Source organism: Micromys minutus (assembly GCF_963924665.1).
Source record: "Micromys minutus genome assembly, chromosome: 24".
NCBI classification, from domain to species: domain Eukaryota; kingdom Metazoa; phylum Chordata; class Mammalia; order Rodentia; family Muridae; genus Micromys; species Micromys minutus.
Window position 1 is genome coordinate 27,995,174 of NC_137959.1, and position 71,898 is coordinate 28,067,071.

Genomic DNA, 71,898 nt, shown 5'->3' on the forward strand with positions numbered 1-71,898 from the left:
TCTCTCCTTTCTCAGACATTGGGTGAAAACAGGGATGGTCTCCAAGGGAAGAAGTCATGGGGGGTGGGCTGGGTGTCTAGCGCCCAGTGTGCCTCTCTCCCAGTATTCAGGTATCCAGTCCTGAATTGGATATCATGACCTATTCTTTCCTTGATCATCTCTAGGGTGAAGACTGGGCGTGTGTGTGTGTGTGTGTGTGTGTGTGTGTGTGTGTGTGTGTGTGTGTACCTGTGTACTGGCTGTGACGTACTTTGGGACAGAGACTTGTTCTTAGACGTTTGCAATGACTGTGGTGGGGGTGGAAGGACACCCATTTGGGGCTCAGGTGACATCATCCATAGATGGACCTTAGTGGGCTGTAACAGGTTGCCATGGAGACTTGAGCCAGACTTTCTGGTACTGCATCAGTCTCCTTGGCAACACCTAAGAAGGCCTTGAATTGAGGAAACTGGCTAAGGGATAAGGTTAGGAGGTTTAAGATGCAGGGTTCTCTTGTTCTTAAGGCCCCCAAAATAAGCAAAAGCTGAGCTAAGGCACCTGCTATGTGTTCCTTCCCTGAAGGAATTCATGGAGGCCTAGGAAGTCCCTGCTGCCTTTTGTTTCTTGGATTAGGCTCAGTGGGAAGAGGGAGTCAGGGGCTTCTGTCTCTCTTGACCAGTCAGAAGAAGCTTCTAGAGTCAGCACACCGCTTCCCATCAGGAACCTGAGTTGGCTGTTTATGACACACGCAACCCCCACCCTGCCCCCAGCATACACATACAGTGTGGCTGGAAAGAACCGTTAGGTGTCCAGGAGAGTGTCTGGCAGAATACAGGGACAGAACAGCTGTGGAGCTTTCCCGAAGGGGCCTTACAGGGAAAGAGGGCTGACTTTCTCCTCTGGTAATTTGAGCTTTTGACTTCAACAGTGTATCTTCTTTGCCAAGGCAACGACATCCACACAGAGCCACTCAGACCCCAGGCATTCCCTGGCTATGCCAACAGGCCAGAGATGATCGTTACAAGCCTAGGTATAGCCAAGAGCCTCATGATTCAGTATCAGGACATGACCTTAGGATCATTTCCTGCTACACTCCTGGTCCTCTCAACTGCCCAGAAGGAACAAACAGGTTGGAGCCAGCTCTGTACCTTGTTAGTTCCACCTTTGTCGCTTTGTCCCAACTGAGCCTCCTCAGTTTTCTCCTCTGTAAGCCAAGAATAATGTGTCCCTAGTTCTTTTATTTATTTATTCATTCATTCATTCATTCACATCCTGATCACAGCACCCATCCTACCCCCCCCACACACACACAACCCTTCTCTCCACCCCTTTTCCTTCTCCTCTGAGTACCCTCTGGGTACCAATCCACCCTGGCACATCAAGTCACTGCAGGACTAGGGACATCCTCTAGCACTGAAGCCAGACAAGGTTGCCCGGTTAGGGGAACAGAATCTATAGGCAGGCAACAGAGTTGGGGATAGCTCTCACTTTAATTGTTGGGGGACCCGCATAAAGACCAAGCTGCACATCTGCTACATATGTGCTGGAGGCTATGCTCAGCCCATGTTTGTTCTTTGGCTGGTGGTTCAGTCTCTGGAAGTCCCTTCCTAAGGGTCCAGGTTAGATGGCTCTGTTGGTCTTGTGGAGTCTCTATCCCCTCCAGGTCCCTCAATCCTTCTCCGTCTCCCTAGTTCTGAGACACAAATAACATGGAATGTGGAGATGAGGCCTTTGGCTTAAGAGTGGTATATATTGCTATCTTAGCAGGCACATGTGTATTCTCATCATCCCCAGGGCAGGCTGAGTGAATCCGTGGACTCTCTCTTGCTTCTCCTTCAATAGCTTTAGGATGATGTTCTATCCTGAGGAAGGTCAGAAAACTCAGGAACAATGCAGATAACTCTTAGCTAATCCCACCACTTCTCTGTGGGACCCTCTCCACTCCCTCAGGTGACTAAATGTTGAAAAGATAACTTAATATGTCTGAGGGTTAATCTCCATTGACAATTTGACTGTATTTAGAAATTATCATAGAAACTTCTGGCCGTGTCTGCAGGTGGAAAGGTTTAACTGAAGAGAAGACCCATCTTGAATTCCGGTAGCATCACTCATGGACTGGGGTCTAAGATGATGAAAAGGAGAAAACGACCTGAGAACCAGCATCCATTTCGCTTTGCTGCCTCAGATACCTGAAGTTATGCCTTCCTTACCATGATGTATATCCTCAAACTGGAAGCCAAAACAAACCCCCTTCCCACAGTTGCTTCTTCTCATGCATTTTGTAACAGCAATGAGAAAAGTAAGGAATACAGCTGGGCTTCAGCATCTCCGACCCTCTTCACACCACAGCCCTCTTCCTTCAGGGTCTCTGCTGTGCTGTGACTCAATTCATTCATGTTGCTGAGCTGTACTAAGTATCCATGTGCCAGACCCTTTTGTCAAGGGCAAGAATGATGGGAAGAAATAAATGTAGCTGAGTGTGCTCTTATGTGTCATCCAATTCTCCAGGCGATCTCATTTAGCTGGGATTTGTTATTCCCATTGTGTAGATATGGCAACCAAGGCTGGAGGGATCACAGTCCAGAAATAGCCGAGCTAGATATATGAGGTGGAAGGTCTCAGGGATCTCAAACTTCATCCTTCCCCCACCACTACTATGCCTTCACAGCACAGCTGTGGTTCCAGAAAGTTCTTTGGGTGCTGGTCCAGTATTCACAGATGGTATCCTGAAGACAGCCAGTGGCTAGGCACAGATGAGTCAAGAATGTCAAAGGAACTGAAATGCCTGCAGCTTGATATCTCTCAACCTGGTGGCTCCAGCTACCAGGAAGACCAGCAGAATGACTCAAAAGCACCTGCCTACTCTGAACATGGCGGAATACAGATTCCAAGTCACCTCAGACAGATGAGGCTTGCCAAGGTGAGGTTTACATATGGGGAGGGAGGCCTACAGTTTGGGAAGGATCTTTGGGTCAAATTACCCTGGTGGGTCACCCCATCTCTGAAACATTCAGCTCTTTTACTTGTGAACATCGAGGACCACGTTGCTGGAAGATCATTTGAGATAGAGCAAGGGCAAGTTTCCACATGTATAGAGAGGTCCCAAAGAGACTACCATGACTATCCCCATGTCAACAGGTGAGAATCTGAGCTACATGGGCCAGTGTCTTTATCTTCTTGGTCTTGGGTAGTCACAAGAGGTTCCTCCTCTTCTTCACCACAGACTGGCTTAGGTCTCTGGAATAGGTCTAGGTCTTTCTATGGAGGAAATAGCAACCCCTGCCAAGGGAGAAGTATTTTTATCTGTAACTGGAAGTCTTTAGGATATTCTAGGTCACTTCTTTCCAGTAAAGTGTACATAAGGAAGAAAAGCAACCACCACTCGGAGCAAGGTGACTTGCTGAGCCGGACCTGGTGGCACATGTGCATAATCCTAGTACTCAAGACAGTCTGAGGTAGTCTGGGCTATACCGTGAGAGCAAAGCCAGCCTGGGCTACACAAATAATTGTTATGGGATATTTGAACTTGTTTCTTGTTAGGGTGTGTGTGGTTCAGTCCTTAGCACACACTTTTAATCCTTCTGGCTGGAATACAGGCACATCTTTAATCCCAAACTGAGGTGAAGTAAGTTTGTAGAAAGAAGCACATGTGTTTGAAAGTGATATCTAACTGAGTGGCAGAAAAAGTGACGAATCAGCGAAAGGTTCGACAGAATAGGATCTGCACAACTCTCATGAGACGAGAGAAAGGGAAGCTACTTAAGGGAGAAGAGAGTACAGAGCAGGAATACAGTAGAGTTCGTGGAGAGCAGCACAGAGAGGGAGGAGGCAGTTTCACCAGGAGTTTTACAGAGACAGATTGAAGAGAGAACAAGCTAGACCCAGGTGAAGACAGTACGAACCCGAGAATGAGCCAAAAGATTAGAACATAATGCCAAAGTTAGTATGAGGCCAAGCACAGTAAAAGTCAAGAGGCCGAGAGAAAAAGCCAGATCGAATCAGGCATCTGGGAGAGGAGTTTGAGCCAGAACAGCTGAGTTGAACCAGTCAGCCAGAGCTCAGAAAGAACAAGAAAGGGTGAGATCATTCAGCAGCAAAGTCTCAGAGGCTGGAAAACATTCTAGGCCTAGATAGGTTGTATGGAGGCTAGAGGCTCCCAGGACTAGGCTTAGGTCAGCAGACAGAGGAAGAAATCCTCTGAGAGGACAATGGATCAGGAGAATAAAAGCTACTTTTACAGAGTAAGATCATGACTCAATAAGCCAAAACAAATGAACAGGAGATCTGACACATTTTAAAGGGCCCAGGCTACCTGATAAGGATCCAGGAGGACACTACCTAGTTGTGACTAGGCTCCGATAGGGATGGGCATTCCCATCAGAGAAAGAGACTGAAGCAGGAAATTCCAAGGCAGAGTCCCAAACAAGAGCTTCCAACTGGCTAAGATCTAACTAAGTCTCTCTGGATAACAAAGTACACTCTGGGCAGTGGGGTCAACAGGAGCCAGAGGCCCCAGACACAACCATATCATCTTACAGAACAGGACTTCTTTTAACCAGCATCTGGGGTACCATCCCCCCACCCCCACCCAAAGGCTGATGATGAGGGTTCTCCAGGATCCTTTCAGGAGACAAAAGGAGTATCACTATCTTGACCTGGGGACTAGAGTAAGCATCACCATACCTGCAGGCTAAGTTAGCATACACACCATTCCCTGCACAAACCCCTCAAACCTGAGCCTTTAGATTACTTCCAGCTGACAAAGAAACATACCAGATGGTGGGACTCCGTAGTAATTTTCCTGGATTATTATTTATTTTTGGGAGGGGGGTCAGGAGTCAGTATTAAAGATGTACAAAAGTGGGTACTACAGCCTAGATCTGAAAACAAAAGAGAAACAAAACCAAAACCAAAAAAACCTCCTAAGGTCCTAGTGCCTAGGCTTATTCTTCTAAGTGGAGCTACAGAGAAGTGGTGGAAACTTGAAGAAGTTGGGCTTAATGGGAGGACACACTTGAAGAGCACACACTTGAAGCATAGACAACCCTGGCCCCTTCACACTTTCTCTGCCAAATACTCTGAAGCAATGTGCTACTTCACCATAGGTCCAAAAGCGACAGTACCAACTACAAGTGGACTGTCACCTCCAAAGCAGTGAGCCAAAATATTACTTTTTTTAGGACAGCTTTTTTTGTTTTATGTGTTTGCATATATGTCTGCAAAACATGAGTGCCCGGTGTGTGCAAAGGCCATAAGAGAGCACTGGATCCCCTGGAACCGGAGTTATGGATGGTTGTAATCTACCATGTGGGTGCTAGTAATCAAACCAGGGTTCTGGGCAATAGGAACAAGTGCTTTAAACTACAGAGTCATTAGTAAAACAAAACCAAGCCCAACTCTTAAATTTACATGTATGTGTATGTATATGCCACATTGCATAATGAGTGCCCATAGAGGCAAAAGAGAGGGCTGGGTCCTCTGGAGCTAGAGTTACAGTGGTTCTGAGCTGTCTGATACTGGTGCTGGGAACCCAACTCAGGCCGTCTATAGAACAGTACATGCTCTTAGCTGCTGGCCACCTCCAGCCCCCAAATTGCTTTCTTTTGTAAATTAACCAGACCAACACAGGGAAAAAACCCAAGAGCTGTTTCTGGAAAACTATACATGACTAGACAGTGGATATTAGTTTTGTTTTGAGACAGAGTTCATAGCCCAGGCTGACAAGTTCCTATGTAGCCGAGGATGACTTTCAACTTCTGATCCTTCTGCTTCGACCTCCCAAGTGCTGGAATTACAGGCATGCAGCTGCCACTCCCAGGTCAGAATGGTTCATATATTGGTCAGATAAACACCGTGGTTATATCGCTGTTGTGGTGTGAATGAGAATGGTCCCTACCTACACTTGTTTTCCAGCTTGTGGGAGCAGGGAAAATTAGGAGGTGTGTCCCTGGGGGTGGGATCTGAGGTTTCAAGGCACACCATTCCCAGTTCCCAACCTCTCTGCCTCCAGCTTGTGGACTAAGATGTGAGCTCTCAGCTGTTCCTGCTCCCATGTCATTCATTGTTCTGCCATCATGGATACTAGCCCCCTGAAACTGTAAGCCCCAAACCAAACATTTTCTAAGTTGCCTTTGTTGTGGTATCTTACCACAGCAGCAGAAAAGAAACTAAGACAACAGACTTACATCAATGTAGGACACGGTTCTTTAAAGTGAAGGGTCACATTTCTGCAGGTTCCTCTAGAAGCAGTTCTTAAATACACATAAATAAGGCCAGTGTCACAACAGGTCAACTGAATCTATTGAGTTCAAACTCATTGGTGGCTTGGCTATCCAGGTGTATATATATATATATATATATATATATATATATTCAAATTTTTATTTTTAACATTTGCAACTTTTGGTAACTGAAACACTGGAAGGGTTAAAATTTTTTTTTTTAATTATTACTTTTTTGGTTTTGAGACTGGGTCTCTCTATATTGCCTTGGCTATCCTGGAATTTTTCTATGTAGACCAGGCTATTGTCAAAATCATAGATGTGCCTGCCTCAGTCTCCTGAGTGCTGGGACTAAAAGTGTATACCACCACGCCCAGCTTGCCGATTTATTTTATGTATATGAGTATTTGCCTATACGTATATGTATCACATGTGTTTCTGGTGCCTATAGATGCCAGAAGAGGATGGTAGATGCCATGGAACTGAAATTATAAATAGTTCTGAGCCTCCATGTGGGGGCTGAGAACCTAACACAGATCTTCTTAAAGAGTAGCAAGTGCTTTTAACTATCAAGCAGCCATCTTTCCAGCCCCACTGGGAGAAATCAGAAGTGATGAGGGTACCTCACAGACCCACCCTTCATAGTCACCCACTACTTACTCTACGACAGCAAATGAGTCCACTATGACAGATAATAAGGCATGCTGGGAAATGAATATAAATTAAGGGTTTATTACAAAATAAAAAGTGTTAAGTTTCTCCTTGTCAGTGATTCAAGAAAACAAAGCCACAAGCCCTCCGTGGAGCTGAGGCCAGGACACCTGTGTGCAGGCTGGTGGTCAAAAGCCAGGTTCATGAGCGGGCGGACAGACACTGGTTAACAACCTCTAGCAGATGCGTATTTTCCAGGGCAGCTGCCACTCGCTCCTTATCTGCAAGCTGTTTGTTCACTAGGTAGGAAAAGAAGGGTGGAAAACAGGGTTAAATCAACTCAGGCCAGGCTGCTAGCCTCAGTATAGGTTGTACTTCTACCAGTGAAGTTCTCTTCTGACCGTCTCAGGACTCAGCTTTTGATCGGGCTATCTTCATCCCCTGTGCCCATAACTAGCTTCGTTGTTAGGAATACCCATCACCACCTGGGACTGCTCATGTCTGCCTCTGGCATTTCCTGAAGCCTGACACAATGTCCCCGTGTCCTTGAGAACTATGGGAGGGAGGGTCGTGGGAAGCAGGAGACCTCAGGCCAGCTTTGGTCTAGAATGTAGTCTGGCCATTTCATTCACTTAGTCCCCTAATTCTAATCTTGCTCCAGAAACTACTGTGGCAAAGGGGAAGCCTCACATGGTTTGGAGCCCACCAGCCCACTCTAACCTGCATGCTCCGAGGCGTGGGTCCCGGGTGTAATGTGCACATCCATCTGCAGGAAAGACAACGTGAGCTGAGCACTTATCCATTTCTTTTGGATACCATTCTCCTGCCAGCCTTCCTCCCAATCACTCCTCTAGATTCTGGCTCTTCCATCCCACCTCGAGCCCACCTGCAGTCCATCCACTTCTACCCCAGGATCTATTGATTTAAAAGGTCTTCCGGTTCCTCGATCAAGCCCATTTACAGCCCCCCTGCTGCCCTTTCTGCCACACTATTTTTTTTTTTTTGAGCATTTCTAATATTCTTGTCACATCAACATGGAGTTTCCTTGAGGTTTAACTCTCAAGTTCGGATCCTTCAAATCTCCACTCCGATGTCCCCTCTCTGCTGTAGCTGTTTTACACTTGGGGCTCGACTCCAACTGACCTTGAACCGCTGGGGAAGGGATCGCAGAAGCTTGACTTTGATAGAAAGGCCAATAAGCGTGGCCATGCTGCAGTGTGGGATGGTGGGTGTGAAGGCCACTGCGACTGTGCTCTCCGGGTCGCTAACCTGGGTTGATAAGGAAGATCAGATTGCAATGATCACATGACGGTCCCTTGCCCAAAGACATTCTCTTTAGCTTATTGATTTGGGCAGGCAAGTCACCCAACTTTTATGGGCTCCATAAACATTAACATTCATAAACTAGAAAAACAACCACCTCTCCCAAAGATCCTCTTAGGTGCTTGTGAACGGAGAACACCACCGTCTAATCTACAATGGTATCTTTTTGATTACTTGAGCAAACTACTTACCTGAATCCGAACTTGCTCTACTACGTTCAATTCCTCCAGTGTCAGTGGATGCTCCGGGTCATTAATGGAGCGAATAAGATGTGCCAAGTGAAGGAAAAGGGACTCTTAAGTTTTGGCCCACTCAAAATCTCCGCAGGTATGCCTAACCGGGACACCCCTCCACCACACCCCTCCACCAGCGTGTTCCACATCACTTCTTCCCGACACCCCAAGTCCCCGCCCCAGTCCCGCCAGCGCCCAGCAGCGACGGATATCGAAGATCTCCCGGGCGTCGATGCTGTCGGGCACTTCCTCATCTTCCTCACCCGCCGTCACTGGCCGCTCCCCCGATCGCTCATAGATGAGGGGGTTAGCATTCTCTAGGAGCCCGCCGCTGCCACCGCCGCCGCCCACCATCCCGGAACCGCACTTCCCACAACCCCCTGGTGGTGTGTACTTCCGCTCTTACTTCCTGGGAACTAGGAGAAGGCGTGGTATGGCTACGGGGTCGCGCAAGGGACATGCTACACTCCCGGGATTCAGCGGGTAGTTTGCTACAAAAGGTACATTTGTCCTGCGGGCTACTCCGAAGGCAGGAAAAATCTGGTAGCTCTGGCCAGGACATCCGAAGGGTCTCCCGCGGTTCATAGCCGTGTGATCCTGTTGGGAGCTGGAATGCAGGAAGCCAACACCTTTTGACAAGGGCACCAAAGGCCCCTTGATCTCATTCAGGAGGCTGGGATGAAAGGGTTTCGGACGCTCAAGCCTGCTGTCACGCTATCATGGAACCCTAGATCGAATGACACGCTGTTTTCCTTTAGTAGGGATAGGCAGCACTAGATACCTGCTTGTTAAGTAGATAAGCGGTCCTAAACTCAACTGAAAAAGAAAGGCCTATGGGGCACCGGTGTCATTAAAAAGCGTCATATTCACGAGTCTGGGAGAACTGATGTAGCCTCTCAGACTAAACTAGACAAGATGGTGTATACTTGAAGGTGGATCCTGCAAACTATGAGTCCTGAAAGCAGAAAGGAGTTATAGGGATGAAGTGTCACAGTTCCCCTCTCCCTCTCTGGAGGGGAAAGTGGGGTAACATTTGAAATGTAAATTTAAAAAAAATCCAACTTAAAAAGAAAAGAAAAAAGTTCCTCATGTCTTAAAGGGTTCCATTGTTGTCCCCTACTTGCTGGTCAGAAGCTCACTGCAGTCTGTTCAGTACTGCTCCCCTGCAGGAAAACATTACCTGGCACACATCCTGTGCCCAGACTACCAGATGCCCAAACCAAACTTCTGGAGGAGGCCTTGAGATGCTGTTACCTGTCTGCACAACACAGCATGCCTCGACACAAACCAAGATTCTGAAGATAATGTGTCCCAACAGACTATGACTGCTTAAATTCGGTGGTATGTGGGCTCTAGAGTCTTCCTCTTCCCAATGCAGGATGAGACTCTTGAAGGGGACAGGGATCCGGTAAGAATCTCACAATTGTGTAGACTCAGAGGCTGAGACTGGGGGTGAGGAGGCACCGTGGAGAGGAGCTGGAGGGTAGCAAGACTGTGTGGGAATAGTGTACCCACCCAATGAACTTCTAACCACAGGGCGACCTCTTGTAGCATTAGGAGTGTCAGATATTTCTGAGGACTCCAAGCACATGATCCCGCTCAGCATAAGGAGCTCTGAGGGGTGCTGGTCTTGGAGGTTAGAAACCTCTGGATGGGGGTTGGAACATTTTCACTCCCTGTCTGGCTGTGGTTATGGTTGTAGTTGTTTCTTGCTATAGGATAACAATGGTGATAATACCTTCCCTTTGGCATTTGGTTCTGAATGTTCCCTCTATCAGTGGCCAGTGAAAAGGTTTCTCTTGCCCAGGGAGATATGGAAGCTCCTACCACACACCCCCATACAGTAGAAGGCTCTTGTATTGTGTTCCCATGCACTCTACCTGGATCTGGGGCAAAGGCATGGCTCGGCTTCCTTGGTGAAGGGGATGTATCAGGCAGCCTGTAGGATTAATAGCTGAACTGTGCATCCCTTGAGGTGTCTCATCTCAGGGCATCCTAATGTGGACTATGGTGACCTTCTACTAGGCCAGTTGAATTTGATCTGCCCTGAAGAAGTAGCACTTACTTTATCCCATAGCCCATCTCTACCATACTGTCTGCTTTGCCTGTTGTCAGCCAGGCTATGGGAGGCCATGAATCCCTTAGCAGGCAGAAGCATCATTCTTGGCATAGGTGATGTCATGCATGTCCAGCTCGAGAGTCTAGAGAATGGGAAATATGCACATGCAATTCCTTTCTGTTGATCAGGAGAGGCAGAAGTGGTGGAAGACAGGCTTGTGCCATTGGGACCAGAACATGTGGCCCATGGCTGGCCCAGGCCTGAATGATAGCAGCAGGTCCAGGGGCCCCTCAGTGAGCCTGGCTGAATAAGCTGGGGCCTGGCAGTGGGAAAAAGAAGTGTCTGAAAACAAGGTTGTCCTTAAAGGTCACAAGGAGGGGCAGCTGATAGAACAGACTCAATTTTGATTTACACTCAGAGGTCAGGACTCAGCCCTACCAGTCATGTGGGGTTAGGGGCATGTTCAGGAAAGCCTCTTTCTTTTGAGTGGAACTGATGTGGGTGTTCACACCTTCTTGCTAATTCCTTTTGCCAAGCTACCTATAAGGCTGCTCTGGCTTATGCCCCTGGGCTGGTTTCTTTTTCTCTTTCTAAAACCTTGTTCCTTCCTACCCTTCCTTCTCATCCAATGCTTCCTTTTATCTTCCACCTGCCTTTTTGACTAAAGACAACAACTTACAAGGTCCCATTTGCCAATTGCTGATCTTAGAACCTGAGACCTTGGTGTTCTGTTCAGGAAAATTTCCCCGTGCTGATGCGTTCAAGGCTCTTTCCCACTTTCTCTTCTGTATCTGGTTTTATGTGGAGGTCCTTGACTTACTTGGACTTGAGCTTTGTACAAGGAGATAAAAATGTACAAGCTGACCTCTAGTTAGACAAGCACCGTTTATTGAAAATGTTTTCTTTTTTCCCACTGTATTGTTTTGGCTTCTTTGTCAAAGATCACATGACCATAGCTGTGTAGGTTTATTTCTGAGTCTTCAATTCTATTCCATTGATCAACCTGCCTGTCTCCCTGTCTCTGGACCAATACCGTGCAGTTTTTGTCACTATTGCTCTGTAGTACAGCTTGAGGTCAGGGATGGCGATTCCCCCCAGAAGTTCTTTTATTATTGAGCCTTGTTTTCACTACCCTGTTTTTTTCTTTTTCTTTTTGTTATTCCAGATGAAGTTGAGATATATCTTTCTATCTCTGTAAAGAATTGAGTTGGAATTTTGATGGGGATTGCATTGAATCTGTAGATTGCTTTTTGTAAAATGACCATTTTTTTTTTTTTTTTACTGTTAATCCTACAAATACACGAACATGGAAGATCTTTCTATCTTCTGAAGTCTTCAGTTTCTTTCTTCAGAGACTTAAAGTTCTTGTCATACAGATCTTTCACTTGCTTGGTTAGAATCACACCAGGATATTTTATATTATTTGTGACTATTGTGAAGGGTGTTGTTTTCCTAATTTTTTCCCCTTAGCCCATTTATCCTTTGTGTAGAGGAAGGCTACTGATTTGTTTGAGTTAATTTATATCCAGCCACTTTGCTAGAGTTGTTTATCATGTGTGGGAGTGCTCTGGTAGAATTTTTGGGGTTGCTTATGTATACTATCATATTATCCACAAATAGTGATACCTTGATGTCTTAGCCAGGGTTTGTATTCCTACACAAAACATCATGACTAGGAAGCAAGTTGGGGAGGAAAGGGTTTATTCAGCTTACACTTCCACATTGCTGTTTATCACCAAAGGAAGTCAGAACAGGAACTTGAACAAGGCAGGAACTTGGAAGCCGAAGCCACGGAGGGGATATTACTTACTGGATTGCTTCCTCTGGCTTGCTCAGCTTGCCTTCTTATAGAATCCAGAACTACCAGCCCAGGGATGGCACCACTTACAATGAGTCCTCCCCGACCAGTCACTAATTGAGAAAATGCCTTACAGCTGGATTTCATGGAGGCTTTTCCTCACGGGAGGCTCCTTTCTCTGTGATAACTCCAGCTTGTGTCAAGTTGACAAACAAAACAAGTCAGTACACTTGACTTTTTCCTTTCCAATTTGTATCCTATTCCAATTTGACCTCCTCTTGTTGTCTAATTGCTCTAGCCAGAACTTTGAGCATTTTTTTAATAAATAGGGAGAAAGTGGGCAGCCTTGCCTTTCCCTGATTTTTAGTGGGATTGCTTCAAGTTTGTCTCAGTTTAATTTGATGTTGGCTGTTGGTTTGATGTATATTGATGTATTCCTGATCTTTTCAGGAACTGTAACAGTATTTTTTCATCTACTGCATTGAAGACCAACCATGGGACATCATGAAGCGAGGACTCTTGCATTACTCATCTTTGACACCAGAGGGCAGACAAAGATAAAGTTCCACAAGGGCTTAGGCACTAGCTAGCCAGCCTTAGAACACAGGGAGATGATCACCTGATGCTCCTGCTGGAGCTCGAACATGTTGCTGGTGGCAAGCACATTTCAGCAGATGAACAGGGCACTGCATCAAGAGTGTCAGCAAGCACTTTTTACATGTCTGTAATTGTCTTATTTTTGTAGATCTTTACTGTCAAATCAAATCCACCCATTTACCTCCATAGCTTAAGTAAATTGGAATAAAAAGGATGCATGTAACCACACCCACTTCAAATACAGAGAATATTTGTTATTTTCCCTCTTAAAAAAATATTTCTCTGTACTCCTTTTCATGAAGCATTGGCCTGAGCCCCGTTCCCAGGCAACCAAATAACGACTTTCTGGAGCTAAAGTTTGGAAATGGAATATAGTTGAGAAACACCAGAGCCTTCAGAAAAGAATCACATGTGGAAGGTTCTGTCCCAGAGCACAATGCCTCTTATGAAAGAAAACATGCTCCTACAAAATTCTAGATTCAGTGTAAGTAACGTATACCCAGCTAAATCCACAGAAACCTATTCACCCTTCCCATGTGACTCTAAAATTGTCAGAGAGTGAAGCTGAATGGATCCCTTTGTCTTATTTCTTGCCTTTCATATCATGGACCTATTAGGGGCTGTTATAGATTTGGAAACTTTGCAAGGGCTGGTCAGCAGATAATAAGTCAGACATACTTTTACTTCTTTTTTAATCCTAGAGTTTCCTTTATTGGTTAATGATTTAATATTTCTCTTCATTCCTTGTCAGGCTTGACTTTCTGATTATGCATCATAGCCTGTCGACCCACATCATATGCAATTACTAAAACTGCAGGAAAGAATGCCTTAGAAGCTTGGAAACGAGAAGATGAGCCATTACTCATGTTCACTTAGAGATGTTATGACATTTAATGTGTCTTAATAACGAAAGGCTTTTGTGACGAGACAGGTCAGCTCTTGGCAGCACCCACACACTACTTCAAAGAAGACGACGGGCATCAAAGAACCTCTGTATAGAGTTTGCTTCAAATGTGACAAAGCTAGGTATTAGGCAAAACCTGCCCTTGTCTTGACTGATGGCAGCGTGCTGTCCAAGCTGTGGACAAACAGGACACTGGGAAGTCAATTGACTAACTTTGCATAGTCAAAGTAGGCCAGTGCTTCAATATTCCTGCTTCACAGATAAGTCTGCCAGATGTCCCGGGGCTGTAAACCAAAGACAGATGGATACCCCAGTGTTACAGAGGAGCCATGGGTGACTGTCCAGCAGCCAGCAATCCTGGTCATTTCTGGAGTTTGGGAAGTGGCTTGCTCTGTACTTCCTGTTTACTCCAGTAACATTTATCCTTCTCAAGTGTCTGATGGGGTGGAGAACTAGATAGTTTTAGTCTCACATTAAGCTTGAGTTGTTTAGAATTTAAGGAAATGGTTTAAGGTCTAAAACCAATATTTTTAGATTGGTAATGCAATTTGTAATAAAAAGTGATTAGGTACAGAACTTTGAACTCACCGGGATAAGATAGAGATTGGAGTACTTTTTCCAATGTTGCCAAATACAAACGAACTAGACATTGTAAATGTTATTTTTATCAGACAGATCTTATAACTGTCCTTATTGAACATAGTTTACTTATGTTAGGAAAAGTCTTTTATTGGACAAAAAGGAAGATATGCTGGGATAAAAGATAATAATTTTTTGTGCACTGTTTAAAGGTTGCCTTTGTATTATTCAAATATTGATTCCTGTGCCAGTAGTACTGAAGTACTTACTATCCAGACTTCGGTATTGTTATTTTTATGAAGTGTCACCAGTTTCAGTGTTTTGTAAACATCTTCTCCATCATCTTCTGATAGTTTTAATAAAGAGCTGATGACTATGGCTGAGGCAAGAGAGGAACGGAGGGACATCTAAGTAGATATAGAAACTGTGGGGAAAACTGAGAAGTGAGGGATTAGCTAGCCAAACACAGGAAGTTGTGTGTACTAGGACTGAGTTAGAGGTAACAGGCCATGTGACAAATGTAGATTAGAATAAACAGGTTAATTTAAGCAGCATGAGCCAATTTGGAAATAGCCTAAACTAAGGCCTGTGGTATAATAAATAATAATAACAATAATCTCTGTGTCATCACTGGGAGCTGGAAGGTTGAGACAGTCCAGTGATAGTCATTCTCCACCAGCTCCTTTTCCCTCCCTGGTGCCTTCCATCCCACAAGCTCAGCCTCTGACTCTGCAGAACTGGGGCAGCTTTGGCCCTGGTCCCCTCTGTGCATTCAGAGAGTCTCACCATGCATATGCTGGAGGAAAAGCAGGAGCCCACAGGCTGCAACATACAGCCAACCAGGAAGTCTAGCCAAAGGCATGGGTGAATCTCAGGAAGTGCTGCTACAAAATGAGAGTCTCTGCTGGTAGCCCCCTGGCCTGGAGCGGATAGAGACAGTGTAGGACTCTCATGTGGCTTTAATGTCTGAGGGTCTCCAGGTATTTTAGCTCCCTAACTATACTGAGATGCTGATGAAAATTTCTAAAAAGTCCTAAAAACTTTCTTGGTCTTTCTGGGGGTAAAAAGCTTCTGGCTTAAGCAATTGGCATCTGTACCCTAATAGCAGGGGATTAGGTAATGAATGTGGCCTTTGTTCTATCTCTGCAGGAACTGTGCAGCTCTAACTTTCAGCCTGCCAGTCAGAAGTTCAAAGAAAAAGGGATACTTTGGAAAGTGATTATAGCATTTATTACTAGGTTGTAAAAAGTTTCATGTGAAAGCTATCTAAGAAAAAGGGAAAAGTGGAAAGTGGAAAGAGGAAAGATCCCAAGCAGGGCAAGGGAAAAATTCTTCTTCTTGTCTCTGTCCTCAGTAATTATACATATTTCAGAATATATGATCACATGTTAAAAAGTTCATCACAAGTTCACACATAAAATAAAATCATAAATTGAAATAGAAGTTTACAACAGGTGATGCTTACATGTATATCCATTAGGAGTAATTATTTGGGAAAACATTCATTACCTGTCACAGTTCCACAGGTTCACTGAAGGGTTAAAACTAGAACTAAGTTATTAGTGAAATTTTGTATAGATAAACCTAGTCAATATTATATTATTATATATAAAATATTATATCTTTTGTTCTATCACCTATAATGAATTGCTAGTTCCCTTTTTATGACATTTGCATAATTGTTTTACAATCCTTTGGAAGGTACTCTGAGTAGAAGAAAGTCTGGTTACTCTCTAAGAGAAAATTAACTGGTGACACTTGGGAGACGGACATAGTTCTCATTGCAGTTTTGACTATCAGAGAAGAATCTAATAGCAGTATCACTATAAAAGAGCTTAATAGTCTCTGATATATTTTAGGAGTTCTTATAGGATCATCTTTAAGAATTAAGAAGTCATCTATTTGTCTATATAGCATCACTACCAGACAGTACATCTCTGTAGCTCTGCAGAAATCTGCTCAAAAGGCTAATACCTAGTGATTGTTATATATGTTTAAAATAACAACAGTAAAAAGCATATTAATAGTGGGAATATTTTCTAAAATGAATTTCCCCTGGGCATTGCCTATTGAGCAGATCTGTTGCAGATTATAATCTGAAGCAGAGCATCTCAGAAAGATCACCTGCTAGTTTCTAGAATGTCCTATAATGGCTCCTGACAGATCTCACAGCAGGAAACAGAACAGATTGGCCTGGATCAGACAGGAATTTGTACCTTTAGGGGTGTAGGTGTGGAAATTTGGTTGGATGGGGCAAAGTTCTTATTGCAGAAGAACTGATAAGGCAGAAGCCACAGGAAGCCAAGAGCCAGGAGGCAGGGCAGTGCCACTTCTGCTGTTTCTGTTTCTTCCCTGGCCTCTTGGATAGATACAGCATGGCATGTGAAGTTCTTCTGGAATGACAGGATCCCTGTCCTTCAACCCAGATCCACCTCTTCCTCTCTTTCCCCTCAGAAAGGAGCTAGTCTCCCAGGGTTATCAAATGAAAGAGTCTCAAGAGAAGGCAAGAGAATCACAGACACCCCACTCCTACAGTTAGGAGTCCCACAAGGAATTCCCAAGCTCTGCCTAATGTTTGGCTGTGAGTGTCTGCAACTGCTCCATCCTACCTCAAGGTTACTTGCTCAATTATGTTCATAGCAGTTTTATTCATTATAGCCAGAAATTGGAAACAACCTAGATGTCCCTCAACTGAAGAAAAGGTAAAGAAAAATGTGGCACATTTACTTAATGGAGGATGACTCATCTGTTAGGAAAACATAACATCATGAAATTTGCAGTCAAATGGAGGACACATGGAACTTCCAGAGAAAGAGAAATAGATTTAATGGGTGGAGTGGGCATGTGGGGGGATGAAATTAGGAGGAATCAGGAGCAGGGGAAGGATGGAAGGCAAGAGTGCTGGAAGGATTTGGGAGTATTTGGGAGGGTGATGTGGAAAGCTAGTGCAGTGGAAACTCCCTGGAATCTACAAGGGTAACCCTAGTCAAGACTCATAGTAACAGAGGCTATGGAGCATAAAGAGGCCATTTTCTGCAACCAGATAAGGTTTCCTGTTGTAGGACTAGGTGGGACAGAAACCTTTAATGACAAGGGGAAAATGCTTTAGGGAAATGCAGAGACAGGTTGAGCACCATTTGTCACCTTCATGTGATGGCATAAAGTACAAGAGAAAGTTTTTTAAAATAGAGGGCCCAAAAAGAAATGAAAGAATCTAAGGGGGGATCTTTGAAAGTTAGAAATAGCTGTCCATACATAGACACACCTCACAGTCAAACATACTCACAGATGCCCTGAGCAGGGAAACATGAACCTCCATGCAATGAGGTGTGATGAGAGAGAGAGAGAGAGAGAGAGAGAGAGAGAGAGAGAGAGAGAGAGAGAGAGAGAGAGAGTCTCAGTCTCAGGCTTGAGTGACCAATGGACAAGTCTAAGTCCAGATCTCCTTAAAATGTGTTACCCATCACTTATGAAATAAATAGATAAACAGGTGGATTGTCTTAAAATTTAAATGTCAGTTTTAGGTAATACCTAAGTTGTTTCATATGTTGAAGCTGATTCTTAAATGTGATAATCAGGGACTCGACAAGGCTGCCCACTCTCCCCCTACCTACTCAACATAGTACTGGAAGTCCTGGCCGGAGAAATTATACAACAAAGGGAAATCAAAGGGATACAAATTGGAAAGGAAGAAGTAAAAACATCACTATTTGCAAATGACATGATAGTGTACTTAAGCGACCCCTCAAATTCCATCAAAGAACTCCTACAGCTGATAAACAAGTTGAGCAAAGTGGCTGGATATAAAATTAACTCAAACAAATCAGTAGCCTTCCTATATTCAAAGGACAAACAAGTGGAGAAAGAAATTAGGGAAAAGATACCCTTCACAATAGTCACAAAACCTATGAAATACCTTGGTGTGACTCTAACTAAGCAAGTGAAGGACCTGTATGACAAGAACTTCAAACCTCTAAAGAAGGAAATCAAGGAAGACCTCAGAAAATGGAAAGATCTCCCATGCTCATGGATTAGAAGGATCAACATTTTAAAAATGGCCATCTTACCAAAAGCAATCTATAGATTCAATGTAATCCCCATCAAAATTCCAACCCAGTTCTTCACTGAGTTGGAAAGAGCAATGTGCAATTTCATTTGGAATAACAAAAGACCTAGAATAGCGAAATCCATCCTCAACAACAAGAAAACATCTGCGGGAATCACTATCCCTGACCTCAAGCTATATTACAAGGCAATTGTGCTGAAAACTGCATGGTACTGGTATAGAAACAGGCACGTGGATCAACGGAATAGAACAGAAGATCCAGAAATGAGCCCTCACGTATATGGTCACCTGATTTTTGACAAAGGAACTATAAACATTCAATGGAAAAAGGACAGCCTATTCAACAAATGGTGTTGGTCCAACTGGCACTCAGCATGCAGAAGAATGAAAATAGACCCTTTCTTATCTCCTTGTACAAAGCTCAAGTGCAAGTGGATCAAAGATATCCACATTAAACCTGGTACACTGAAACTATTAGATGAGAAAGTAGGGAAAACCTTAGAACTCATAGGCACAGGAGAAAATTTCCTAAATAGAACACCAATAGCTCGAGCTCTAAGGTCAAAGATTGACAAATGGGACTTAATGAGATTGCAAAGTTTCTGTAAGGCTAAAGACACTATCATGAAAACAAAATGGCAGCCAACAGAGTGGGAAAAGATATTTACCAACCCCACATCAGACAGAGGCCTAATATCCAAGGTATACAAAGAACTCAAAAAGCAAGATACCAGAGAATCAAACAACCCTATTAAAAATGGGGTACAGAATTAAACAAAAAGTTCTCAATCGAGGACTCAATAGAATGGCTGAGAAACATCCAAGGAAGTGCTCAACATCCTTAGCCATCAGGGAAATGCAAATCAAAACAACCCTGAGATTCCACCTCACACCAGTCAGATTGGCCAACATCCAAAGCTCAGATGACAACAGATGCTGGCGAGGATGTGGAGAAAGAGGAACACTTCTCCACTGCTGGTGGGGTTGTAAACTGATACAACCACTTTGGAAATCAGTCTGTCAGTTTCTCAGAAAAGTGGACGTAGTACTACCTGAAGACCCAGTTATTCCACTTCTGGGCATTTACCCCAGAGACACTCCAACATACAACAAAGATACATGCACCACAATGTTCATTGTAGCTCTATTTATAATAGCCAGAAGCTGGAAAGAACCCAGATGTCCTTCAGTAGATGAATGGATACAAAAATTGTGGTACATTTACACAATGGAGTACTACTCAGCTATCAGAAACAATGGCTTAATGAAATTCTTAAGAAAATGGATGCATCTAGAGAATATCATCCTGAGTGAGATAACCCAGTCACAAAAGAACAGACATAATATGCAGTCACTGATAATAGGATACTAACCCCAGAAAACTCTGAACACCCCAGAAACAACTCACAGACTGTGTGAAGCTCAAGAAAAAAATATATTTTAATTAAAATAGAATTGTATCACATCCCCCTTTCCTTCCTACAGCCCCTCCCAGTTTCTCTCCTATGCCCTCAAATTAATAACCTCTTTTCTTATATTATTGTTACATATATGCATATGTGTATGTATATGTACCCACAAATACTTAATTACAACCTTACAAAAATGTATTCGTATACTTTTATGCAAAAATGCTTAAAAATTTGTACATTTATCTTTGTTTTTTAAAATAAATTTTCAAAAAACAGAGAAAAATGTAAAATGAAGAAGACTTTCAGGTTTTGTTTTGTGGAAGGAGGAAGTGAGTAGGGGAAGCATGAGAAATAGACAGAGATGTAGGAGACAGACAGACAGACAGACAGACACACATACAGAGATGGGGGGGAGGGAGAGAAGGAGGGAGAGGGAGAGAAGAAAGTGCCCATTCATTGTAATGAGATTTAAGATCCATAGAGTCAGGTGTTGGCGAAGACATGGAGCCATTGGACCTCTTATTTATGGCTGGATAGGCAGTGATATAGTCATTACTGATAACAGTTTGACAGTTTCTTTAAAGATTAACCATATTTATCCTGTGACTGAGTAATTCCATGTCGGGTCTTTAGTTCAAGGAATTGAAGACACCACTCAGAAAGACTCATACTTTCAAAGCTTCGTAAGAGAGCAATTAAAATTAGTCAAAATCAGGTCAGCCAGATGTGCGTCACCTGGAGAGTGGCTAAAATGTGTTGTGTGCATATGTGGAATGATACTCTTAACAATCAACATACTTGACTCTCAGAGAAGTTTTATTTAGTAACAGAACCAGTCACAAAAAATTCTTTTACCACAAGACAGATGGGGCTCTGATGTTTTCAAATTATATGCAGCTTCCAAACTATAGCACCTAAGAGTGGTTGCTCTGGAATGGAGACCAAGCAATGATTGGCAGAGAGAATAATAGTGAAAGAAGTAGTCTCATACTGAAGTGTAGGTGGTTGGATATTTCGTATTTTTCTGCAAAATTTACTCATCCATGCTGGTAAATGAGCAAATTTGGTTGCATAGAAATCATCAGACAACAAAACAAAGCTTTTAAAACATAATACAGATACTGAAATTTGTAAGGCCATTTGGTAAGGGTCTGTATGTCAGCAGAAATGGGGACTTTTCTCTACTCAGATACTAAACCAAGGATAAAGGATAGTTTCATCTCTCCCTGGTATTTGGAATGTACAATATAAGAATCATCTCATTCATAAGGTATCAGGGATACAAGGCACAAACACAATAAAGGTAATATACAGCAAGCCAATATCTAACATCAAGTTGAATGCAGAGAAACTTAAAGCAATTCCACTAAAATCATGGACAAGAGTGTCCACTCTCTTCCTATCTCTTCAATATAGTACTTGATGTTCTAGCCAGAACAATAAGACAACTAATGGAGATCTGCGGGATACAAAATGAAAGTAAGAAGTCAAAGTATCACTATTTCCAGATGATATGATAGCATACATGAGTGACTTGCAAAATTCTACAGCTGATTCTATAGAGAACTCCACCTTTGTCAAAGTGGCTGGATACAAAATTAACTCAAAATTCTATAGCCCTTCTTTACACAAATCACAAATGGGCTGAGAAAGAAGCTAGGGAGACAACATCCTTCATAATCGTCACAAGCAACATAAAATATCTTGGTGTAAATCCAACAAAGCAAGGAAAAGTTCTTTATGACAAGAACTTCAAATTTCTGAATAAAGATTTTGAAGAAGATATCAGAAGACAGAAAAATCTCCCATGCTCACGGATCAGAAAGGACAAGGGGCCCACAAGGACACTTGCTCAACTATGTTTGTAGCAGCTTTCTTTGTAATAACCAGAATCTAGAAAGAACCCAGATGTCCCTCACCTGAAGTATAGATAAAGAAAATGTTGTTAATTTTCTCAAATACTGCTCAGCTATTAAAAACAAAGACACCATGATTTTTGCAGACAAATGGATGGAACTAGAAAATACCATCCTAAGTGAGATAACCCAGACCTAAAAGACATGCATGGTATGTACTCATTTATAAGTGGATATTAGCCATAAATACAGTATAACCATGCTACAATCCACAGAACCAAAGAAGCCAAAATAACAAGGACTGTCCAAAGAAGAATGATTGAATCCTCAGAAGGGGAAATACAATAGATATTGAAGGTAGATGGATGGTGGAGCTGGGTGAGAGGGGAGGGGAGCAGGGATGATGGGGATCAGTTGTAGTCAGAGCAGGAAAGAGAGAGCAGAATCTAGTGGTGGTAGAGGAGCATCTCTAGGAGGTGCCAGAGACCTGGGACATGGGCAGGGGGAGAGAGTCTATAGGGGAGATGCTGTGAGTCCTATCAGTTGGGCATATGGATCCTGATGTGGTCAATTCTGTACTCAGGCAAGACTCTCAGAGGAGAGATAAGAATAGCAACCCACTCACAAAATCTTTGACCCAAAATGTGCCCTGCCTGCAAAATGATCAGGGACAAAGATAGAGCGCACACACAGAACAGCCAACCAATGACTGTCCAAAATTGAGACCCACCTTATGGACAAGAACCAGTCCCTGACACTATTAATGATACTGTGTTATACTTGCAGACAGGAGCCCAGCATAACTGTCCTCTGAAAGGCTCTATCCGACAGACAATGAAAACAGGTACTGAGACCCACAGCCTAACATTAGATGAAGCTCAGGGAGTCTTGTGGAAGAATTGGGGGAAGGACTGAGGGACCTGAAGAAGACTTGGACTTTACAGGAAGACCAACAGAGTCAATTAACTTAGACCCTTGGGTACTCCCAGAGACTGAACCACCAACCAAAGATCATGCAAGGTCTGGACCTAAGCCCGCTGCACACATACATAGCATATGTGCAGCTTGGTCTTCATGTGGGTTCCCCAACAACTGAAGGGAGGTTGTCCTTGAATCTGCTGCATGCCAGTGGATTCTGTTCCCCTAGCTGGGCAGCCTTGTCTGGCCTCAGTGGGAGAAGATGCACCTAATCCTTCAGTGAGGTCTGAAGGAAGGACAGGACCCAGGGGACCCCCCCTTCTCAGAGGAGAAGTGGAGGCAGAAATGGAGGGGGTATTGGGAGGCGGGGGCTGATATTAGGAACAAGACAAATTTGTCTACTCTCTCCATGCCTATTCATTGTAGTACTTGAATTCTAAACTAAAGCAATTAGACAACTGAAAGGTATTAAGGGGATACAGAGTGGGAAGGAAGAAGTCAAAGGACCAGTATTTTCAGATAGTGTGATAATATGTGTAAGTGACCTGACAAATTCCACTGGAAAACTACTGCTGATAAACACTTCCAGCAAAGTAGCTGAATACAAAATTAGCTCACAAAAACCAGCCACCCTCCTCTACACAAAGTCAAGTGAATATCTGATAAAGAAATCTTGGAATATCTTTCACAATAGCTGAAAATAATATAAAATATCTTGAGGTAACTGAAAATTAAAAAACTTCAAGTTATTGAAGAAAGAAATTGAAGAACACACCAGAAGATGCAAAGATCTCCTGTGCTCATAAATTGCTACAGTTAGCATAGCAAAGACCGTCCTATGAAAAAAAATCTATAGATTCAGTGCAACCCCCACAAAAATTCCAGTGCAATTCTTCTCAGAACTAGAAAGGACAATTTCCACTTTCATGTAGAAGCACTCACACACACACACACACACACACACACACACACACACACACACACAAAACCTGGAATAATAAAAAGAACTCCTGGAAATATCAGCATTCCAGATTTCAAGTTATACTACAAAACTACAAATTAACAACAACAACAACAATAACAATAATAGCATGCTATTGGCACCAAAAACATACATGTTGATTAACAGAATTGAATTGCAGACCGAGACATAAGTACACACACCTATGGGCACATGGTTTTTGACAAAGAGGCCTAAAGTACACACTGGGGAAAGATACATCTTCAACAAATGGAGATGCCTGTATGTAGACAAATCCAATTCGATCCATATTTATTATCCTGCACAAAAATCAACTCTAAGTGGATGGATCAAAGCCATCATCATAATCATCATCATCATCAACAACAACAACAACAACTAAAACAGATACACTGAATCTGATTGAAAAAAAAAAGGGGGAATAGCCTTGAACTAATTGTCAAAGGAAGGGAGTTTTTTGAACAGAACACCATTAGCACAGGCACTTAGATTAGCATTTAATAAATGGGACCTCATGAAACTGAGAAGCTTCACATGACAGAGGACACTGTTATTCCAGTAAAAAGACAGCCAACAGAATGGGATAAAATGTTTACCAATTACACATCTGGTAGAGAGGGTTAATATCCAAAAATATATAAAGAACTCAAGACACTAAATACCAAAGAAGCAAATTGCCCAATTAAAAATGGGATACAGATCTAAACTGAGCATTCACAATAGAGGAAACTCATTGAGAAATACTTAAGCAATCTTCAACATCCTTAGCTATCAGGGAAATGCAAATCAGAAGTACTTTGAGATTTCATCTTACACCTGTGACAATGGCTAAGATTAACAAAACAAGTGACAGCTCATGCTGGTGAGGATGTGGAGTAAGAGGCACATTCCTCCATTGCTGGTGGGAGTGAAATCCTGTCCAGGTCTTATTAAATCAGTGTGGCTGTGCCTCGGGAAGATGGAAATCAATCTACATCAAGAGCCAGCTATCCTACTCTAGGGCATATGTCCAGAGATGATTCATTCACAGAGACACTTGTTCAACTATGTTCATTGCTGCTCTATTCATAATAGCATGAAATTGGAATCAAACCATATGTCCCTCAACAGATGAATGGATAAAGAAAAGTGCTACATTTGCACAATAGAGTATTACTCAGATGTAAAAAACAAGTATGACATCATGAAATTATCAGGCAACTGGATGGAACTAGAATAAATCATTCTGGGTGAAGTATTGAACCCAGATCCATAAAGCCAGGTATTATGTGTATTTGATTATATGTAGATATTAGGTGATCAAATAATTAATGATAAGAAAACTATTATCAGTTGAACCACAGATGATAGGAATAGAGAAAGAGACTAGAGGGAACAGAGTGATCACATTAGCAAAGGGCAATGTAATAGTTAATTATGGATGGAAGCAGAGAAGGAATTGGATGTTAAAGTGATGAGGGATGTTGAAGGAGAGAATACGGGGAGAGACAGACAAATCTAAAGGGTATGTTAAGGGTAGTATGGAAACCTAACACAGTAAATACTTTTTAAAACATATACATATACAATGTTGATCTAAATGAAATTGCCAAATAATGGGTGAGACAGTACCAGTTGGCCATCTTTTGTCACCAAATGAAGCTTCAAGTATCAAGATTAAAGTTACATATTCTTCAGTTGTAATTGGGTTGTTAGCCAAAAATGTCCCATGAGAATCCTCAAACAAGTCAGGCTATTCCTAGCACCATAGTTTGCTCTCCACAAACTGACAGCAAGGTCTCACTGATGAAGATAACCCTTAAACAAGTCAGTGAACACAGAGAGGTCCAGTGCTTTCACCCCAACTTCCTAGCATCTTTGGTACAGAAAGGTACTCCTGCATTGTTTTGAAAGAGCCACAAATATCAAACCAGCCACAAACCCTGTGATCCACAATGGTATCCTTCTTGCAAGTTATGCTAGGGCAATGGTGGAACAAAGCTGTAGAAGTGATCAACTGATGTCTGGTTTGACTTCAGGTCCATTTCATGAGATGGAACCCATTCTTAACACTCCTTGGAGCCCAAGAACCTGAGGCTAGATATCCCAAGTTACCCAGGATAAAACAAAAATATTACTGGCTTAAAGGAAGCAGGAGTGAGTAGATGACTCCTGGTGATGTCCTGTTGTACTCATAGACCAATGCCTTGCTCAGCTGACATCATGAAAAACCCTTCTGTTGCAGATGAGAAAAATAGAGACCCACAACCAGACATTACACAGACAGTGAGAGACCTTGTGAGACTCAGCCCTAAATGGGATGTCTTCCTCATATCCCTCCCATCAGTGACCAGGAAGCCCTGCAGAAGAGGAGGCAGAAAGACTATAAGGCTCTAGGGGACGAAGGACACCAAGGAAACAAGGCTAATCAACATGATCAAAGCACATAGAACTCCATAGACCTATGGAGGCTGGAGCTGCCTGCATAGGTCTGTACCAGGATTTTTTGGTACGTATTATGGCTTAGTGTTTTTATTCAATTCCCAAGTGTGTGGATGAGTGTGTCTCCAATTCTAGCACCTTGTTTTTTTTTCTTTTGTTGTGTTGTCCTGTCCAACTTTGATATGATAGTTCATGTTTTATCTTGTTGTATTTTGTTATAATTCAATATTGTCTCTTAGAAGCCTGTTCTTTTCTAATGAGAGACAGACAGGCATGAATCCTCATGGAGATGAGGTGAGGAGGAATAGAGAGGAAATGGTAAGCAGGGTATTTTATGTAGGACAAAAAATATTTTTATAAAATGAAATAAAAGAATTTAAAGAAGGAGAAATAAATTTAAAGAAGAAGAAGAGTTTAAAGGTTGAAAATAGTACCCCCAAAAAGAAAAAACTTTCTATATGGGAGGGAGAAAACAAAGCATTCACAAATCAGTTGCAGATGGACACCAATACTACATACTCAGATAATCAGTGTTGGAAAAGTTATGAAATCGCTGGTGCCTTCACACAGCTGGAACACATGCAAAATGGTGTAGTCATTTTGAAAGACAGATTGGCATTTTCTTCCAAAGTTAGATACACTGTGCTTTGATCCAGAAAATCTACGTTTCCATTTCTAGCCCAAAGATGTGAAAGTATGTCACAGAAACTCACACTTGAAACATAGCTGCTTGATTAAAAGTAGATTAAAAAAATAAAACTCCGGCCAGTTGGTGGGTTGGTCCTGACAAAGACACTCAGTTACCTTGTGGTGCCCGGGTGCCAGGAAGAAAGACACCCAAGCTTCCACCCCAGCCACACCTGGCAGGGTGTGCCCCTAGGTAGATATCCAAACCACTGCCCATATCTTTCAGGTCTGGGGTGGCTGGGAGAAAGACACTCAAGTGCTTCTCTTCTTCCCCTTCCTCCTCCTCTGTCTTCTTCCTCCTCTCTTTTAAAATTTATTTATACATTTATTTATTAACTTTAAATCCAAACATCCGCCTCCTCCTCCAAGTCCCTTCCTTACCCAGCTCCTCCTTCAGTCCCCCTTCCTTTTCTCCTCTGAGAAGGGGAAGGCCTTTCCTGGATATCACCCCACTCTGACACATCAAGTCATTGCAGGAGTAGGTACATCCTCTCCTACTGAGGCCAGACAAGGAGGCACAGTTGGGGAACAGGATCCAGAGGTAGGTAACAGGTTCACAGATAGTCCCTGCTCAAGTTGTTGGGGGACCCACATGAACACAAACTACACATCTGCAACATATGTGTGGAGAGCCTAGGCCCAGCCCATGTATGCTCTTTGGTTGGTGGTTCAGTCACTGTTAGTACATAAAGGTCCAAGTTAGTTAATTCTGTCAGTCTTCCTGTAAACTCCCAGTCTTCTTTGGGTTCCCCAGGCTTTCCCCCAATTCTTCTGCAAGACTCCCCATGCTCCATCTAATGTTTAGCTGTGGATCTTTGTATCTGTTTCCATTGCCTGTGTGTTAAACTTCTCGGGGACAGTTATGCTAGATTGCCAGCACAACGCAGCATCATTAACAGTGTCAGCAATTGGTTCTTTCTTGCCCGCAGGAAGGGTCTCAATAAGAGCTAGTTATTGGTTGGACATTCTTTCAATCCCTGCTCCATCTTTGTCCCAGAACAACTTGAGACAGGACTATTTTGGATAGAAAGTTGTCAGCCTATAGGTGGGTCACTGTCCTTATTTATTCCTCTACTAGGAGTCCTGCCTGGCAACAGGAATTGGCCACTTCAGATGCCATATCCCCCATTACTAGGAGTCTCAACTAGAATCACCCACATAAACTCCCTGGTGCCTCCTCTCCTCCCAGGCCTCTGGCATTTTCTACCACCGAATTCCACTTTTTCTTCCCTGATCTCCCTATGCCTGGTCACCATCAGCCAGGCTCCCCTCCTCCTCCCCTCTCCCACCCAGTTCCCTCCATCAATCTACCTTGATATCTGTTTTATTTCCCATCTGAGAAAGATCTAAGCTTCTTTGATTTTGTGGATTTTAAGCTTGGTTGTCCTATACTTTCTGACTAAAATACACTTATAAATGAGTACATATCATGCATGTCCTTTTAGATCCGGGTTACCTCACATAGGATGATCTTTTCTAGTTCCACCCATTTACCTGCAAAATTCATGATGTCCTTGTATTTAATAGCCGAGTAGTACTCCATTGTGTAAATGAACCATATTTTATTTATCCATTCTTCTGTTGAGGGACATTTGGGTTCCTTTTAATTTCCAGCTCTTATAAATAAAGCTCACTGAACATAGTTGAGGAAGTGTCCTTGTGGGATGGTGGAGCATCTTTCCATATACTCAGGAGAGGTATAGATGGCGTCTTGAGGTATCCTATCCCAATTTTCTGAGAAAACGCTAAAATGATTTCCAGAGTGGTTGTACTAGTTTGCACTCCCACCAGCAGTGGAGGAGTGTTCCTCTTACTCCACATCCTAATCAGCATGTGCTGTCTCTTAAGATTTTGATCTTAGACATTCTGATGGGTGTAAGGTGGAATCTCAGAGATGTTATGATTTGCATTTCCTTCATGACTAAGAATGTTGAACATTTCTTTAAGTAATCCTCTGATGAGAATACTCTGTTTAGCTCTGTACCCCTTTTTGGGTTGTTGGTGTCTAACTTCTTGAGTTCTTTATATATTTTGGATATTAAGCCTGTGTCAGATGTAAGGATGATGGAGGTCTTGTGCCAATCTGTATGTAGGCTGCTGTTTTCTCCTCATCGTCCTCCTTTCTTCATTTCTCTTATTTATTTATTTATTTATTTATTTATTTATTTATCTATCTATCTATCTATCTATCTATTTATTTATTTATTTATTTATTGCCCATTTTCTTTAATAAACCACTAAGTAAAACTAGATTTTAAGGTTTTTTTTTTTTTTTTTTTTTTTTTTTTTTTTTTACTGTTTTTCAAGACAGTGTTTCTCTGTGTAGCCCCTGTCATTCAGAAACACCCTTTGACCAGGATGGGACAGAACTCAGAGATAGACCTGCTTCTGCTTCCCAAATGCTAGATTAAAGGTGTGCTAAGTTGCTCTCAGGACCCAATGGGGATGACATTAGCTGAAATGCCCAACATTGGGGAGATAAAACCTGAAGAGACCACCTCCAGTAGATAGGCATGACACCCAGTTGAGGAATGGTGGCCCCCAGCCATCTCAAAATTTTTAACCCAGAATTGTTCCTGTCTAAAGGAAAGGCAGGAACAAAAACAAAGCAGAGCCTGAAGGAAAGGCCATCCTGAGACTACCCCACTTTGGGATCTATCACATGTGCAGACACCAAACCCAGACACTATTGCTGATGCCAAAATATGCTTGCAGACAGGAACCTGGCATGGTTGTTCTCTGAGAGGCTCTGCCAGCACCTGAATGAGACAGATGTGATTCTTACAGCCAATCATTAGACAGGGCCTGGAGACCCCTATTGAGGGAAGGACTAAAGGAGCTGAAGGGGATGGCAACCCCATAAGAACAATAGTGTCAACTAACTGGATCCCTCAGAGCTCCCAAAGACTGAGCCACCAACCAAAGAGCATACACAGGCTGGTCTGTGACCCCCACTACATATGTGGCAGAGGATGGCTTTGTTTGGCCTTAGTGGAAGGGGTTGTGCTTGGTCCTTTGGAGGCTTGATGCCCCAGAGAAAGGGGATGCTAGAGGGGTGAGGTGGGACTGGGTGGGTGAGGGAGCACCCTCTTAGAGGCAAATGAGAGGAGTGATGGGGTTGGGGGCTTTTGAGGGAGGACTGTGAAGCAAGACATTTGAAATATAAATAAAATAATTAATCTTTTTAAAAAGGTTTGCTCAGTCGCCCACTACCTACCATTTTTGTACTTTTTATGTGGAGATAGACCACAATTAAAATTTCCAGTTTTGCCTGAAATTTGCTTTATACCTCAGGCGGGTCTTAGTTTGTGATCCCTAGCTTCTCAGCTCTCTGAGTAGCTAGGATTGAAAGCCTGTATTATCTGATCTGGCTTTATTTTATTTTTATGGTACTAGGGCTTTGTACATATAGGGGAAGCTGTCTACCATGGCTATATCCCCAACCTTACAAATTCTTTAATTGTTTAACATGTGTCTCATGACTTAGCAATTCTGCTCTAGCTTATAAATTCAAAATTTTAATATATGTGATCACCTGACATCAAGTGCAGAAATATCCATACAGCTTATTAAAACCAAAATCTTGAATGGGTGGCCCTATTATCCTATAATCCAACCACTTAAGAAGACAACACAGTGAGATCAATCGTGTGTTCAGGCCCCTCCTGGTCTATAGAGAAACTGTGTCTCCAGAAAGGCGAGCTAATAAAGGAGGACAACATTTGTGTGTAGGCTGGGTAACTAGATAAAATGTGTCATGTGCACACTTGGAAGGCATTCCACAATAAAAGGAAACAAAAACACTATGTGAAGTGACCTAACCAGTTAAAGACATTCTGTTTGTATTGAATTAGAGACAAGACTCAGGATAGTAAGATAAAACAATGTCATGTTTACTCTGAAGCAGGGTTAAAGATACTGAATTGCAGGAAAAGGGCCTGATGGAAGCATATAACTTATTCATGGCTCACTAAACCATACACCTAAAATAGAGAAACTTAATTGCAAGTAAACAATCCACAGTAGTCTGAGGGTTTAGTAAATGGGTGGAGCCATTGCCCAACATGCACAAGTTCTGAGATCAATCCCTAGCATCATAAGAACATCCACACTCAAGCTATCAAAAATGAGTTACTTATTAAATGTGCATAGCAAATTCTGATTGTCTGTCTTCAGTTTATTTTGCATATACAGATCTGAGAAGCAGAGCCATGCTGGCAGTAGGAACTTCAATCAATGCTGTGCATATAGAATGGAAACATCCTAAGTGGTCAGTCTCACTGACAGGAAGATCTTCGCTGCTGCCACTTCGAGTCATTAAGGACTTAATATTATCCCTGTAAAGGCTTTGTTTACACATCCTACCAGGAAAGGACACAAGCAGTAATCCTTGAGACCAATTTCCCAGAGAACTGTTTCTCAACACACAGCAAATCTGTGGGCATCTTGAACCTGAATTTCTCAATCTATGAGACTGTATATATTTGTAAGCATTTGTAAGAAACTGGGATTATGATATTTTCTTTGTTTCAGAGGTGTGGGTCTTGTTATCCTGCCTCAGGTTTATGGTATTCTCTTACCACAGCCCACACAAATCTGATGCCAAAGATACTGAGTCCTATTTGTAGTCAGTGTTATTCTAGGAACAGAATTTCGAAGGAAAAAAAAGACTTAATAAAAGCAGATTTTATAGTGTCAATTATAAATGTGAGAAAACATGAACTGGCAAAGAGGGGATGCAGGATTTGATGCAGTCAGTTGCTGCTGTCAACAGTCCCTGAAGCGCCAGCTTCAAATGAACTTGGGACATAGAGAAGAGGGGAGTGGGGCTGAGGAAAGGATAATGAGAGAAAGGAAGGAAGTGGAAAAAGAAGGAAGAAAGGAAGGAAAAAAGGAAGGAAAAAAGAAAGGATGAAAAGGAAGAAAAGAGGGAAGGAAGAAAGGAAGGAAGGAAAGAAGGCAGGAAAGAGGAGCCCAGTCTCAGTGAAGGGTTAAAGAGGATGGAGGTACTTTGTGATCACACATCCACACTTTTATGAGAGATTTTATTGGCTCTAATGAATGTCCAGAATGATAAGGAATAGCGCACAGAGTGGTTTTCATACATGTTGGAAAGAGGAAATATGGAGGTTTGAAATGTTTATATATTAGTTAGAATGAATAAACTTATTATTTAGAAATTAGTTAGACAAATGGACCTTGTAACCCCAGAATTACCCCATCTGCGATCAATCTCACAATCCTTTCCTGACACAGGACATTACAGTTCTGTGTGCTTGTCCTGAGAACCCTTTAGCTCCTGGATCTTCTGGGGCAGAGTCTTGGTCCAGAACTGCAGCCTTCTGGCCTTCAGGGCTCGGCCCACAGCAGGCTGGGTGTCCAACTGCAGATACTGCTCATCACGGTCAAACACAGGCCAGTAGGGTAGACCCTCGCTGTTGGGGTTCCTGTGGGTATGGCAACCAGTAGGGATGAGTGAAGGTCTCTCAGACCAGAAGCAAGATTCCCTAATTTGGTCAGGGCAGTGGATGAGCAGACCAAGAGCCTCAGGAGACAGATGGATGGGTGTTCTGATACAAGTGTCACCACCAGTGTCAACTGCATGTGCAGAAAGGACTGCTGGCTAGCTTCGGTCTTCTCAGAGGCAAAATCTAAAGGACAGTGCTACACCAGTGTGAGTCACTTCCCTGTTTCTGTGGGATGAACAGTAACTGAAAGCTAGAAGGTATCTGCCTGAGTGTGCCCCGAGTTGAAGACTATCATGCAATTAAGGACACATGCATACTAATGGAGCACACCCACATTGGAACACTAGATGTAGATCTGACCATAAAGAGGTAGAGGACAGGGTCTACTCTCACCCATTTCTTGCAAAGTTAGCCCAGTACTTCATCATCCTCCTTTTTAGTAGTTCCTCCTCCTCAGTGAAGTCAACTGTGGACAGAAGAAGAACAGGAGTTCAAGTCCTAACCACCAATGCAGGTGCCAACTCATGCTCTCCTAGAGCAACCAGAGCTTGACAGAGAAACCTAGGCCTGGTTTATACCCTCTTCCCTCCCTACTCAGAATCCAGGATGAATCCAAAGCACTACTGTAAGTTTATCAGGTTCATTTCTACAGCAGGGTGCTCTCATTCCTCCTGGCACAAGCTAGACTAGAAAAGGTTCATATTCAAACCCTAGTATGTTGAGGGGAGGAACTTTTTTTTGAAGTTCAGATGTGGTCAACACTTGATCCTCTCTCCTCCCAGATTCTTAGTTTCCTCAAAAGGAAGAGCTCAATAATCCCTCAAGAACACAACTAATGGCAATTCAATTCAAAAAATCAAAGACTCACCACTTACACCCCGCATATAGGAGCCAAAGATAAAGGAAGTTTCATCACCATGGTCTGCTTTAACATGGGATGGTCTGACATGCTTGAGGAAGCTGGGCAGATGCTGGAACTCATAGAAGTAGACAGGAGCCTGGGAACCTGGAGGTGAGGACACATATTGACTTTATGATTTCTCATATGGAGCTTCTCTGTCTAACCTTTGGTGACAGGAAACCTTGCTCTGAAGTTGTCTGGAATCACAGTTGAATGGTGAAACCCAGACTGGATCACTGGACACGGGAAGCCTTAGTTAAACGGAGATCCTGGCATTTCCAGCTGAGTAGCTGACAAGATACTGAGTGTAACTAACATGTTTCCTCTTCTAGACCTGGATAGGATACCATTGTTTATAATACACATAAAGATTTGGTGAGAAAGCTGCCTGCTATCAGAGAGCTGACCGAGGCATTGGTGTGGCCTGGATACTGAAGAGCTCACCTGGGTCCCACAGCTCTGAGTTCCCCCTGTCCTTACTCTTGTCACAGATTTACTCACGCTGAAAGTGTGCTACTTGGAGAGCAGGGATCACGAACATGAAGTCCGCCAGCATGTCTCTGAACAGTGCTTGGAGGGTCTCTGGGTCCTCAGTGTCCCCCATGTACTCTTCCATTAGCAGATCACTACACTCAGGAGGCAGCTTCTATACCAGGAGGAATCAGGAAGAAAGATGACAGAGAGGCAGCAGTCACTAAGGAAGGGATGTGATCAGGGGTGAAAGAGGGGCTATAGGTAAAAATAGAAGCTTTCTGATAATCTCACAGAGAGGGAGAGAGGTGGCAGAAGACAGAGACAGAGAAAGAGGGGGGAGGGAGGGAGGGCAAGAGAAAGAGACAGAGAGTGACAGAGAAAGCAAAAAGGAAGGGGTTGAGAGACATATCTAGGTATATATATCAGGACAGGAGCCATGGTCTCTCTCACCATCTGTGCTGCTGTGCCCTTCAGAATAGCTGGCAGGGTCTCTCTGGTTATGTTCTTTATGATTTGAAAAAATCCCATGAACTAGAAGGCAGAAGATAGTCTTAACTTAAGGGTGGTTTGAAACTACATCAAAGTATCTCTGAGTTCCCACCACCCACCTTTTGATTTATGTTCTTAGGGGCCTAGAACCAGGTCTCACCATGGGGACTCCCCAGCCACATTCATCTGTGGTGACACCAATGATGCTGGGGACAGGGTGAAAATCCCCAGAGGCCAACAGCTCCTGAGGATGCTTGGGTAGGAACTTCCCATCCACCACACCAGGGATCATCTTGAAGACCTGTACAGCACTGACGGTCAGTGATGAAGATCAACCATGTAAATATTCTAATGTCCATGAATATGCACAGCAATTTCTTATATCCTATCTTAGCTCTAGATCTATGCACACTCCAGAAGAAACATGACATAAAAATTAACTCATCCTGTTTTTTTTCTGCACACTGTACTGAAAGGACACCAATCCATGGGCATGAGTTAGCATATGAGTTGTAAGTGATTAATGGTAATCCCACATCCTGTTCATCAGGTCCTTCAAGACACAATTTTCCCAACCTGGTTAATAGCCAGGATCTCTTCTTTATTCTTTGCTCGCAGGCAGTGTGTCAGGGCTTCTGAGTCTGGGGCCTCACATCCAGATAGGTTGGCAACTGTCTGTAAATGGAACAGACAATGGTTAGCTCATCCTTTCCAGCAAGAAGCAGAGTTTCTTGATGCTAGGAGAAGCCATTACCCCTAACCACCACATCCTAGTGTTTGCTTGTATGAAAGGGGTGAGTGGAATTTTTCACATTTTCTGTTGCTCAGAGGTGACAGCTGGGAAAGAACATTCTACCTGTGTATCATTTGTAGTTCCTTTTGAGTGTGCTTATGTGTGTGTGTGTGTGTGTGTGTGTGTGTGTTTGTGTGTGTGTGTTACTCACAGGTTACAACAGGAATGCTGCAGCACATTTTGTCTGTGAAGGTCAGAGAATAATCTCAATTGTCAGATGTCAATGAATACCTTGTTCACATTTGTGTACACAGCTTAGGTGGCCTACAACTTTCTAGGGAGTCTTTGTTTACTGTATCACCATAGGAACATGGTTTTTCTTAAACATAAAACTATCAGCTTTGAATGGGTTCAAGGGATTTAATATTGGGACCTCACATTTGCACAGCAATTATTTTTACCAGCTGTGCCTTTCCTCAACCATGTGTTCTCAGATTTCTTTTTTATCAACTCAATACAAGCCAGGATCATCTGGAAAGGGGAACTTCAGCTGATAATTGTCTTTATCAGAATGGTCCATTCAATTCAATTCAATTCTTTCCTCCAATTCAATTCTGGCCTCCAGGTACATGTCTGAGTAAGTACTTTCCTTCAAGCCTGATTCTAAACTGTGAGCTGAAATAAACCTTTTTCTTTCCAAATAGCTTTTGATAATAGTCTTTATCACCTTGATGAGAAACAAACTGTGAAAGCATGCATAAGTGTTTTGCAATGAAGAAGATACTAGAAAGAGGTTTGCTGTCAGGTAAATGTTCACCATCCATGAAGCAGAGGAAAGTGGATTGTAAATTTCAGGCCACTCAGAAATAGTGGGAAGATGCTATTTCCCATGATCCTTGATTTTTACCATTTACTGAATGCCAGAGTACAAGAGGCTAAGACTGAGGTAGCTGGTGTCCTTGAGGTCACTTACCTTGTAGACCACCTCAGAAGTGTCAGAGATGAGGTCAGGCAGCAGAGCCACTCCACTCTGCATAATGGCTCCATGAAAGAGTCCTTTGGACATTGGGGACACAACATGTGAAGACACACTTGTGCCTCCTGCTGAGCCACCAAATATAGTGACCCTGTCACGGTTGCCTCCAAAGTAAGCAATGTTTTGCTGGACCCAGCGTAGGGCAGCCACTTGGTCCAGGTATCCCCAGTTGCCTCTGGCATGCTGGTCTCCAGTGCTGAGAAATAGCAGGAAGAACAATGCATGGCTGCCCATTGGCTACTTCGTCCCCATTTCCCAGCCCATGCCCAGGATTACCTGAAGAAGCCAAGGATACCCAAGCGATACTGGATGGCGACAATTACCAGTTCCTCAGTCCCTGCCAGTGTGGACTTATCAAGCATGGAAGCCGATCCCAGAACCAGTCCACCACCGTGGATCCTTACCATCACCTGGAGACAGCAACTCAGATGCCAGGAGGCCCACAGCCCCAGGTCATCTAGACTGCCCACTAGATTATCAACTGCTTTGCCCTGTGCATGCCGACCTACAAATAGTTTTAAGGGTCTCAGGAATGAGCCACAGATCTGGGCTTTAGGCCTATGAAAGTATTTCTCTTCCTGCTTTAGGCCTATGAGCATATTTCTATTCCTGCTACCTCTAAAGGAAATCTCAGCATGGATTGATGGCTCTAGATCTAAATTTAAGTCGTCATTACTCTCAGACCCATTAAAGTAGGAAAAAAAAAAAGAGAGAGAGTGTTCCAGAGTGGCCTTTCTGATTGTTAATCAAAATGGCCATCAGATCCCATTGGCAGAACAGTTAACTTGCAGCTAGAAATTTGGGTGATGTCAATATTCAGCTCTGGTGCACCATGCTGAGTGGTTCTGCCAAAATGATAGAAGAATTTCTGGTTTAATCAAAGACTTAGTACATCTTACCTGTGTGAGTGCCAGGACTCTGAGGCACACACACACACACACACACACACACACACACACACACACACACACACACACAAGTTTATGCAGCTCACTAAGGTTGGCATAACCTTCTTGGACCCAGTAAAGTAAAACTACTAATCAGGTTCTATACTATAGTGGATCTCAGAATTATTTTTTCCCCTCCCTTCTTCCAATAAAATAAATGACCTCTTGCCCTGATGGCCATAGTTTGACACTCACAGGCAGGTTAGAGCCCTCGTGGGCATGGGCTGGTGTGTAGATGTTGAGATACAGGCAGTCCTCAGACATAGGGACTTGAGGCAGGGTCAGTTTCATCTCCTTCACACTCTCTAAGTTCGTCATGTCAGTCTGCAGACACCTAGTGAGAATGGAAGACAGTGTTTAAGGTATGTGGCAGTCAACTCTATATCTTACCTGAACTTTCTTTCAGCCACCTACATAACACTCCTGCTTTCCACCTCGGCCTGCTCGCATAGGACTCTTCTCTAAAGTCCCTAGTAAAGCAAAGGCTACTAGTCATGTAGAAAGAGAAATAAAGCCAGATTTTTCAGGGAGGCCTCCCCATGTATGCTAATATTCTGGGGGCAAGTATATGGAGACTTCCCACAGATTCATTGAAAATGCTTGGCTTTGTTTTCTAACATTCGATCTGTCTGTGACCTATACAAATCTGAGGGAGGTGGTTAATACTGACTAGTGACTTGACACATTGTAGAATCACCTAGACAGAGAATCTTACGGAGTGATTGTCTACACCCCATTGGCTGGTCGGCACATCAGTGGCAAGTTATCTTGATCATGTTCTTTGCAATAGGAAAACCTGACCATGGTAGGAGTCACCATTTCCTAGGAAAGAGGTTTCTGAACTGCATTAGAATGGAGAAAGCAATGAAGGTTAGTAGGCATACATGTGTCCTTTAAACTCTGTATTGATTATGAATGTAATGTGATCAAAAACTCTTAATATTAATCTCCCTGTGTGATTTCCCACCTGTAGTTGAGTAAAAGCTGAAATTGTGGCCCAAATTAAAATCTTTCTTCACTAAGCTGCTTATATAAGGATACTTTACAACATCAACAGAAAGAGAGCAAACTTACCTGGGTACTGAGGTAGTGTACACACATAGCAACTAAAGGAATGGATGACAATACCATCTACAGGATAGTAAGACATTCTTCAGTTTACTTCCAAGTGCCAATAAGTACCTCTTTGGTCCAATAATCTCCACTCAGAAACATGTGTTCTTTTTCCTTACTCAGTGGCACAGGGACAAGGTATGGTCACAGGTACTGTGAAGAATGGTCTCAGGCTTGGCTCCTTACCTTCAACTAACTCGGTTCAGGTGCCAAGCTCTGCCACAGCAGACTGGCACAGTTGTTCTACTCTAATCCTTAGCTTGTTCATCAGAAACCTGCCTGGGAGATGCCCCTGAGCAAAGGCAGAAAACTGCTATAGAGCTTAGGTGAAGGGAGCACAATTGTGGCCTACAGCTGAGACCTGAAGTCCCCTGGGTCCCAGAACTTACATGGCCGGTTGTGAGGTCCCATCTCTTACACCACTCCATGGCTCTGGGTCCTCAGGAGGTGCAAAGCGCAGTGGTCCTACAGGTGGCTTGGCAAAGGGAATTCCCAGGAAGGTGTGGACACCAGCTTTAGTGCCTTTCACATGGACCAGGCTGCCTCTCACCTGTCCCGTGTGTGTGTTCCGGATGGGGCTGGCTGAGTCCTGGCCTGTAAATGGAGAGATGCCAGTAGCTTTCACCACACTTGGGAATTTCTACCTCATCCTAACCATGGTACATGGGGAAGGTAAGCTGGGGCTGGGTCATCTCAGTTCAGCAGTAGGATGCAGAAATGAGGGTTTCTGGATTACCTAGCACCAGAAACCTTGTCCTCTGACCCTCTTGAAAACTAACAGGGCTATTTTCTAGTCGGCAAAGTGACAAGCTCATAGCCATTTGGCATTATGAAGGAATAATTGTTTTGATCCAAGTTCAGTAGATGTCTAGCCAAAACCTCATGCAGAGGAGGGACATTTTCTGCTTGTTCTTCTGTCCCTGTTCCTCCCCTGTATGTAGTTACCTCAGACATTTCTGACTCCTGTGTGCCCTGGTGAGACATTAGAAAGCAAACTGCCCCCCCCCCCGCTGTTATCTGTCATTCTCTACCAGCCCCCTTTTTCTCCATGGTTCCTTCCTTCCCACATGCTCAGCCTCTGACTTCGTAGATCTGGGGCAGCTCTGTCCCTCTGCGAATTTAGACAGTCTCACCCTGTACATGCTGGAGGAGAAGCAGGAGCCCCCAGGCTACAATGAACAGCCAACCAGGTAGTCTAGCCATAGGCATGGGTGAATCTCAGGTAGAAACTTGTGTTGCTGCAAGATGAGAGTCTCACAGCAGGAACAGAACACGTTGGCATGGCCCAGGCTGGAATTTGTACCTTTTGGGGGTGTATCACCTTTGAGGGCTGTAGCTGTGGAAATTTGATCCAATCGGGCAAAGTTGTTATTGCAGGAGAACTGATAAGGCAGAAGCCTCAGCAAGCCAATAGCCAGCAGGTAGGACAAAACCACCTTTGCAGTTTCTGCTCCTTTTCCAGTCTACTGGACAGACACATCACCATGGCACCTGAAGTCCTTCAATATGAAGTCACCACGATCCCTGGCTCTTTTACTCAACAACCCAAGGTGGGTGTTGGTGTGAAGACCAGGAACACAAAGTTACAACAGGCGAAGCCACGGGGGCTTCTGTCAACTGGTGAATAGTCAAGATGCCAAGACAAAGATGAGAACAAGGGCAGGAGCTCTGAGTGTGCCTGTCATCCTCAAGACTCCTTTGTGCTGACAAAACACATAGAGTGGTAAGTCCAGCCTAGAGGCCCATGTCCCTTATGGTGACCTCAGGATCACAGATCCCCTCCCCCCAACACACTTTGGTTGGTAGCATCATTGAAATACAGTGAAATTCTGCCTCCACCTACAATGTTGCTCCTCACATTGCCATCTCCTGTTTAGATCAACTTCACAGCCATATATCGACTGACAAGCATTTTAACCTTTCCTACCATTTAATTATATATTGTGTACATGTGTGTATTTGTATGGGCACTCATGTTTGATCTCATACATATGGAAATCAGAAGACAATTTGTAGCAGTCAGTTCTAACTGTCCACCATATGGGTTCAGGGATCAAACTTAGGTTTTTAGACTTGGCAGCAAACTCCCTAACCACCTAAGCCCATTATCAGTCCCCCCACCACAACCACCACAATCTGACTTTGATTGATTCTGGCATACATGTTCAGCTATATCAAAGAATATACACCATGGATTGACAACAAGTCACACCTAACTTCCTGGAACAAGTTGTATAGGAGTCATCATTAGGCAGTCTTTTCTATCTGAGATTTGGCTATATGTTTTCACCCCCAGATAATATACAATCCCATAACCGGTCACTGCAGAATTTCCTTTACAGCCCTTGTTTTTCCTGCCTCCTTGATACAGTGATGTGCCTCCAATATATACATGTCCAATATGTGGTCCCAACCCTTTCTGGAGGATATTCTACTTTTAGTATTATGACCCAAGGAGTTTTAGGCTGTGAGGTAGTGAAAGGTCTCCAACCCCTCCAATCTCTGGGTCAAGCAGTCAATTTCTTTGTTTATTGAACCTTCTCGTGATTTTTTTCCTAATTCCAAACTGTTTTGTAGCTTATCTGGAGGAAAGTCCCCATATTCTCTTCAGAGGACATTTACCATCATGTAATGTCATTACAGAAGCCACAGGCATGGTAAAAAAAAATGGGGACTGGAGAAAGCCCAGCTTCTCTTCTGTTGAGGGACACAGTCTAATCAATAGACAGACAGACAAACAAACATTAAAATCGAGGTCTAAAAGCAGAGGCTCAAAGTCCATGGAGATATCTTCATTGAGACATTGTTCCACACCCCTTTAGTGTGTTCAGTGTTGGCAGAGACATAGGATACTTGCACCCACATACATGCCTGGAGATTCAAAATGGTATAGTCGTTTTGAAAGACTGGGGGTTATTTTTATTTAAAAAATTAAATACACCCTTGTCTAATGACTGAGAATTTCTCCTTTCAGGGCTTTAGCACAAGGAAATGAAATTATTGATCATAAAACAACAAATAAACAACAGCAGCAAAAAATGTTCTAAAATGTTGATAAACAATAGGAAAAAAAAACAATGGAACTGTGGGGCGCCGCCCCACATGCCATTGCAAGATGGCGCTCCGTTAAGGAACAACGGTAAATAACCAGAGCATGCCCGCCTAAAGCCTAGCCACGCTCCTAGACCCGGGTGCTCGCTTCTGACATCACATTGCATGATTTGGCCCTAGCCCATCAGGAGGCGCCACGTCCGAGTCCGAGGCGAGACAAAACCCCTATATAAGGGGAGGGTTTGGTGCACTCAGTGTCTCCGCTTTGTATAGCTTTGGCTCTCCCTCTCAAGAGTTACTAAAGCTTGCTACAGAAGGATCCTGTGTGTGCCGCGTCGTTCTTGCGGGCGAGACGACTTGCGCGGGACATCTGGTGCCGAAACCCGGGAAAATTTTGACCAGACCATCGTCCGCACCTCCGGAGACCCCCTGTGGCGGGGTGGATTCAGAACTGTAGCGCAGACTACGCTTCAGAAAGGTATGTCAGATTTTTCTCCTCTCTCTCATTTATTGGGTCTCTCCGGTTCGTTAGTAGGTCTCCCAGAGGCGATAGTTGGACTTGTTCTTGTTCTTTTGCTACGCATGGGTACAAAATCTATTTGGAAAATGGTAAAAAACTGCCTGGAGGATGAGGCCTGCGAGGAGGTTAAAAGAGAGGGACAGATGGTCCTAGAAACTGTGCAAGATGGCATGTTAGAATCTGAACATAGTGAGAGGATGGGTGCGCGCGCCAAAACATATCCCCCTAGACATATAAGTGAAAAAGGCCCTCCCGCAGACCCGAAGATAGGGCGGGAGAGAAGACTGGGCCCCAGGCCCGTTTCACCTGATAGAGGGTCCGACTCATGGTGGGAACCTGTTGCCCGGCCTCGTTTTAAGACAGGCCTCATTTATCCAACACAAGAACTTGCGGCGCTTCGCGTCAGCACCCCTAGAGATTTCTCTGAAGAGGAGGATGAAAGGTTAGATGCAGAAGAGGAAGCAGATCTAGAAGAAGAAGCTGCACGATATGAAGGAGAAAGATATCACCCTGATGAGCGGTGGCACAGGAACCTGCGACCAACCGGGCGCCGCGTTCAGGGCCTGAACCACGAGCTCAAGTAAAGGCTTCCCCCCGGCCAGCCTCGGTGGCCCCTACGGCCCCGCCGGCTCCGCCGCCCTACGAGACCCGCCCTTACAGACAAAGTCCGCCATCAGCTCAGCCTTGCTTTCCCGGTTTTTGAGAGTCCTGACGATGCCAGAGTTTATGCCCCTGTTGAATTTAACCAATTAAAAGAGCTTGCAAAATCAGTAAGGGAATATGGTCCCAATGCCAATTTCACAATCATGCAGTTGGAGCGACTGGCATTAAATGCCTTAACACCCGCTGATTGGCAAACCATCGCTAAGGCTGCCCTCCCTAGTATGGGTCAGTATATGGAATGGAAGGCATTGTGGCATGAGGCAGCGCAAAGTCAGGCTCGGGCTAATGCTTCTGCGCTTACAGCTGAACAAAGGGATTGGAGCTTTGACCTTCTTACCGGGCAGGGCCGCTTTTCGGCAGATCAGGCAAATTATCCATGGGGAGCCTACGCCCAGGTGTCTGGTACGGCCATCAGGGCGTGGAAGGCGTTAAATAAGAAAGGGGAAGGAGGCAACCAGCTCACAAAAATTCTCCAAGGCCCCCAAGAACCTTTTTCGGACTATGTGGCACGAATGATGGATGCCGCAGGCAAAATTTTTGGAGACCCTGATGCCGTGGGTCCTTTTCTAGAACAGTTAATTTATGAACAAGCCTCCCAAGAATGCAAAAATGCCATAGCCCCTAAAAAAAATAAGGGCCTACAAGATTGGCTTAGAATCTGTAGAGACATTGGCAGCCCTTTGAGTAATACAGGACTTGCTGCCGCCATCCTACAGGCGCAGAGGCGGCCTCCCCCTACTGGGCGAGAACGCACTTGCTTTAATTGCAAAAGGCCTGGACATCTGGCAAGAGACTGTCAAGAGCCAAAGAAAGAACGTAAGGCTCCTACATTGTGCTCCAGATGTCAAAAGGGTTATCATACGGCCAATCCATGTAGATCGGTCAGAGATTTGAGGGGCAACCTCTTACCACCCCTTCAAAACTCAGCCAATGAGGAGCCAAAAAACGGGCCAGTGGGCCCCCGGTTCCGGGGCCCGCAAAAATACGGAACTCCGTTTGTCAAGACCCAATCTCTATCCAAGGGGAGCCCGCAGCCGGACACTCAAGAATGGACTTGCGTGCCGCCTCCTCAATCTTATTAATGCCTCAGATGGGGGTGTGCCTAGTCCCTGCACAACCACTACACCCCCCTTTGCCCAAAGATACGGTGGGCCTGATTATTGGCCGTGGTGCACTTACTGCCCGCGGACTAATTGTTTACCCAGGAATTATTGATAATCAACATGTCCCTGAGATCCAAATTTTGTGTGCAAGCCCCCAGGGGGTGTTTTCTGTACAAAAGGGGGACCGTATAGCCCAAGTTTTACTGCTCCCCGCCCCCGGAGAACCTATACAAAAGAGTAAAAACCAGATGGGGTCCTCTGGGACAGACTCAGCCTACTTAACATTAACCTTAGGAACTCGCCCACGCCTGACATTAACCATTTGTGGCAAAAGCTTCGAGGGCATTTTAGATACAGGGGCAGACAAGAGCATCATTTCTTCCCATTGGTGGCCAAAAAGATGGCCCCTCACTAAGTCATCTCATTCCCTTCAAGGGCTAGGGTATTAATCCAGTCCAGACATGAGCACTGAAGCCCTGGTCTGGAAAACAGCTGAAGGAGAAACGGGGACATTTACCCCATATGTGTTGCCATTGCCAGTTAACCTCTGGGGTCGAGATGTTATGACTGACTTAGGGCTAACTCTTACAAATGAGTATTCGCCCCATGTGAGAGACATGATGGAAAAACATGGATATCAAGAGGGATCTGGTTTAGGAAAATATGAACAAGGAGACCCATGCCCCGTTTCTCCACGGGCACACACTGATAAAACAGGTCTGGGTTTTTCCTAGGTGCCACTGGGGCAACACGACCCATTCCGTGGAATACAGAGGATCCGGTGTGGGTTCCCCAGTGGCCTCTTACCTCTGAAAAATTAACAGCAGCCCATAAAACCCTTAAGTCCTACTTAATTAAACAAAAGGGGGGTATTATGGATGATTTACCCCATGGCCCGAGAGTGGCGCTCTCTATGGCTCTCTTTACATTGAATTTTCTAAATTTGGATGATGAGGGCCGGAGTGCTGCTGACAGGCACTGCTCCGAGCCAAAAAGGCCAAAAGAAATGGTAAAATGGAAAGATGTCCTATCTAACAAATGGAGAGGCCCGGATCCTATCCTTATAAGATCCAGGGGAGCTGTTTGTGTTTTCCCACAGACTGAAAAAAATCCACTCTGGGTCCCAGAGTGATTAACACGCACAATCACCCAGGAAGATGACTGTCCTCCGGCTTCTGCTGATGACAACGCTGGCGGGAATGTCTGCTCATGAGTATCGATGGGGGATAATGTCAACTTTCCCTTTTCCCATGCCGGTGATGTATAATGCCCAAATTTTCCCTCGGTTCTTTACTACGGATAGAGAACTAGGTTTGCCCTTTCTTCCCTGGGATTCACAGATAGAAAGGGTCATAGACAATAGAACTCATTATCTCCCTGGGAGCTTATGTTTTGTCCTTAATTCAACAACCCCTGGGTGCCTGGGGCTGCATGTTCAGTCTGTGTCTAATATTGTTAATGGTTGGGATAATAAGACCCATTGGGGCCAGATCTTCTATACAGAGCTTACTGGAACCTGGCCCCGCTCAAGCTATTCAGAAAACTTAAAGCAGCCAAAGTTAGCCCCGTTTTGCCGAGCAAAAAAAGACATGCGCCATATCTTACCCTGGTCGGGGTGCCAGTCGCGCATGGTAGGCGAGGTCGGCCCATATTTTTCCCTGTCCCCGCTCTTGTCAGATAACACAGGAAATGTGGTTAGCCTTAATGGTAAAGAGACTTTGGAATTTCAGCCCTGATTGTGGGCATCATTGCTGCCACAGCCGTGGCTGCCTCTGTAACTGCTTCTGCCCTGGCGTTGTCCGGCACAGTACAAGCCGCAGCCACCATTAATGAACTTTCCTCCACTGTAACTACAGCCATGGAGGCTGGGCATTTGGCTTATACCCAAATCCAAGGAGGACTACTGATAGTCAACCAGCGTATAGATCTGGTGCAAGAACAGATAGATGTACTGTGGCAGATTGCTCAACTGGGGTGTGAAAACCGCCTGCCCGGACTGTGTGTGACCTCGGTCCAATATGAAAAATTTACTAAAGCTGCTAATCTTTCTAAGGCTTTGTCTCAGCACATTTTGCAGAACTGGTCGGTGGAGTTTGACCAGACCCTGAGAGAACTTCGCACGGCCATCCTGCAGATTAACTCCACACGCCTTGATTTATCGCTGACCGAAGGATTCGTCCCCTGGATTTCATCTGCGCTGTCCTACTTTAAGGAATGGGTGGGGGTGGGTTTGTTCGGGGTTTTGTTTAGCCTTGGACTTGTGTTTATTCTTTGGTTGCTTTGCAAATTTTACAATCAAACAAAAAGAGATAAGATGATGATGACTCAGGCGCTTGTCGCCCTAGAACAGGGAGCTTCGGCAGGCGTTTGGCTCGCGGCTCTGAAACAGTAGGCAGCCGGTCGCCGGCCTGATAGCTCTTGCACCCTCTGTGTCCTTAGACACACTGCACGAGGATGAGTGTCAGGCTTGAGCAGCCCAAGAGGGTTGTAGAGCAAAGGGCATCGCACAGAGAAGTCGCCCCCGCCTTCTCTGGGAGACAAGCCTTCTTGCAGAGGGTTGCCTGCCCCAGTGTCCCTCCCTCACAAAACAGCAGAGAGACCGGTCAGGGCCCTGTTAGGGTAACGTCAACAACCCTGACGGGGTGCTTGTACATAGTCTTGACCGCACGCAACTAATTGTGCGCCATGATCATTCGAGGAGAATGGCCTCTATCTCCACCCTCCGTTTTTTGGGTGTCCGGCTGGCCTTGTAATAAATAATAAAGGGGGAGATGTGGGGCGCCGCCCCACATGCTATTGCAAGATGGCGCTGGTTTCCGTTAAGGAACAACGGTAAATAACCAGAGCATGCCCGCCTAAAGCCTAGCCACGCTCCTAGACCCGGGTGCTCGCTTCTGACATCACATTGCATGATTTGGCCCTAGCCCATCAGGAGGCGCCACGTCCGAGTCCGAGGCGAGACAAAACCCCTATATAAGGGGAGGGTTTGGTGCACTCAGTGTCTCCGCTTTGTATAGCTTTGGCTCTCCCTCTCAAGAGTTACTAAAGCTTGCTACAGAAGGATCCTGTGTGTGCCGCGTCGTTCTTGCGGGCGAGACGACTTGCACGGGACATGGAACCCATATTCACACATGGAGTGACGCCCCTTGTCAAAGATGGCACTTGAATCTCCAAGACTATTAATTAGTCTATTAGTTACAGAATGAGTCACCAGTTATTTCTTTTTCATGACAGAAAAGCTAGGGCCCTGGTATTTCTAAATCACTTACCATTTCCAAACTCTTCCATCAGAAAACAGTCAAGTGGTTGTCAGGAGTAGAGATCAGTGAGTGATTGACATAAATTAACATAAGGATCCTTTTTCCAGTGAAAGAAACACTTTCATACTTGAAGTCAGGTTGGATGACTAATTCATATTATTTGTGAATTAACCAGACTATTTATAAATATTTAATAATTAAGCTTTTCAACCACAAAGTAGTTACTCAAAGTCTTAAAACCCCTTTGGCAATGTCCAATGCATCAACAGAAATGCCATGGAAACCTCACAGTGGTGTGTTCAGAGGGAGTTGAATGATGCCTTCAGGCCTAGTGGAAGTACCAGGCAGGCAAAGTTCTTCCCTCTATGAGCCCTGTTAATAACTTCTCTCTCTCTCTCTCTCTCTCTCTCTCTCTCTCTCTCTCTCCCTCTCCCTCTCCCTCTCCCTCCCTCTCCCTCTCCCTCTCCCTCTCTCTCCCTCCCTCCCTCCCCCCCCTCTCTCTCTTGCATAAAGTACAAGAGCATGTTTTTGGACCCAGATGTCCTTCAGTAGATGAATGGATACAAAAATTGTGGTACATTTACACAATGGAGTACTACTCAGCTATCAGAAACAATGACTTTATGAAATTCTTAAGAAAATGGATGCATCTAGAGAATATCATCCTGAGTGAGATAACCCAGTCACAAAAGAACAGACGTAATATGCAGTCACTGATAATTGGATACTAACCCGAGAAAGCTCTGAAAACCCCAGAAACAACTCACAGACTGTGTGAAGTTCAAGAAAAAAAAAGAAAAGAAAAAAACCATTATGTTTACTCCTTACACACCAAGAAAACTTTGACTAATTCCAGGTTACATCCTGTTTTACATGTAGTTTATGCTCATTGTAACTAGTAAGATCTTAATGCACACTATCAAACCTTTAAAAAATAACTAAGTACAGACAAAAATGTATTTGTATACTTTTATGCAAAAACGCTTAAAATTTGTACATTTATCTTTGTTTTTTAAAATAAAGTTGTTCAAAAAAAAGCATGTTTTTAATAGAGGGCCTAGAGGTGATTTAAGGACAAAAATAAATTAATAATATGAAAGCTGAAGGAGACTGATTGTGTCACAAGGAATTAAAGAGTCTCGGGGGATCTGTAAAGGTTAGAAATAAGTCTATACAAGGGCAGGTACTCCGGGAGACTGGGATAGGATGATGTTATTCTGACATTTCTGGACCTATTTCATTGTCAAGACATACCTCATAGTCAAATACATTCACACATGCCCTGGGCATGTGAACATGAACCTTATAAATTTCCAGGCCCTGAAGGCTCAAGAGAGAAACTTCAGCAGACTCCAACAGATACACACATATACACAAAGACACACACAGACCCCCTTCCCATACACATAGAAACAACCACCCTCAACACACACACACACACACACACACACACAGAGAGAGAGAGAGAGAGAGAGACATAAACACATACATAGACACAGACACACAGTCACAAACACACAGATACACATATACACACAAACTCACACAGAGACACAAAGGAACACTTGTCTTCAAACCCATCAGAAATCTGGGAACCAATTAAATATTACCTGTGTATATAGGAAGCACAAACATAGCTTCTAAAACTTAAATTATAGGAACAGCCGATTACCTGAACAGCCCCAAATTTCTTATAACATTGGAGCATCTGTTTTCAGCCTTCTGGCCTAGAACCACGAGATAGACATTGAAATGAAGCAGGAACTATGCAGGACGATCTTATTCTGTCTTGGCAGATCTTAGAAGTTGACTATATACCACATTTGTTTGTCCTTTTTGGACACTATTTTGTCTGCAGATGGTATAGGCAATTTCTTCCCAGTGGCTACCTTCTCAAGATAATCAACTTGCCTGGAGGTAAAGATGCTCAATGTCTTCTTTGAACTGTGAAGTGGGAAGCTGTCCGGAGCAGACATGTCTTGTTGTGAGATGATCCTTAATAATGAAATAACGTTAAATGTCAAATTCTGTGGATTTCTGGTGTATATTTAAACTGTTAAACTTTAACTACTCTTAGTCATTTTTGTTTGAGTAAATAGAAAACATGCTCTTATTAAATCAGTCTAACATAACCATGGTTTACTATCTGGCCCTTAACTTGTGTTACCTAATTATTCTAAGCAGTTTTTTTTTTTTTAAAGATTCACTTATTTATTTAATATATATATAAGTGCACCGCAGCTGTCCCCAGACACACCAGAAGAGGGCATCAGATCCCATTACAGATGGTTGTGAGCAACCATGTGGTTGCAGGAAATTGAACTCAGGACCTCTGGAAGAAGGTCATATTATTTTTATTAATAATTTTACTTGTTTACATTTCAAATGATATCCCCCTTCCTGGTTATCCCTTCACAAGTCCCACCCTACCTCCTTCTTCCCCCTCCCCTTTACCTCTATGTGGGTTCTCTTCCACCCGCCCATTTCTGCCTCAAAGCTCTAAATTTTAATGCTATTAGGATATGTGTATGGATTGTGCAAAGTGCACAGATCAGTTAAGGATAAAATTTTGTTCCTTGTTTGAGCAGATGAAAGACAACTATCTTTTTATGAATTAATTTGATCAATAATCAATTGTAATAAATCTTCATTAACTCCATATGAAGGAGGGCACAAAGCATCTTAAGGATTTCATAACCAACAAAACTTATTGTCTAATTTTAGGTAAAGTTTTGGCTAGAGACATTTTTACGCCTGAGCTGTTCCCGTGTTGAGGAATCAGCAGATCAAGTTATCTGTCCTGTTTGGTTTTCTCGAATTTTTCTCTTCTTTAGCCAACTGCTTCATTTGATCCATATCACTCTGGAAGGGATCCAAAACCTTTTCTCCTTTCCTGTCAACACAAATAAAGAGCCCCTTTCCCAAAATAGCATGTCCTTGCTCCAATAACCAGAAATCATTAAAGGTATAGCTTAACCTCTCGCTCAGAGGAATTTTAATATAACCATCAAACTAATAACCACATGCATTTTGATAATTAAAACAACTCAAAGCAATTAAAGCAATCTAAACAAATATTATGTTAAGACAGTGCTTCTTCCCTGTCCCCTGCTTGATCTACCTGAGATCAAGGCCTAAGTTATTTATACGTCTGTGTAAACTTAAACCCTCCCTTCTATGGCCAAATTTCCCCAAAAGGTTTGTGTGAATGCTAGAGTAGTAGGTATGGAGAAGGTGAATTGAAGCTTTGGAAGTTTAATATCTGTTGTGATGGTGTGACCTAGAAATAGGTAAGGTTCCCATCTTTTCATCTTTTCTGGGCTATGTACAATCCAGACTTCTGCAAAGCGGAGAAGGTGATTTGCAGTCACTTTTGTCTTCAAACTCATCCAGTAGAAGGGGTAAAGCGTCCTGGCTGAGCTGAGGTGCCATCAATGTCTGCTCATGTGCAGATATAGCAGATGTTCCCATCGTTATTTATAGACACAGCTGGAGGCTTTCCCAAAGCCTGACAGTAGGCAAAGGGCGAGACTGTTCTGAAGCCTTGCTTTTGTTTACAGAAGGCCACCTCACCTGAGTCATCTCCTTTCCCTTCTGCCAACTCAGTTTCCGAAGCCATTATCTGGGTGGCAGTTGGGAGGGGTGGTAACACCTGCACAGGTATCAGCCAAGGGCAAAGGTCCGAGACTCTGTCATAAAACTTGTTTAATCGCCTGTCAGAAAATCTCTTAGAAAGTTGTCTTCTCTCCGAGATTCCTTTTTCTACTCTCAGCTCTGAGAGCTGGGGTTGCTCATAACGTTTGAAGAGGTCCACTTCCCGGCTAGCAAAACGTTAGGGGTCTCCTGATCAGGCACCAGCTGTGGAAACAGAGACCGGAAGTGGGAGTCCAAGACAGTGCCCAGCAGGATTCAGACTCCAGAGACCAGCATCAGTGTGCATTTCTAACTTCTTTGTTTATTACACGAACTTATATATAGCTTGTTTTAGCTAATTAGGGTATGTTTATATATTTAAGGGCAAATTGGGGTGCAACCTCTGCTCTGAAGCAGAATCTGACTTGCCTGTTCAGAAGCTTGTCCAGGCGTCTGTAGGAGAGGGTCTAATCTCTCATTGAGATTTCTGTGAAGATGGAAAAGCAGCCACCACGATGACCTTGGGTCCTTTGTATTGTCTCCTCAGGATATCAGGAACCACGTCAGATCATATGCAGTGCACAGGGCATCAGGACTCTTCCAGTACCCGGAGCCTGTGCCACCTTGCTCTCCGTCCCACTTCCTCCCCCATCAGGTTTATCTCCACACTGCTCTAAGTCAGTGACTTCTTCATCCAGTACAGAACAGTGCTTTCCCAGACTGTGATTTGCACCAAGAGACTCTATTGTGCAAAGAGTGTGTGCACCTGCATTTTGAGGAGGGAGGACAATCTGCACCTGACTGACTAACACAGAACCATCCACAAAGCACAGAGTGATGGTGTACTCCTAAAAGTAGCAAGAGTGCCACTATAAATGTGTAACGAAGTAAGTCGAGGCTGTAGAAGCACATGGACTTATTACAACAAGGTCAGAAAAGCCAGGCCCAAGAAATTACCAGACACATTAGACTGAAGGAACGGTGTGAATTGTACCTACACTCCATAATGAAGAAGGCACTTAGCAACATGATGGAGATGACGTCTGCCATCTGATGTCTGATAACTCGGTCTGTATGTACGTTATCAGGCGATCAAGAATTATCAGAGACTAGCATACAGAGAATTCGATGCAATCCTAGGAGCTTCAGCTTGGCTTGTTCCCAACAAATGATCTGGCTCACCTGAAGAGTCCATATATTCATTGTTCTACCTGGACCTGGTCTTATCCTTCTCTCCTGCAGCTTCTACCATGGGCTCAAACCTCAGGGTACAGTCCACAGTCCTGCAGACAGCCAGCAGCCTTTCTATCCCATTCCTACATCCGACATCCCCATCAACCTCTCAGTGAAGCCTCTCTGAAAATTCTTGATTACTCCACGTATGGCCTCATTGGTTCTTCATAGCCATTTCATTATAAATATATATAGTGAAAATGCAGTCAGAATGTAATATATGAGAGAAGAATAAGTAAAAAAAATACATATATATGATATATACAGACAGAATACAAAAATATTTATTGTATAATATAATAGGTGAATGGATTTGCTAATCATAATACATGATCTACAAATATAACCGGTAGAGACACTTTAAGTGGTTTTCAGATCCAGTGACTGAGATGAGAACCCTAGGCACTATGTTTTGAAAGTATCTATGAATTACATTTCTATACTGAACTCTCCAATGGAGCATTAAGAGCTCAGCACTTGTAGGGATAATCTCAGTATAATGAGTAGAAGCATCACCTGCCAATCAAAAGCTGATGGCCTATTAGCAAAAGGCAAGAAGGAGTAAGATAGAAGCTCTGGGGTAGTCAGGCTCCCGAAGATTCTCCACCAGAACATGTTGAACATGTGAACCTGAAGAGGAGTGACCACTCAGGCAGACTGGTCAGAAAGTTGAGGACCCTAGGAGTCTGTCTCCATGGCAGCCTTTGACCATGGGTTTGGGTATTTTTACCATTTTTCCTCTTGTTTCTATTAAGACCTAAAACAGGCGAGTCCCCTCCCCCCACAGTGATGTTATCCAAGTGAGGGTCAATTAATTCCCACCAGATGTTAGGACCTCCTTCACCTGAAGTGCAGGATTCCTCATCACCCCCAACCCCCAGGCCGAGCTGCCAGCGCACACACTTGTTTCTTGTTAAATTGCATCTAGTCATATGGGCTGGTGTAGTGAGAATTTTGATTTCTTTAAAAACCCACTATGATGGTTTGTATATGCTTGGCCCAGGGAGATGGCACTACTAAGGGGTATAGCTTTGTTGGAGTAGGTAGTGTGTCACTTTGGATGTGGCTTTAATATCCTCGTCCTAGCTGCCTGGAAGTCAGTCTTCTGCTCGCTGCCTTTGGAAGAAGAGGTGGGACTCTCAGTTCCTCCAGCCCCATGTCTGCCTGCCATTCTCCTGCCTTGATGATAATGAACTGAGCCAGCCCCAATTAAGTGTCATCCTTATAAGATTTGCCTTGGTCATGGTTTCTCTACACAGCAGTAAAACTCTAACTAAGATACCCAGGTATGTTATGTGTTTTAATCCCAGGTATGGGGTATGGGGCTAACTTCAGATCGCCCATAGGCACTATGATTTGTCTCATGCTCTGGGAGGAACATGGTTTTTGCCAGTTGTACATAGCTTGTGTTTGGAGTTCTGGAGACTCTTGAGAGTGTATAAATATGAAAGCCTGTGGAAGTTGCTGTGTTAGTCCCTCCTGTTGTTGCTGTTGTTGTTGTTGCTGCTGCTGCTGGTTCCTGCTGTCAAGTTTGCTGCTTTTGCTGTCGCTGGATTTTGCTTGCTGGATTGCTTTTTCTGGTTGCTGGTTGGAGATATCCTGATAAGGAAGACTGGACTTGCCCCTAGGCACTCGATAACCCCAATCAGCAGGAAGAAGTCTAAAGAGAGCTATGTCCTCTTTCTCCTCTAACCTTCTTTCTCTCTGACTTCATGTTGAAGGGGGAATTGGAAGGGATTAGGGTGGAATGAGGGTGGAGGATGGCAAATAATAGAATGCAATAAAGTTCCCTCCCCCAAAACATGCCTATAGGTTGGGACATTGACTTAGCAGGAAACAGTCCTTTGTGGATCACCACCTCACCATTTACAAGTCTTCGGTCTCTGCTATCAAACTTGGGGGCTCGTTTGGTTGCGTGATGGAGTCTAATCTCTTTCCAGAGACATGTCTCCCTAGTTTCAGAGACACATGGCATAGCCTGGGCCTGAAGAGAAGTGCACCTCCGCTCCTATCTCAGTACACAAGGCTTGTTTCCTCTGGGTGCCAAGCACTGAACCCAGAGACTGGCACTGGTTTTTCCACTCTGAATCTCAGCAAGCCCTTTGGAAAATATATGGGGGGACTCCCCCTACTCTATAAGGAAGGGAAACTGGATGTAGAATTGAGAAGTAGGAGCCACTACAGCCTGGGCCAGAGCTCAGAACACTAGCCCTCTCCAGAGCCTGAAGTCCTCTGGGTCCAGAGCTTACATTGCCAGATGAGAAGTCCCATCCCCACACCACACCACGGTTCAGGGGCCCGGACTGAAAATACAGCTTTTGCATACTTCCGGCTTGTTACACTGTCTTTGCCAAAGTACTGCCAGGTCTAGTCCATTGACCAGATTCATTTAGGAATCATGGAATTCAAGGCTTTCATTCAGCCCTATGAGCTTCGAGCACTGGACCTCATATGTATCAATAGTGCAGTCTTTTCTCCACCAACCTTAAGTGCGCTAGTATAAGGATTACAGGATTCACACTGAGAGCTATTCATTGGGATCTCAAACCAGCACAGAAGGAATGGCCAGAGCATCACTGATGCTAAGAGTGATGTGAGAGGAGCTTTGCGAGATGTGTGGCTGCCACCAGAGTATCAAGCTCCGTTAGTACTGTGGGGTGAAGAGATGATACACCCACAACTGGTCCTAATAAACAGGCTGTCCAACTCCCAACATTTGGAAGGAGATGATGGGTTCATGCTTTGACTGTTGTGCCCTGGTCCTCTGTATGCCTGAGAGTTGGGGGGGGGTGTGTGCCCACTGAAGCCCAGTTTACCTGCTGTGTTCTCATCTCCACGAGATCCCACCTCCTCTAAAGCCCCTCAACACACACATACAGCACCATGTTCTGACACTGCAGAATATGGTAGATCTGACCTGAAAAATCCCAATCAAGCTGATATCTCTGATGCCGCCCCTCTCCCTGCACCATCTGATCCACATAAATCAGCATCTTTGGTGCTACTTGACATACATGGGCTATGGGAGCAGCCACACACAGGGACTCAAGAAAGTTCACCAACAACTTGCCAAATGCAAAGACTCACCTCTGTCCCCCGTGCCTTGTTCTCTACACACAAGAACCTGCCACGTGCTATCTCTGCTCACAGAGCCCCCTAGCCACTGATGTCTGACACTGTTACAGCAACAGACAAAAGCCACTGAAATGGTCCTGCTTAAAGCCTATCCTGGTGTTTCATCTTCATAGAGAAGCTCTCTATAAAAGTTCATATGAAATCTGATAAACTCTCCTTCCCACCAGAAGCGGTAAGCCATAACCCAGAACAGAAGAGTAAAATGGAAAATTACTGAAGAGCGTATTCAACCTCATAGGAAGTGATGTGTTTCATTTCCGCGGGGAAGGCACCAAACCTTGACAAAATGGCTGATGATTCACTGGCAGCTGCTGGTAAGCACGCCCTGGGGCATTTGAAGGCCATGTGTGAGGCTGCCCTCTGCAGTAACCTCTCTGTGGAGAACACTTCGGACATTCTCCTCCTTGCTCCACAGCACAGATCAGCTGAAATCTCAGGCACTGGATTTCATCAACTCTCTTCTGATGTCTTGGAGACCTCTGGGTGGAAGTCAATATTAATGTCACATCCCCACTTAGTGGCAGGAAAATACCGCTCTCTGGCTTCGTCACAATGCCCTTTCCTGGGTCCCCCATTGCTGCCACCGACTACCAGGTAGACAGCACAATCAAGTTTGACACTGGGATTCAGTTTAGGCGCTGGCTCCAAGCACATCACAGCAGTGGTACTTCAGAGAAATAGGCATCTTACTGAGAACAGAATCGTCAGGTGCCTGGGGCAAAAAGGAAACAAAAAAGCAGGAACAAATGGACATTTAGTTTTAAGAGATGTAAAAAGGAAAGAAGAAAGATTTTTTCCCTCAAAAATCTGTTTGTGTATTTCAGTAGTATTTATGTTGAAAGAAGCAAATTTTAGTCGTTCCAACTGTGGATGTTTGTGAAAACTCCTCACTACCATGCACGTATCAGAAGAGCTCTCTCCTTAGCACTTACTGTTTGCAAGAACAAGCCCATCCCTTTATCCTCTTATGCAAAGTGACACATGATGTCAGAGGGGAGGACAGCATCTGACCTGACATTAGTGGCTTCTGCAGAAATCCTTATTGGTGTTAAAAACTGGAAAAAATAATTGATCCAGAATTCATACTGTCTTGATAAAAACTATGGTTTTGTTTTTTAGCTATTGTGGAAAATGGGATTTTTTTTGGGAATTTTTCTGATTTTAGTTTTTCTTCCCTTCCCCTTTTCTAATACAGAAAGAGAGGGAGGGGGGCAAGAGAAGAGAAGAAAAATATCTAGAAAGTACTCGAACAAAAGGAAGAGAAAAGGAAATTTTATTACTATTGCTATGTGAAAAAAAAAATCCCAGCCCAAATGGCCCCCTTGCATAGGAGCCGGTCCTGTCACTTCTGATTAGCCCCTCTTCCAAATGTTAACAGTTTCTTTTTGAAAATATAAATAATTACTATTTTACAAAAATGACAAACAGGTCCAAGCATGTCCATTAGCATTCAAGCGCTGGAGGGGGCTGGAGCTGCAAAAGAACCATTTGTTTTCTTGGTGTGGACTGAGTGTGTATGTATATGGAAAACTTCACAACCACTCTATGCACCTGGAAATACACCAAGGAACATTTTATCCTGGAAAAATCACCAATGAATGTCCTTTGAATGATGTTCTATAAATGGCAGATGCATTTCCGCTAGATGTGATGCCAGAGTCCAGCCTTGAGAAGAAGCACCAGGTATGCAGAGAATGAAGGAGCTGGTTCCTTGGCCTACAGATTGAAACAGCGGAATATCTCTCAGCCCCACAGCTCATGAACTCCCTGGTCAGATAATAATTTAGAGTAGAGAGAAGGGCTGGGACCACAAACTGGACAAGTGGTGGTTGGTATAGGAATGGCCCCCATAGACTCACGTGTTCTAATCCTTGGCCCATAGACAGTGATATTATTAGGAGACGGGGGCGTGTTGGAGGAAGTACATCACTGTGAGGGAAGACTTGGAGATTCCCTATGCTCAGTCTCTACTCATTGTGTTACCCAGTCTTTTTGCTGCCTGCAAATCATGATGGGGAACAATTAGCTCCTTTTCCAGCACCACGTCTGCCAGCATGCTGCCGTATTTCCCACCACGACTATAAAGGGCTAAACCTCTGAAACTGCAAGCCAGCCTCAGTTAAAAGCTGTCCTTTATAAGAGTTGCTGTGGTCTTGGTGTTTCTTTCCAGCAATGGAAACCTTGACTAAGACAAGTGTACTGGAGGAGCCACGGTGAAAGGGAAGCAGATCTTACTGCCTGGAGGAGGCAAGAACAGCCATGGCTGTGCCTTTCTAGAAGAAACAGAAAACCACCAAGAAAGAACTTCTTTAGGGCCAGGGTGAGGGTACCCAATACTTATGGGTACTGGAACAATGGAAGCAAGACCAGTCCTTGGATGCTACTACAGGTTGTCTGACCTGGTCCCTACATACCCTTCAGAAACTCAGGCTGGGCTGGGCTGGCTTCTCCTGATCCAGTGTTTTTTGCTATTCTGAAGCTTCTACTTACAGACCTGTACACTAGGCTCTGAAAGCCTATCTAGTCAGAGGCACTGGGACCACAATGTTCCCGTTGAACTCGTTGATAGGTAAAGAATTGTGAACTTGATCTCTGCAGGAGCTGGCCATGAGAGTAAGGCAGGGTGGAGACAGACAGACAGAAAAGTTCTTCAGAGGTGCCAGGTTTGCAGTGTGTTTCAAAGAAACAGCTGTTATTACAGGGAAGGGAGTGTAGACGTAGACTCATGACTGTAATGGATGGAGGACCCTGAGTATAGACTTGGGAAACTGTAAGTCATGAAAGCAGAGAGTGGTTTTCTGGGTGCTGAGCATGCTCATTTTATCTCAGAACTGCATCCTGTTCTCCTGTGATACCCTCCACACACTTCTACTTAGAGACCGCCTGATATTTCCAGTAATGGCTTTTCCACAGCCTCCTAGCCATACCAACACGTGCCCTGGGCTGTTAGCTGGACGGACTGTGAACATGGTGACTCTGGGTTTGAAGAGAGGATTTCTGGTATCCTAGAAGGACCTCAGGAGTCCTGCTGTGCCTTCTAGGGGCTAAAGGTGAAGCAAGGGTGCTGGAGGTGTCTTGGCCCCATCTTTTACCTTCTGGCTCTTGTAACCTCTGCCTAGTGAGTTCAAGTTCAATGACTTTGTCCTGTCCCAGCAAACTCTCCACCCACTCCACGTGGGATCCACGTCTGAGAAAGGTCCCAATATTCTGCTTCCTGCCAATGCCACACAGGATTTGGCCTGCAGGTCCATCCCACCACTGGACTAACTTCCTCCCAGCTGTTTAAATGGTGTATCCTATGGGCTCCCGATTTTCCTTCTTCTCATGCATGGCAATATTCTTAAGGGGGGGACATAGGGAGCCTTAGTTAAAACTGGTAAGTTCTGCAGGCTCACCAGGGCCTGTGGAATGACTTGGCAGAAAGGGTATCTGCCTCCAAACTGGTGGTCAGAGTCAAATCCCCGGAATCCACACTGTGGACGGTGATAACCGACTCGAAATGCCCAACTTACAGAGTAGCCACCTACTAAGCAAAGGATACCAGAGGAGGTCACCCAGAGTGAGGGGATCTGCAAGTCAGAGGATAAAGGAACAGATGGCTCTTTTCCCTCAGTGCTTTTGTAGCTGTACCTGCTACTGGACTTTTGGATAATGTTAATATAATATATTCATGCTGCCAAGTATCTCTGAGTGTGCCAAGCCCTAGGATAGAACAGACTGGTGTCCTTCAACAGGGCACTGTACAAAGTTATTAGGGTGTATAAAAGTTTCTGGTGCCCTCCCTCCATGCCTCAGTTGGCCTTAGCAGTCCCTGGGTTCCCTTCACCATGCAAATAACTGGGGGCAAAGGTAAGTTGGATTTCAGTGCAAATGGCATGTGTGCTCTGAGCTTGTCAGCAACTTTCAGACCCGTATCAGAAGTTGAGCCAGAATGGCTTTATGCCCAGAGTCTGTGTGCAGCAATTCATCAACCCCCCAGCCCCAGCCACACCTCTTCCTGGGCCTCCCCAGTTCAACCCACTGAACTTATCTTACCTGTGACCCCTGCTGTGGGTTACCAGACTATGGAAGGTCACTAGGGTTCTCTATGCAGCAAGACCCATCTGACTCACTCGTGGCTACTGTTTGGGACATTCTTTGGATTCCTGGGCTTAGAATCAGTAACGACCGTAAGAGGGATATAGTTGCATCCTATCCTCTCATCCTATTCTGCATCCTTTGTGCTCGGGAGCATCAAATTGTCAGAGCCTTGTAGACGATGCTCAGGATGACTTACAGCAGACGTATTAGCTGAACGCTCCGTGACACACCTGTAAACCCAGAATCTGAAAAGCTGAGATAGCAAGCCAGTCTGGACGACAGATAATATTCTGTCTCCAAACCAAAAACGAAAATCAGAGAGAGAAGATAGATGTTCACCTAATTTGAGTTCCTCCAATGGTTACTGTTCGAGAGTGTGGTCTTTTAGCTTTCAGCCAGAAGGATATTTCACCTGATCACACAGGATTTCATAGGCTTTCTTAGAAGATAAAGCTTTGTGGGCATAGCCAGGCTCTTAGCAGGGCCAATTCAGTAATTGTTGTCAGTTACAATAACTCTCAGGCATCACTGGCCGGCGCTATCTGTAAGGTATATTGACAAAGATGCTGTGTGATAAGCCATTGTTTGTAGCAGCAAATCACAGGAGACAGGGTGAGCATATAGACTCAGAAAAATTCCAATGAAATTGCTCCTTTGTGGCCCTGGCATCCTTCACAAATGTGGTACCCAAGATACTGATTCATGTGGGTCAGCTCGGGGAGGGCAGCAACAGAAGATTCACCAGGCCAATTTGGGGCTTTTAGCTTTTCTTGCTGCAACTCATCAGGCATGTCAATTTCTACACTGTCAAAAAGTGGTGCCTTGGGTTCAGGGGGTGCCTGGAGGTAGGAGATATGCACTCTTAGGCACAGAAAATTAGGACTGCTAATAGACCTCACAACATCCAAAGCAGAACCTTTTCTGAGATAAAGAAGAGTTAACAATGCCATGGTGTCCAACTGCTTATCTTCACCCAATATCAAGACTTGGAGAATACAGAATTTTTAGGTCATCAGATGGTTTTTCCATCATCTCTTTATTTCCTGATTCTTATTCCAGCAGGTTGGGTATCTTATGTGCAGGACACAGCTCTTACGTAAGTCTGACACAGACAATGATAATGATGATAACAGTGTGTGTGTGTGTGTGTGTGTGTGTGTGTGTGTGTGTATCTGCATGTTTGTGTACTGTATATGTGTGTGTCTCTGGCTGTGTGTGTTTGTGGCTGTGGCTGTGTGTTTGATTCTGTATGTGAGTCTGGGTATGTGTGTGGATCTCTGTGTGTGTTTGTGTCTCTGTGTATGTATGTATTGAGGGGTTCTCATGTCTGTGTATATGTGTGTCTATGTGTACCTGTCTGTCTGTGTGTCAGTCTGTCTCTGTCTCTCTCTGTCTCTGTCTGTCTGTCTGTCTGTCTGTCTGTCTGTCTGTCTCTCTCTCTCTCTCTCTCTCTCTCTCTCTCTCTGTGTGTGTGTGTGTGTGTGTGTGTGTGTGTTGGAGTCTGCTGAAGTTTCTTCCCAGCCCCCAGGGCCTGGAGATACTATGAGGTTCATATTCACATGCTCAGAACATCCATGAATATGTTTGACTATGAGGTGTATCTTGGCAATGGAATAGGAACATTAGAAGGTCCAGATATGTCCAAGAGACGAGCATCCTATTCCTGTCTCTCTGGGTACTTGTCCTTGTATACACACTTATTTCAAACTTTCACAGAACCCCAGAGATCCTTTGGTTACTTGTGACACAACCACTCTCATTCAGCTTCCAGATTATTAATTTGTTTTTGATCCTAAACCTTCTCTATTAAAAACATTCTCTTTTATTTTGTTAAATATTCGTGTATAGCCTGGTTAATTCACAAAGAATATGCACTAGTCAACCAATCTCCTTTCAGGTGTGAGAGGGATTCTTTCACTGGAAAAAGGTTTTGTGTGTTATTTTATGTCAGCCACTCACTGATCTGTTACTGGCAACCACTTGACTGCTTTTCCATGGGAGAGCTTGGAAATGGTAAATGATTTAGAAACATCAGGGCTCTGGCTATTCTATCATGGAAAAGAAATTATTGTTGACTCCTTCTGTTACTAATGGATTAGTTAATGGTCTTGGAGATTCAAAAGTCATCTTTGACTAAGAACAGCAGTCCATATATGAATATATGTTTACCTATTCCCCAGATATATGAATATACGTTTACCTATTCCCCAGATATATGAATATACGTTTACCTATTCCCCAGATATATGAATATACGTTTACCTATTCCCCAGATATATGAATATACATTTACCTATTCCCCAGATATATGAATATACGTTTACCTATTCCCCAGATAGATGAATATACGTTTACCTATTCCCCAGATATATGAATATACGTTTACCTATTCCCCAGATATATGAATATACGTTTACCTATTACCCAGATATATGAATATACGTTTACCTATTCCCCAGATATATGAATATACGTTTACCTATTCCCCAGATAGATGAATATATGTTTACCTATTCCCCAGCTGATGGGCTTCTGAGTGGTTTCCATTTTTTCCAGTTGTTAATAAAGCTCTTGTCAACTTTTTGGAACATTATTTTTCCTGCTGTTGTTTATTTGTTATTTTGTGATTAGTAAATTCATATTCTTGTGCTAAAGTCCTAAAAGCAAAATTTCTCGATCATATGACAAGGGTGTGCTTAATTTTTGAAGAAAAATACCACCCTGCCTTTCAAAATGACTATATCATTTTGAATCTTCTTCAGGCGCATACATGGGATGCGCCATGCCTTTGCCAGCACTGAATATACTAAATGGCTGTGGAGTGGTGTCTCAATGCCGGTGTTGCCATGAATGTTGGGCCTCTGCTCTTAGACCTCTGTTTCAGTGTCTGTCTGTCAGTTAGACTGTGTCCCTAACTCCCTCAACAGAAGAGAACCTGAGATTTCTCCAGTTCACATTTTTACCATATCTCTGGTCTCTGAACATTGTTGGTACATGTCCTCCACAGAGGATGTGAGAACTTTCTTCCATCGGAGCTACAAAACAGTTTGGAGTAAGGTAAAAGCACCAGGACATTCAGGAAACAAAAAGAAATCAGCTGCTTGACCCAGAGATTGGAGGACCTGGAGACCTTTCAACCTTTCAACCCCTGCAGCCTGGAAAATCCTTGGATTCAAATACTAAAAGTAGAACATCCTCCAGGAAAAACTGGAACCACAGATTGGACAAGCATATGTTGGAGGCACACACTGTATCAAGGAGGCAGGAGAAAGCAAAGTCGTAAAGGCCTGCAGTGTCTGGATCTGGGGTCCTATATTATCTGGGAATGAAACCATGGAGCCAAATTCAGTCTCAGATACAAAGGACTGACTACCATGTGTTGATTCCCACATACCTCTTCCAGAAAGTAAGGTGTGGCTAGTTGTAAGCTCCGGGTTGTATATTCTTTGATATACCTTGCTAAGATTTTTGACTGTGTCTGAACATGTATACTGAACCCCACAGAAGTCACTTGGCAAAGGACTTCTTTGGAAAAGTTGAAAAGTGTTTTGGCCAATTAGGGAGCTTGCTGCCAAGCATAACGACGTAATTTTGATCCCTGAACCCATAGGGTGGACAGGTAGAACGGACAGCTACAAATTGTCTTCTGACCTCCGCATGTATGTGATGAAATATGAGTGCCCATACACATAACATACATGTACACAGTACATAATTGAATGGTAGGAAAGGTTAAAGTGTTTGTCAATGGACACATGACTGTGAAATTGATCTAAACGGGAGCTGGGGGTGTGAGTAGCCACACTGTAGGTGGAAGCAGAAGTGTCAGAATTTCAGTGTCTTTCAATGAAGCTACCATGACCAAATTGGGAGCACGGGGGTAGGGAGGTTGAATCTGTGATCCTAAGGTCACCATAAAGGACATGGGCCTCCAGACTGGACTCACTACTCTATGAGTATATTTAGCACAAAGAAGTCTAGAGGATGACAGGCACACTCAGAGCTCCTGCCCTTGTTCTCCTCTTGACGTCTTGACAATGTACCTGTTGACAGGAGCCCCTTGGCTTCTCTCGAGACAGCTTTCTGCTCCTGATCTTCACACCAACACTCATGTTGGGTTGGTAAGTGGTAGAGCAAGGGATCATGGTGAATCCATGTTGAAGGGCAGGGATCCTAGAATTCTAGAAGGACTTCATATGCCATGCTGCTGTGTCTGTCCAGAAGTCCAGAGAAAGAGTAGAAACTGCAAAGGTGGCTTTGTCCTGACTGCTGGCTATTGGCTTTCCGTGGCTTCTGTCTTATCAATTCTCCTGCAATAAGAACTTTGCCCCACCCAACTAAATGTCCACACCTACACTCCAAAAGGTACAAATTCCTGCCTGGGCCATGCCAATGTGTTCTGTTTCCTGCTGTGAGACTCTCATCTTACAGCAGTACAGGTTTAGGCCTGAGATTCACCCATACCTATGGCTAGACTTCCTGGTTGGCTGCTTGTTGTAGCCTGTGGGTTCCTGCTTCTTCTCCAGCGTGTGCATGGTGAGACTGTCTAAATTCGCAGAAGGACCAGGGTCAGAGCTCCCCAATTCTGCACAGTCAGAGGCTGAGCTTGTGGGAAGGAAGGAACCATGGAGGGAGGAGGAGCTGGTGGAGAATGACAGATGACAGGGAGGGGGGACAGTGTGCTTTCTAATGTCCCACCAGGACACACAGGGGTCAGAGATGTCTGAGGTTAGTACATACAGGGGAGGCAACAGAGACAGAAGAACAGGTGGAAAATGTCCCTTCTCTGCATGAGGTCTGGCTAGAAATTCTACTGAACTTTAATAGTAACAATTATTCCTTCATAATGCCAAATGAGCTTGTCACTTTGCTGACTAGGGAAAAGCCCTATTACTTTGTAAGAGGGTCAATGGACAAGGTTTCTGGTGCTAGGTAATCCAGAAGCCCTCATTTCTGCATCCTACTGCTGAACTGAGATGACCCAGCCCCAGCTTACCTTCCCCATGTACCATGCTGAGGATGAGGTAGAAATTCCCAAGTGTGGTGAAAGCTACTGGCATCTCTCCATTTACAGGCCAGGACTCAGCCAGCCCCATCCGGAACACACACACGGGACAGGTGAGAGGCAGCCTGGTCCATGTGAAAGGCACTAAAGCTGGTGTCCACACCTTCCTGGGAATTCCCTTTGCCAAGCCACCTGTAGGACCACTGCGCTTTGCACCTCCTGAGGACCCAGAGCCATGGAGTGGTGTGAGAGATGGGACCTCACAACCGGCCGTGTAAGTTCTGGAACCCAGGGGACTTCAGGTCTCAGCTGTAGGCCAACAATTGTGTTCCCTCCACCTAAGCTCTATAGCAGTTTTCTGCCTGTGCTCAAAGGCATCTCCCAGGCAGGTTTCTGATGAACAAGCTAAGGATTAGAGTAGAACAACTGTGCCAGTATGCTGGGGCAGAGCTTGGCACCTGAACCGAGTTAGTTGAAGGTAAGGAGCCAAGCCTGAGACCTTTCTTCACAGTCCCTGTGACCATACCTTGTCCCTGTGCCACTGAGTAAGGAAAAGGAACACATGTATCCAAGTGGTGACTATTAGAACAAGGAGGTATTTATTGGCACTTGGAAGTGAACTGAAGAATGTCTTACTATCCTGTAGATGGTATTGTCATTCATTCCTTTAGTTGCTATGTGTGTACACTACCCCAGTACCCAGGTAAGTTTGCTCTCTTTCTGTTGCTGTTGTAAAGTATCCTTACAGAAGCAACTTAGTGAAGAAAGATTTTAATTTGGGCCACAATTTCAGCTTTTACTTAACCATGGGTGGGAAACCACTCAGGGAGGATATTAAGAGTTTTGATCACATTACATTCATAATCAGGAACAGAGTTTAAAGGACACATGTATGCCTACTAACCTTCATTGCTTTCTCCATTCTAATGCAGTTGAGAAACCTCTTTCCTAGGGAAAGGTGCCTCCTACCATGGTCAGGTTTTCCTATTGTAAAGAACATGATCGAGATAACTTGCCACTGTCACACCAACCAGCCAACGGGTGTGTAGACAATCGCTCAGTAAGATTCTCTGTCCAGGTGATTCTACAGTGTGTCAAGTCACTAATCAATAATAATCACCTTGCTAGGATTTGTATTGTACACAGAGGGATAGAATGTTGGAAGACAAAGCCAAGAATTTTCAATGAATCTGTGGGAAGTCTCCATATACTTGCCCCCAGAATATTAGCATACATGGGGAGGCCTCCCTGAAAAATCTAGCCCTATTTCTCTTTCCACAGGTTTGGTAGTCTTTGCTGTAGTAGGGGCTTTAGAGAAGAATCATACACTAGAAGGCTGTGGTGGAAAGCAGGAGTTGTATGTAGGTGGCTGAAAGAAAGTTCAGGTAAGATATAGAGTTGACTGCCACATACCTTAGACTCTGTCTTCCATTTTCACAAGGTGTCTGCAGACTGACATGACGAACTTCGAGGGTATTAAGGAGATGAAGGTGACTGTGCTTCCGATCCCTATGTCTGAGGACTGCCTGTATCTCAACATCTACACACCAGCCCATGCCCACGAGGGCTCTAACCTGCCTGTGAGTGTCAGACTATAGCCATCAGGGCAAGAGGTCATTTATTTTATTGGAAGATAGGAAGGGATAAATAAATTCTGAGCTCCACTATAGTATAGAACCTGATTAGTAGTTTTACCTTACTGGGTCCAAGAAGGTTATGCCAACCTTAGTGAGCTGCTTAAACTTTTGTGTGTGTGTGTGTGTGTGTGTGTGTGTGTGTGTGTGTGTGTGTGTTTGTGTGTGTTTGTGTGTGTTTGTGTGTGTGTGTGTGTGTGCCTCAGAGTCCTGGCACTCACACAGGTAAGATGTACTAGGTTTTGATTAAACCAGAAATTCTTCTATCATCTTGGCAGAACCACTCAGCATGGTGCACCAGAGCTGAATATTGACATCACCCAAATTTCTAGATGCAAGTTATCTGTTCTGCCAATGGGATCTGATGGCTATTTTGATTAACAATCAGGAAGGCCACTCTGAAACACACTTTTTTTCCCCTAATATAATGGGTCTGAGAGTAATGACGACTTAAATTTAGATCTAGAGCCATCAATCCATGCTGAGATTTCCTTTAGAGGTAGCAGGAATAAAAATATGCTCATTGGCCTAAAGCAGGAATAGAAATATGCTCATAGGCCTAAAGCCCAGATCTGCAGCTCACTTCCTGAGACCCTTAGAACTATTTGTAGGTCGGCATGCACAGGGCAAAGCAGTTGATAATCTAGTTGGCAGTCTAGATGACCTGGGGCTGTGGGCCTCCTGGCATCTGAGTTGCTGTCTCCAGGTGATGGTATGGATCCACGGTGGTGGACTGGTTCTAGGATCGGCTTCCATGCTTGATAAATCCATACTGGCAGGTACTGAGGAACTGGTAATTGTCGCCATCCAGTATCGTTTGGGTATCCTTGGCTTCTTCAGGTAATCCTGGGCCTGGGCTGGGAAATGGGGACTAAGTAGTCCATGGGCAGCCATGCATTGTTCTTCCTGCTATTTCTCAGCACTGGAGACCAGCACGCAAGAGGCAACTGGGGATACCTGGACCAAGTGGCTGCCCTACGCTGGGTCCAGCAAAACATTGCTTACTTTGGAGGCAACCGTGACAGGGTCACTATATTTGGTGGCTCAGCAGGAGGCACAAGTGTGTCTTCACATGTTGTGTCCCCCATGTCCAAAGGACTCTTTCATGGAGCCATTATGCAGAGTGGAGTGGCTCTGCTGCCTGACCTCATCTCTGATACTTCTGAGGTGGTCTACAAGGTAAGTGACCTCAAGGACACCAGCTACCTCAGTCTTTGCCTCTTGTACTCTGGCATTCAGTAAATGGTAAAAATCAAGGATCATGGGAAATAGCATCTTCCCACTATTTCTGAGTGGCCTGAAATTTACAATCCACTTTTCTCTGCTTCATGGATGGTGAACATTTACCTGACAGCAAACCTCTTTCTAGTGTCTTCTGTCATTGCAAAACACTTATGCATGCTTTCACAGTTTGTTTCTCATCATGGTAATAAGACTATTTTCAAAAGCTATTTGGTCACCTCACAGTTTCGAATCAATCTTGAAGGAAAGTACTTACTCAGACATGTACCTGGAGGCCACAATTGAATTGAATTGAATGGACCATTCTGATAAAGACAATTTTCAGCTGAAGTTCCCCTTTCCAGACGATCCTGACCTGTGTTGAGTTGATAAAAAAGAAATCTGAGAAGAACACATGGTTGAGGAAAGGCACAGCTGGTAAAAATATTTGCTGTGCAAATGTGAGGTCCCAATATTAAATCCCTTGAACCCATTCAAAGCTGGTGGTTTTATGTTTAAAAAAAACCATGTTCTTATGGTGATAGAATAAACAAAGACTTCCTGGAAAGTCATAGGCCACCTAAGCTGTGTACACAAATGTGAACAAGGTATACATTGACATCTGACACTTGAGATTATTCTCTGACCTTCACAGACCAAATGTGCTGCAGCATTCCTATTGTAACCTGTGAGTAACACACACACACACACACACACACACACACACACACACACACACAAACACACATACACACACACCAAAAGGATCTACAAATGATACAAAGGTAGAATGTTCTTTCCCAGCTGTCACCTCTGAGCAACAGAAAATGTGAAAAATTCCACTCACCCCTTTCATACAAGTAAACTCTAGGATGTGGTATTTAGGGGTAGTGGCTTCTCCTAGGATCAAAGAAACTCTGCTTCTTGCTGGAAAGGATGAGCTAACCATTGTCTGTTCCATTTACAGACAGTTGCCAACCTATCTGGATGTGAGGCCCCCGACTCAGAAGCCCTGACACAATGCCTGCGAGCAAAGAATAAAGAAGAGATCCTGGCTATTAACCAGGTTGGGAAAATTGTGTGTCTTGAAGGACCTGATGAACAGGATGTGGGATTACCATTAATCACTTACAACTCATATGCTAACTCATGCCCATGGATTGGTGTTCTTTCAGTACAGTGTGCAGAAAAAACAGGATGAGTTAATTTTTATTTCATGTTTCTTCTGGAGTGTGCATAGATCTAGAGCTAAGATAGGATATAAGAAATTGCTGTTCATATTCATGGACATTAGAATATTTACATGGTTGATCTTCATCACTGACCGTCAGTGCTGTACAGGTCTTCAAGATGATCCCTGGTGTGGTGGATGGGAAGTTCCTACCCAAGCATCCTCAGGAGCTGTTGGCCTTTGGGGATTTTCACCCTGTCCCCAGCATCATTGGTATCACCACAGATGAATGTGGCTGGGGAGTCCCCATGGTGAGACTTGGTTCTAGGTCCCTGAGAACATAAACTCAAAAGGTGGGTGGTGGGAACTCAGAGATACTTTGATGTAGTTCTGAACCACCCTTAAGTTAAGACTATCTTCTGCCTTCTAGTTCATGGGATTTTTTCAAATCATAAAGAACATAACCAGAGAGACCCTGCCAGCTATTCTGAAGGGCACAGCAGCACAGATGGTGAGAGAGACCATGGCTCCTGTCCTAATATATATACCCAGATATGTCTCTCACCCCTTCCTTCTCTCTCTCTCTCTCTCTCTCTCTCTCTCTCTCTCTCTCTCTCTCTCTCTCTCTTCTCTCTCTTTCTCCCTCCATCTCTCCTACCTCCTCTCTCCCTCTCTGTGAGATTATCAGAAAGCTTCTATCTTTACCCATAGCCCCTCTTTCACCCCTGCTCACATCCCTTCCTTAGTGGCTGCTGCCTCTCTGTCATCTTTCTTCCTGATTCCTCCTGGTATAGAAGCTGCCTCCTGAGTGTAGTGACCTGCTAATGGAAGAGTACATGGGGGACACTGAGGACCCAGAGACCCTCCAAGCACTGTTCAGAGACATGCTGGCGGACTTCATGTTCGTGATCCCTGCTCTCCAAGTAGCACACTTTCAGCGTGAGTAAATCTGTGACAAGAGTAAGGACAGGGGGAACTCAGAGCTGTGGGACCCAGGTGAGCTCTTCAGTATCCAGGCCACACCAATGCCTCGGTCAGCTCTCTGATAGCAGGCAGCTTTCTCACCAAATCTTTATGTGTATTATAAACAATGGTATCCTATCCAGGTCTAGAAGAGGAAACATGTTAGTTACACTCAGTATCTTGTCAGCTACTCAGCTGGAAATGCCAGGATCTCCGTTTAACTAAGGCTTCCCGTGTCCAGTGATCCAGTCTGGGTTTCACCATTCAACTGTGATTCCAGACAACTTCAGAGCAAGGTTTCCTGTCACCAAAGGTTAGACAGAGAAGCTCCATATGAGAAATCATAAAGTCAACATGTGTCCTCACCTCCAGGTTCCCAGGCTCCTGTCTACTTCTATGAGTTCCAGCATCTTCCCAGCTTTATCAAGCATGTCAGACCATCCCATGTTAAGGCAGACCATGGTGATGAAACTCCCTTTGTCTTTGGTTCCTATTTGTGGGGCATGAAGGGTGAGTCTTTCTTGTTTCCTTGAGCTGAATCAGCATCAGATATGTTCTTATGGGATTATTGTGCTCTCTGTCCAGTTGAGGAAACGAGAGTCTGGGAGGAGACAGGATCAAGTGTTCACCATATCTGAGCTAAAAAAAAAAAAACATGGTTCTCCCCACAATATACTAGGGTTTGAATATGAACCTTTTCTCGTCTAGCTTGTGCCAGGAGGAATGAGAGCACCCTGCTGTAGAAATGAACCTGATAAACTTACAGTAGTGCTTTGGATTCATCCTGGATTCTGAGTAGGGAGGGAAGAGGGTATACACCAGGCCTAGGTTTCTCTGTCAAGCTCTGGTTGCTCTAGGAGTGCATGAGTTGGCACCTGCATTGGTGGTTAGGACTTGGACTCCTGTTCTTCTTCTGTCCACAGTTGACTTCACTGAGGAAGAGGAACTACTAAAAAGGAGGATGATGAAGTACTGGGCTAACTTTGCAAGAAATGGGTGAGAGTAGACCCTGTCCTCTACCTCTTTATGGTCAAATCTACATCTAGTGTTCCAATGTGGGTGTGCTCCATTAGTATGCATGTGTCCTTAATTGCATGATAGTCTTCAACTCAGGGCACACTCAGGCAGATATCTTCTAGCTTTCAGTTACTGTTCATCCCACAGAAACAGGGAAGTGACTCACACTGGTGTAGCACTGTCCTTTAGATTTTGCCTCTGAGAAGACCGAAGCTAGCCAGCAGTCCTTTCTGCACATGCAGTTGACACTGGTGGTGACACTTGTATCAAAACACCCATCCATCTGTCTCCTGAGGCTCTTGGTCTGCTCATCCACTGCCCTGACCAAATTAGGGAATCTTGCTTCTGGTCTAAGAGACCTTCACTCATCCCTACTGGCTGTCATATCCACAGGAACCCCAACAGCGAGGGTCTACCCTACTGGCCTGTGTTTGACCGTGATGAGCAGTATCTGCAGTTGGACACCCAGCCTGTTGTGGGCCGAGCCCTGAAGGCCAGAAGGCTGCAGTTCTGGACCAAGACTCTGCCCCAGAAGATCCAGGAGCTAAAGGGTTCTCAGGACAAGCACACAGAACTGTAATGTCCTGTGTCAGGAAAGGATTGTGAGATTGATCGCAGATGGGGTAATTCTGGGGTTACAATGTCCATTTATCTATATTCATTCTAAGTAGTACATGTGCATTTTGACCTCCGTATTTCCTCTTTTCGACATGTATGAAAACCACTCTGTGTGCTATTCCTTATCATTCTGGACAAACATTCAGTAAAACCAATAAAAGCTCTCATAATAGTGTGGATGTGTGAGCACAAAGTACCCCCATCTTCTTAAATCCTTCACTGAGACTGGCCTCCTCTTTCCTTCCTTCTTTCCTTCCTTCCTTCTTTTTTTCTTCCATTATCCTTTCCCAATTCTTACTCTCCTCTTCTCCATGTCCCAGACCCTGTTCAAATGAAGTAGCTACTTCAGGGAATGTTGACTGCAGAGGATTGACTGCATCAAATTCTGTATCCTCTCTTGGCAAGTTCATGTTTTCTCATATTTATAATTGACACTAGAAAAATGAGCTTTCCTTAAGCCGCATTCCCCTCAGAATTCTTTTCCTAATAAACCATTACCTACAAATAGGACTCATAGTATCTGTGTACTCAGATGTGTGGGGCCGAGATAGGAGGTTTACATAAATCTGAGGCAAAATAGCAAAACCCACATCTCTAAAGCAAAACAAAAATCATAACTTCAGTACTTACAACAACAGTAACAAATGTACAGTTTTATAGATTGTGAAATTTGGGGTCAAGATACCCACAGATTTGCTGTGTGTTGAGAAACAGTTCTCTGGGAAATCGGTCTCAAGGATTACTGCTTGTGCCCTTTCCTGGCAGGATGTGTAAACAAAGCCTTTATAAGGATAATATTAAGTCCTTGCTGACTGGAAGTCGCAGCAGGGAAGATCTTCCTGTCAGTGATACTGACCACTTAGGATGTTTCCATTCTATATGCACAGCATTGATTGAAGTTCCTACTGCCAGCATGCCTCTGCTTCTCAGATCTGCATATGCCCAATACAGTGGGTGTCAAATATGTTTGAGACTTTTAATAAGTGTGCTGTTTTTAATAGTTTGAGTGTGGATTGTTTGTATGATGCTAGGGATTGATCTTCGGACTTTGAGCATGTTGGGCAATGGCTCCACCCATGAACTAAACCCTCAGACTACTGTAGATTGTTTAGATGAATCTGAATAAATCTCTTATATGTCTGGTTTAGTAAGTCCGATTAAATTCTTAATGCAGGCAACTGTCATCAAATCAGATTTTGAACATTCCCTCCTCCCATACTTCTATAGGGCGTCCCTTAGGCCCTTTGCTGCCATTCACTGCCTTTAATCTTGTTTCAAAGTAAACATGACATTGCTTTATCTTGCTGTCCTAGGACCTGTTTCTCATAAATAGAATGTTTTGTGACTGGTTAGGCCACTTCATGTAACATTTTTGTTTCCTTTATTGTGGAATGTTATTCAAGTGTGCACACAACACATCTTATCCACTTACCCAGTCTATGGAAAACTATTGTCCTTGTTTATTAGCTCTTCCTTGTGGGGACACAGTTCCTATATAGCCCAGGAGGGCCTTCAACACATGACCTCACTGCCTTGGTTTCCTTAGTGATTGGATTACAGGATTATAGGGCCAACCATCCTAGGTTTGACTTTTAGTAAGTTGTATGAATATTCTAACACATTATTTTATGTGATCTCATGTATTCTACTGTTGGCTTTACGATCTAGAGAAGAAATGCTATGTCATGAGACACATGTTTTAAACATTTAAGGAAGTTTTAAGGCTGGGATTATAGCAGTGGTA

At 44.0% G+C, this 71,898-nt stretch overlaps 3 protein-coding genes across 4 annotated transcripts; 1 reads left to right on the plus strand and 2 right to left on the minus strand.

The window, feature by feature from the left end:
- Positions 1 to 6,916: 6,916 nt before the first annotated feature.
- Positions 6,917 to 8,781, minus strand: CIAO2B (cytosolic iron-sulfur assembly component 2B). Its single transcript, XM_080937450.1, has 5 exons — positions 8,618 to 8,781; positions 8,366 to 8,443; positions 7,995 to 8,120; positions 7,572 to 7,617; positions 6,917 to 7,150 (listed from the first exon to the last, which is right to left on the minus strand). Exons 1-5 carry the CDS (start codon positions 8,759 to 8,761, stop codon positions 7,053 to 7,055), a joined length of 492 nt encoding a protein of 163 aa, XP_080793576.1. The 5' UTR covers positions 8,762 to 8,781; the 3' UTR covers positions 6,917 to 7,052.
- A 23,165-nt stretch (positions 8,782 to 31,946) lies between these two features.
- On the minus strand, positions 31,947 to 39,056 carry LOC308435971 (pyrethroid hydrolase Ces2a-like; the record flags this gene model as incomplete). 2 transcript variants are annotated; one of them, XM_080936707.1, is made up of 12 exons in its annotated part: positions 31,947 to 32,133; positions 32,548 to 32,620; positions 33,023 to 33,160; positions 33,557 to 33,701; positions 33,980 to 34,060; positions 34,179 to 34,319; positions 34,595 to 34,693; positions 35,725 to 35,983; positions 36,064 to 36,197; positions 36,930 to 37,068; positions 38,237 to 38,441; positions 38,981 to 39,056. In XM_080936707.1, 12 exons carry the CDS (start codon positions 39,054 to 39,056, stop codon positions 31,947 to 31,949), a joined length of 1,677 nt encoding a protein of 558 aa, XP_080792833.1. The 2 variants fall into 2 exon arrangements, with proteins under 2 accessions (XP_080792833.1, XP_080792834.1); XM_080936708.1 differs by lacking the exon at positions 34,595 to 34,693.
- A 23,935-nt stretch (positions 39,057 to 62,991) lies between these two features.
- On the plus strand, positions 62,992 to 70,116 carry LOC308436262 (pyrethroid hydrolase Ces2a; the record flags this gene model as incomplete). Its single annotated transcript, XM_080937131.1, has 12 exons — positions 62,992 to 63,061; positions 63,600 to 63,804; positions 64,972 to 65,110; positions 65,871 to 66,004; positions 66,085 to 66,343; positions 67,353 to 67,451; positions 67,727 to 67,867; positions 67,987 to 68,067; positions 68,351 to 68,495; positions 68,892 to 69,029; positions 69,443 to 69,515; positions 69,930 to 70,116. 12 exons carry the CDS (start codon positions 62,992 to 62,994, stop codon positions 70,114 to 70,116), a joined length of 1,671 nt encoding a protein of 556 aa, XP_080793257.1.
- Positions 70,117 to 71,898: the final 1,782 nt, after the last annotated feature.

Excerpts from the sequence above, each read along its gene's own strand:
- CIAO2B (XM_080937450.1), bottom strand. The coding sequence starts at position 8,761 with ATGGTGGGCGGCGGCGGTGGCAGCGGCGGGCTCCTAGAGAATGCTAAC. Across the intron at positions 8,444-8,617 it reads ACGCCCGGGAGATCTTCGAT|CTTATTCGCTCCATTAATGA; the intron begins ATCCGTCGCTGC and ends CACTTGGCACAT. Across the intron at positions 8,121-8,365 it reads TAGAGCAAGTTCGGATTCAG|GTTAGCGACCCGGAGAGCAC; the intron begins GTAAGTAGTTTG and ends TTATCAACCCAG.